We start from the raw sequence: 69,410 nt of genomic DNA, 5'->3' as shown, positions 1-69,410 counted from the left end.
GCTTCCACTTCAATTGGAGATACTGTGGGAATTTTTATCGATCTACCATAGCAGAATTCACCGTAGTGATCACGGATTAAAATACCAACTCCACCAACACTACTATTCAATGCCCATCGAAATTGATCTTTACTGAAGGAAAATTCGGCTTGACCCAAAAGGAATTAAAGAGTGTGTTTCTTCCATCTTCATTATAGGTAAAGTCTGAATATTGCAACACAGCATCAATATGAGCATGAGCAGAAATTACCACCTTCAATGGATCAATGGATCAAAAGATGCATGCTCCATTACTGATTTGCATCTATCTTTCCATATATACCACATTATAACAGCACAAACAGCAAAAATAGAGAATTTAGATGGATTTGAAGGATCTTCCAATTTCCACCAATGAGAGAACCAATCTTCTAATTCCAAATCATCATGTAAACCCGTTCGAATGGAAAGACGAGAAGCAAACCAAACTCTTCTTACTGCTGGACACCATGTTAAGTCTAGTCTAGTAAAATAAAACCATGTTCTTTGCCTCTTTCTATTTAAATAATGCAATAGATAACCAGTTCCTCAGTTTAGAATGTATGATTTTTTTTTTCCAATCCTTCCATATATGAATATTTTCCAACATAAAATTATGTATGACACATAAAATCCAAAACCTCGTAGAATGAATATAAAAAATTAAAAAGCTCGAAATCCATCTCAAAATCAAAATTCAAAATACAGAGGAAGCGCTGAGTACGTTCAAGCTGCTGCTGCCATCAGAAATCAGAACCGAATCCTTCTTCCCATCCCCGAAAAAGTTGGCCAAAATTACATCAACATCCTCTATGCCCACTCCAAGGCAAAGAGGGTGGTTAGCCGGAGCTGTAACACTAACAGATACATCATCGCTAGTATTAGTATACTTCACACTGCTGCAATATGAACTGAAAACCCGCACATTAGGACCATTTCTGCACTTACCCATGCACTTGCATCCCACAACAGCACCCTCTACGTCAATCCTTCTCTCAAATTCCTCTAACACTGCCCCAGCTCCTGATTTCTTGCATTTACTGCCCATGCAAACCCCTATTTTCTCTGCTCTGCTACCATTATCTCGACAACCCGACGAGTTCAAACTACCAGTTTTGCTGCTACACCATGCTTCTCCACTGCTCAAACTCTCAACTCCATTATTCCCATCCATGGTTCTTTGCTCTTGGATCGGAAGGTCAAGGCTTATTATCGGTTTTTCTGTTTGAATTGTTGTTTGTGGCTCTGATTGCGTCCTCTTCCTCAAAGAGCTCATACTGACCACCTGTCCCCAGTCACTATCACTTGATTCAGAGGAGGAGCTTGAGGATGATTCGATTTTACCCCGGACTTCCATACCTGCTGCTGCTTTCATCCGTGCCTTCTCCTCTTTCTTCTTGCTCTTTAGTTCCTCCTCTTCTGTTCTCAAGTGTTCCAGTTGCGCCATTAAAACCTCAGCTGCATCCTGTTTGAAGATCAATCTATGGATTATTTGATGTTTTTGAAACGTAAATATCACATTAACTTAAAGCTCATTGAGGTGACAATGCATATCCGTTCGCCCAGTTATTTACTTCTATTTGTAGGTTCTGATTAAGATAGAGACCAAAAACAGAGTTCTCGATTTTTTTTTCTTTCTTTTAATTATTAGATAACTGGATTGAACCCAATTGTTTACAGTTACACAATAAAGAGTTTTACAAAGCCATGTAGAGATTTTTAACAACTCCTCTACAATAGTCAGTTTACACATTAACGATTTATCTACATTTTATTGGTAAGCAACCCTGCTTCACCACTACCCACTCGGAACGGAATTCAGAGTTACATAAAAGAAGCAACGACCAATTAATCATGCAAACAACCAAAATCAAACAAAGAAAATATCAGAACGATAGGTTAAACTCACTATATATATATATATATATATTATACATATTCTATTCTATTATCCCCACAATAAACCCAAATTCATGTAAAGCTTTTCCTATATAACTGAAAAAGACAAAAGTTGAACCTTACCGAGATCTTCTTTCGTTCGTCACCCTTGACCGAATCATCGCCAAATTCCAGAAAATCCATCTGAAAAAACATCGACAAGTTCTTAGATAACCCTTTAATCAACTTTAGCTTCCTCTTTATCGTAGCCATCTCCGAGTCCTTCTCCTTCTTCTTCACCTTCTCCCTTTTATTTCTAGCACATCTCGGCGAGACGTAATACTGCAGATGCCCATTATCCGAAAACCCAGAACTCGAAGATCCCAAAGGCTTTCTGGGCCTTAGAGAGATGGTAGAATCTCGAGAACCTACAATCCGAAGCTCGCCGGAAAGCCTCTTTCCGGCACCGACTGAAAGACTGGAAAAACAGATTTTGGAAGGGTGAGAATCCAATCCAGCGCCGGTAATGCTCTGAGGGGACTGGAAGAGCACACCGGAGACCTCCATTGCGGGATGTTGAAATCCACTCCAAGTAATTTTGATTTATCTACAGAATGAAGAAATCTCAGCAGTGAAGAAACGTCCGGGAACTTGGGGAGTTGGGATGGAATTTAAATAGTGAACGAAAACGGAAAGGTGGAGTAACCGCTTCTACACGTGGAGGATTATTATTCGTTGTAAAGGGCGCGTGACGTTTGCAGTTTTCCACACTCAGACATATGGTTCTCTCGACGCGAGCACACTTTGTGAGTGAATTTGGACAGCTTGATCTTTGAGGAGAGGAATAAAGGGCTATAAAAGAGCCATGTGGACTGGAAAGGGGAGTCATATTGTCGCTCGCGTCCGCGTCCGCGTCCGCGTGCAGGTGCAGATCAGCCGACACACAAGAATGTCAAGAATCCTACCTGCACCGAGTAGGGTTTCGCTGAACGCTTTGGCTGTTCAGCGGGCTGTGAAACCAATGAGATAGGTTCTTGGATATCTTAATTCACAGAAAAGACCCTTCTCTTCCTATCTACTAAGACGGTGTTTGGCGTATCTTTTGCTCTGCAAGAAGCTTAGGAGACCAAAAAGAAGGACCGAAAAACCCTAAAATCGGAAAGTTTCAAACATAGCCTTATCCACTGGTTGAAAGGTTCAAAATATCGATACGTAGGGCTGTAAGTCGGGTTGGGTTAGGTCGGGTTGAGGCCAACCCTAATCCAACCCTATGTTCTAATCCCCCAACCCTAACCCTAACCCAATCCGACCTACTCAACCCTAACCCTAACCCAATCCGACCTACTCAACCCTAACCCTAACTAATTCCTTCAACCTTAACCCAATCCGATGTCAACTTCGGGTTGGGCCCAACCCAACCTTCCCATCCCTTAAAATTTAGTAGAAAAATAAGTTGGGCCCAACCCAACTTATGACCTATGATAGAAATTTTCTCAAAAATATAAATTCATGAAATCAACAGTAATGAAACATAAAATTATGGAAATAAAATCACTAATAACAATTCATAGGATCAAGCAAATAATTTGAATCTACTTGATAGGTCACACATAAAAATTACAAGACAAAAGGAAAAGACAAGTAGTCAACTACCTGTGAATAAGTTAAAGAAAGGCATGATAGTATGTAGGGGGGCTATACAACTATCATGCATCTAAACAAATCCGTGTATATAATATATATATATATATATATATATATATATATAGTATACTATTAGATTAGTAGTCTAGTACTATAGGGGGACGGGTTGCCCGAGGGGTCAACCCTAACCCAACCCGAACTAAGGTTGGGTTCAAGAATTTCAACCCTAACCCTAACCCAATCATCAACCCGGCCCAAGTTGCAGCCCTATCGATACACCCGATATGCCGGTATGGGCGTGTCGAGTGAATCAATACCCTTTTTTTATACTTTTTTTTTTGCAACCGGTTCAGATCTCCTCCATCCCCTAGACCAGTCAAACCCCCGATACAACCAATGTAGGAGCATATCGGAGGGTGCCAGAATGATACGTATTAGCCGATATGGGCCGATACGTGTTGATACTTTGAACCTTGTTTCAACAGCCCGGTAGACCATGACACAAACTAAACAGTTTTGGCCTTTGAAAACAAAACCCAAAAAGAAATGTTTTAAAAACCACCCAGAGGTTGAACCGTTTTTGCCTTTGGGTCATGGGTCACCAATTCAATTGACCGGTTCGAATGGTTAGACCGTGTTATGTCAGCACATATATGTATGGAGTGTGTGTGTATATATATATATATATCTGTGTGTATAAATATATATTTTAGCAATAAATAATGTATAAATATATTTTAGATATGCTATATGTATTACTTATTGTTTAACTTATGTTTTCAATTCAGTTTTTTATTTTTTAATTTATAAAAAATATTAAAAATTGCAATTTGAGGTCAAAAAGGGTTTTTTCATGAAAATAGCGGAATATGGCGCCTTGGCACGCATATATCTCGAAAAGTTACCCAAAATAAAAAAAAAAACCAATTAGACATCGGAGTGCAAAGTTATGGCCTCCGAAAGTTTTGTATGCATTGAGTTTGCAACCCGCAACCCGGTCACCAGGTCGAACGGTTCTTTTAAGTTCAACTTATGATACCGGAAAAACTTTTTGTGTTTTTTTTTTTTTTTTGAGAGAGAAAGGTAACTAAACTAATTTCATTAAAAAGAGAGAATATACAATTAAAAAGAAAACAAAAACAAAAACAGGGATCATACAGGAGGAATCTTATCAGGATACAAATCTTCTAACAGAGCACCTAATTTTGCTAGCCCATCTGCAAGAGCATGAGCATTAAATTCCATTGGAATCCAAATCAGGTTTGCATTAGAAGCAGTCAGTAAATCCCTTGCCTCCGTCAGAAAATGACCGAGTCTCCACGGCCCGGTCTCTTGCTTTCCTACCCATTTTATGGTGTTTGCTGAATCGCCTTCTATGGAGAGTTTCTGAATACCAAATCTGTTAATCATTCTGATCCCTGTAAGTGCAGCCATCACTTCTGCCTTGGTAGAGTCTACTATGCCTATTGGCCCATTGTACACCCAGCAGATGTTCCCATTTTCATTCCTTAGAACTCCTCCTATGCCAGTAGCACCAGGGTTGCCTGAAGCATTTCCATCAAAACTTAGAGTCCAAAGACCTTGTCTTTTGAGAATAGGACTCCTGTAGGTGGGTGGGGAGGGAGGGGAGGAGAACAGGAAATTACCAGCATTCCTGTTAAGAATGGGTGATCATCTGGACCCAGTCCAATTCGGAAATTCCAAGTTTGGGCTTTGGTTTTGTATTTAGGCTTAGCCCAATTCATATATTTAAATACATGTATTCTATATATAAATATTATAATATAACATCTTCCCTCCAAATGGTTGATTCATGTATTTTAAATCCTCCCTCCAAAACTATAAATAGTTAAATACAGCATATAACAACATGATATGGTTTGTTGTCTACCATGGACATGCAAGCAAAAGGTTTCTATTGATGGATCATCTCTTTCTATGGCTTACAGCTTTCAAACGGTTTACATGTAATATTAACAATGCATAAGGAAAAAAGGCCTTGTTTTCTAATATAACTATTGAAAAAATATTTACTATAAATAAAAAAGCAACTCTTGCTTTCTAATTCCCATCCTAGTTTCCATGGTTAAACAAAGGCCTCAGGGTTTTATCATGATGTTATGCCTGTAAGCAATTCCCTAGACCCTCTCATATGTGTTGGAACACGTCTCCTTATTTCTTCAAAAGCACACATTATTTCTTCTGAATCAAGTCCTCCAGCAAACTGCACAAGTTGATAGCAGATCAGTAAATTAAAATTGTAAGTACACATGATACAACCGTCATTTGGATGCACATAATGAAAAAAGAATTTAACCAAGTTCACCTATCAAGATTTGGTTTCAACTAAAGAGGTAACTCAATTTCATTACAATATCTACCTAAGGTTGACTTCAAAACCTTGGTAGTCTTCTAAATCCTTGTTAAATGTTAACTGAGGGGATTTTTCATTCTTTTGAAGAAAGCTTAAATAAAAGCAGGAAGCAAAGCCTTAATAATGTACTATCCCCTGAATCTGCACCATATTGATTCCTAAGCTACAAGATTCTCCTGTTTGCCCTACAGGAACTGAGTTGAATATTAGCCAGAAAAGTGCATGTTTCTCATTTTTTGGGTTCAAAATGGCAGTTTAATATAAGTGTCTGTTTCCCATTTTCTGGGTTCAAATGAGCAGTCTAATCTAAAAATCTGCAAATCTGGCCAGTTCCCCGAAACAGATTGGGTCCCATTCCAGTTTTTGACAATGACAGATGATCCAGTCTTGTTTTGAAACATTGCTTTCGATTTACAGTTAGTAATTATGGATTACTGGATATTCTTGGAATCTTCAGTCACTGTATAGGAAAATCAAACAAACGATTCATGAGTCACCTGGTGGGTCCTATATGCAAAACGCACACCCTTAAGTAGCAGAGCTTCCTGTGTGGATTCCTTCTCTGAATTTTGGATTGATTCAAGCTCCATTGACACTCTCTTCATGTAAATTTTGGCCAGTTTAATAGCAGCCTTCTTTATCTGCATAAGAACCTAAGATAAGTTGAAGAGTACCAAACTGTAACATTATCATCGAAAAGGAAAATGCCAAATGACAGAAATTCAACATACATTAGTATGTCATGTAACAACATTGATGTCAATATAAACTTTAGATCATAAAAATAAAATACAAAGATAAATCAATATGATCAATCCATAGGAAAAAGACAAAACAGTTTGTGATCAGTGTTCACATGTAATGTTTTAAAAACCATAGTTGTATCATAAATCATAGAGAAAGTTGAATTGTACCAAATGAGAATCATATTGTAAATAGTAATATTATCTTCTATTTCTTAGAATACACATACATATACACCCAAGCATATATAGAGAGAGAAGTAATTTCATCCCATTTTTAATCAATGTATATAGTTTGATATTACAGAGTTTTCAACTTGTACACTAGTAGTATACTTTGATACAATCACATTTTATTTCAAAATCCTTGACCAAATATTCAATAAGTTGGCTTGAAAGCTTGAAAAACTAATATATTTTTATATTTTATGTATAATATTTTTAATATATAATTTATATATTAGTTAAGCCAGCCTCATGAGCTTTTGAGCCGAACATTTTATTAGTCAAAATTGAGTTCGAATAGCTAATTGAACTTACCTTAACATTCGAACTTGGTTAGCATCATACTTGAAGTGAGCCTAATCAAACTTGAGCCCAAACTGTTTGACTAAAGCTTGATTCGATTGCAGTGCTCCTAGATGTTGGTATTGGTTATGTCTATGTGGGTTGTCAAAGTAGAAGTGTACCTTCTCTGGATGTCTTCCAGAATCCAGAGTCCATTATGGACAAATTGTGTCCCTTTTATATCAATTATGCGAACTAAAATTTTCAAAAGGTTTTCTCTACTGTATCTGATAGCAATAATAATTGCTCTATGAAAGTCAAAAACCTGAATCACAACATGCCTTACTGATCATTCCTGAATCATGCATCCAATCAGTTGGGACTTTACAATCCCGGTAGGAAAGCATGGCTGAGTCTCTCAGTTTAATCAACTTCTGTATGCTCCGCTCCGACCTTGCACCATGAGATGTCACAGGAAATATAAGATTTCTCTCAACAAGGAAACTCCTATGTTTTTAATAACAAAGAAAGCAAAAGAAGACTTTCTGTCCTGCTACATAGTACATACCTATCTAGTAAACTACCCATCTTCTTCAAGGCAGTTTCACAAGGCATTTTGTTGTCATCCTTATAGGAAGAAAGTCCACTCTCTAATATTTTAAGATCACAGTATTCAACAGCAGATTCACGCATGGCATCAGCTTTCCTCTCAGGCCAGTTGAAGTGCTTCAGCACAGCCCTCTCATCAGCCTATACAAACACAGGATGAATGGAGGGGGCAGTAAGTAACATAGATAAATTAAAAGTAAATTGGAAAATTTCCATGAGATGGAATAACAATGCACCAATTAAAGACTAAGTTTTTATATATTTTAATGTTCCTCATGTTAACTCTTTCAACCAAGGATGATCCAGCTGCAAGAGAATTAGCATCTGGCAGCAGTTTCCTCAGAACTGCACTGGCTGCTTCCTCATTGGAGAAATTAGTGGGGTTATAGCTTAGGATAAAGTAAGGTTATAGCATGGTTGTGTCACTGAGATTCTCCAAACACACATGGTTTATCATTTCCCCTAATCAATCAACTAACCCAGAATTAGAGGCTTAGAGTATTTGTACCAGTCTACCAGATACCATGTCTCCTTTTTCAAGTGTTTGAATACACTGTATGGTATTAATTGAAAACATATTCAGGCAGCCAGGCAGGCACTAATATACCATGATTCTTGATACCGAAACAAGACATAATGATTCCATTTAGAAAAGTAAACCTTAAATATGGAGATGGATTAATAAAAACGTTGGTGATGGTTGATTCTACATTCCAACTTGTAATTTATCAAAAGAAATGGTGGTCTGGTGGTTTGAAGCATTTAGACCAATTGAAAGTTAAAACCAAGGGCCAGCTTACCATTTGTATACTGATGCAGATACCGGCATTGTTAAGATGGCACCACCAATCCTCAATGATGCTTCAATGAAATGCTTTTTCTTCTGTTTTTTTTAAACGTTTTTGATAAGTTGTATAATATTGCATTACGAAGAAAACAGGGGAAGAGCCCCTCTTTACAGTGAACGCTATTTTACCAAGAGCCATTATGACTATCTAGTTTTCTAGTATCATACAACATAAATTAAAAAAAAAAAAAAAACCCATCCTATATTGGCTCTAGCTTCATTTCAGGTTTCTGTCTTTTGGGAAATTTAAAAAAAGGCTGCTCTGTCTTCAATATTTTAACCAAGTTATTATTTTTGGCAAAGTTTTCAACATTACCAATGAAGAGAGTTCACCATCAAGCCAATCAACAAATTTTAGGTTGTCCTCTATATCTGTATATGAAGCCTCCTGAACTTTCTGAATAAGAAATTTGATGAATTCTCCTTTTGTTTCCACATCTGCTTTTATCTGCAGTAGGAGTTGGTTATTAACAGCCCAAACACTTCCAGAAACCAGTAGTACAAGAAAGAAAAGAAAACCAATACTAGGATTTTAGATGCTTACTGCTAACAAATGAGCTGAACGATTTTGAATTTCTCCAACTATGCTTCTATGTGCATTGTTGACTGCATGATTACTGCGATTACCAGGTACTGTATCCTTCTTCCCCTCACGTTTTGTTAATGAGTGATAGAATTCCATAATTTCTGGAGCTTTTTGTGTGCTACCTGTTCTTGCTAGCATATGTGGTGGAGGTGGAGGGACGGATTTCAGCAGAAGTTCTTGTTGCACGGGAAGTGTTGGAGGCAAGGGGACAGAATTTACCAGAGATTTTTGTGGCACATTTAAAGCTTCAGTTACAGTATGCAATAACATTGCAGATGGTGTTTTATCCGGATTCCCTTCTTTGATGGCCTTCTTTACACTAAAATGTTCAAACTTATTGGCAATGAGTTTCTGAACATCTTTAAACTGAGGGATCTGGACTTTTTCTTCAATGAATTCTTTCTTCAACCAGAATTAGAAATAGTTTTAATAAAATGAAAAACATCAGGATAGAAAAAGAGTTCATATGGTGGAGGTCTGGATTTAAACTGGCTTGTGAAGCCATCAACTTAGATAATTATGAGAAGTATTCCATGCTCAAAATAGATCTTCATCCCTTATGAAAGAAGCTTCTCCCCTTTGACACCAAGGAGATTGTTCACTTGCAACCAGTTAAACCTATCTAGAATAGCACAGAGAGATGCAACTCCACACCTCTATGGTTCAATTAAGCATACAATCTTTGAAAACTCCTCTAATAAGACTCATGATAACCTAATTAAATTTACTGTCAACTCGGAAATGGGTATGACAAATTTCAGAAGACTGAAATTTGGCCTAAAGTGCATGGATAAGAGAAGAGCATGCCATCCACCCCTATGGTATTTTACATGAATAAAGTGAAAACAATCAGCATAGGTGTTTAATTTGTACCTTGTCACCACTTGAAAAAGCTGAAATCTTCTCTTCAGCAGCGATAAGATCCTTGGCATACTGCCTATTCTGCGACTCAAGCTCCAAATTCAAGGTCTGCAATTTCTCCAAGTGGTTCTTCAGAGCTGATATCTCAGACTGCAAGTCCTTAACCAAATTCTCACTCGCAAGGAGCTTCTCTTGCAGTTCCTTTTTCTTTCCATCAGGATCATCTTCAACTCTCTTGACAGTGACACTGAGATCAATGCGTCGGCGTGGCTTGGCGAATTGTTCAAAAACCGGCCGGTCTAGAGACCGACCAACAATTCCGACATCATCTTCTTCTCTACCCTTTTAAAGTCCTGCAACATGCTCACCAAATTTTTGCTTGTTGAGGCCGAGAGATCTCCGAACCTTTTGGGCATTGTAATTTGGGTAGGGAGGAGCTGACCCTGGCCTTGGTTTCAGGCCAGGTGAGAGCCTAGTAGAAACAGCTGATGTTGGGGAGTGCTTTGCTTTTGAAGAGGTTGTAAGGCGGTATGGTGTTGTGGGTTGCGAGAAGCTGGGCTTGGCTTCAGTTGTTATAGTTGTTGAAAAGTTCATGCTTCATGGCTAGCTTCTATATCCTTTGCTTCAACGCATCGGAGTCTCTCTGCAAACAAAAAGAAAGTTAATATATGGAACACAAAATTTAAGGACGATTCTTTTGTTAGAAGCAGCATTTTATGAGAAAAAAAAAATTCAAGTTGCTGTTGCTGAGTTGTAGTGAGGAAAAAGATGGTGGCTTTGACTTGTGACGACAAAAATGGGAAATGTAGTTGATGAAGGAAGACTTGGCCCGACCTCTATGAGACACGTGGCAAAGACAACAACAGCAAGTCTAAAGCGTGAACACCAAGGGGATACCAACGGACCGAACTCCCTATTGGAGGCCTGAACTCACCCTTGGCCCCAAACCAGAAAGTAATCCGAGCTGGCCTACCTTGTAACAGTTCGGGATACACCTCGCCGAACTGGCCAATCTTGTAACAGTTCGGAATACACCTCGCCGAACTGGCCAACCTTGTAACAGTTCGGGATATACCTCGCCGAATTGGCCAACCTGGTAAACAGTTCGGGATACACGCCGAACTGGCCTACCTTATCAGTTTGGGATATACCTCGCCGAACTGGCCAACCTCGTAGCAGTTCGGGATACACCTCGCCGAACTGGCCCGCCCTATACATACCTCCAAACTCAAGGCTTCGCCTCGTTCACCACTCCGCATCACCATCTGGGCACCAAAACCAAACAAGTCGTACCATGCCTGACACTGAGGAAGTCCGTACCCGAGGGCGCCGCACCCGACTGACTTGGGATCTGACGCTTGACGGCCGCACTCTAAAACAGCCACCTGCCACTGCCACCTGACACCGCCATCTCCAGTTAAAGAGACGGTTAGGCAGTGGCAGTTCTGTCCCAGCAGAAAGGACGACGGCCGAGTTGACGAACGCAAGAGTAATCATACCCGACCTGACAAGGGCCTCGGAGCGAGTGCGCGAAGTGATTATAAGAACCCCCTACCCCCAACAGACAAGGTATGGGAACTTTGCGCTATCTGGTCTACACTCTGCCTTTGAGAGATTACTGACTTGAGCTTCGGAGTTATCACACCGGGTTCCCCCCGGAGTTCTCTTCTTTCCCGTTTCAGGCTCTCCGACGCTCCAGCTCAAAGGCGAGTTCGTTGACAGCTAAGACCGGTCGGATTGGGCTCCATCAATTGGCGCCATTTGTGGGAAATTGCTTCTAAAAGCCTCCCTCTAAATCTCTTCTACCTACCCCCTTTCAAAAACTCTAACACCCACTCCAACACTGAAATGGCCTCCTCCAGTAGTGCCGGACGTGGAACCGAAACAGCCACTACCGGAGAGCAACTTCATGCTCCGGCGGTGTGCATTGGGCAGTTCACCATCCCCCTTTCAATGGATGGGATCCCAAGCTTGAATGTGCCACACGCGGTGGCACCTCTCTCACTACCCATCGAAATGAACTTCGCGGGACCAACTGTTGTCCCACTGGCTGCCCGCCAAAACCAGATAGATGATTTGATGCAATGCATGCTGGCAATGCATGCCCAAATGTAGTAGTTCCAGCAGCACCAACTCCAGCAACACCAGGTGTTGCACCACCTCTCCCAACACCATTATCAACAACAATTCCCTCAGCTACCCTTGAACCAGCCGCCCCCCCCCCCGACACCCTGTTTCAAAGCCGGTCAAGGCCTCCCCCCAAGGTGGACGACCTCACCAAGGAGAGGCTTCTCGACCGCAAAACCCCCTAACAGTCAGGCCTCATCCCCGGGCCGAAAGCAAAGAAAGATCACCCCCGCCTCGCAGCCCGCGGGTGGGTCAAGAACCTCGCCAACAAAGTCACCTCGGTGCTCTAAGCCCGAGTTCCCACTCATGAAGAACCGCTTCAGCGCCTTAGCAGCAGGCCAGCAACCCGGGCCCATCGAGCTCAGCAACACAGAGGCAAGCAGCGCTAGCACCAGGCCCACTCAAAGAAGGCACCGACGAAGTCGCTGAACTGCTACTCGCGTGCTACCCAAGCTCAGAGGCAAGGAAGAAACGAGCTCGGGCGAGGTAAAAACCGTCCCCATTCTCTCAGTTCCTTCCCCCCTTTCAGCAAAACTTTTGGCAGTCCCCTTGCCTAGAGATTTCAAACTCCCTTCTCTGGACAAGTATGATGGGTCCTTCGACCCCAACGACCACGTCGACGCGTTTCAGTCGCAAATGCACCTCGCTAGGGCAAGCGAGTCATGCATGTGCGTGGCCTTCACCACCACCTTCAGAGGAGTGGTCCGCACCTGGTACCGGAACCTAGCTTCTGGGTCAATAAAAAGCTGGCCCCAGTTCGTGCAGATCTTCACTGCGCACTTTGTCACCAGTAAAAGGTGTCCCAAAACTGAGGAAAGTATCTTTGGGGTAATCCAAAGAAAGGGAGAACCCATTCGGAGCTACATCAAACGGTTCAACGAAGCATGTTTGCAGATTCCTCGGTTAGACCCCGCGGTACAGCTTGTTGCGGCCAAAAGAGGGGTGACACACAAAGAGTTCAAATGGCACATGGTGGCCAGCCAGCCAGCAACCGTGGTCGACTTCCTCAAGCTCGCGGACAAGTTTATGAGAACAGAGGAAGAGATCAACCAGAGAATCGAAGGCGGGGTGGAAAAAAGAAAAAGAGAGGGCGAGCAGCCCTCCAACCCCGGCGACAGAAGAGGCCATAACCAAGAGGTGAAGCCGAGCCAGCCGTCCCGAGCTCCCTTAGCAGTTTGGACGGATTACACGCCATTGAACGCAAGGCGGACCGAGATTCTGATGACGATCAAGGACGCGCCTTACGTAAAGTGGCCACCTTGCCTGAAGAGCAACCCCAACGAGAGGAACAAATATTTATATTGTAGTTTTCATAAAGATCACGGTCATAGCACCGAGCAATGTAATAATCTCCGCGACGAGATAGAAGGACTCATCCGTCGCGGGTACTTAAGAAATTTTGTACACTACGACAATAGTAATAAAGCAGGTCGGCAAGGGGAACACGGGAAGGATGTCCCCGAGCCAAGCAACAGACCGGCCGAAGTCTTGCAGCGACCTCCCCTAGAAGAAAGGCCAGTCCGGGGAACCATCCACGTGATAGTGGGCGGTTTGATGGTGGCAGGATGCACTTCGGCGGCAGCAAGGACATGAGTTCTCGATGTAGCCCGAGAGGAGTAGAACCCTCCCAAGAGGCCGAAGAAGGAAGAACCGATCTTTTTTACAAAAGGCGACGCACGAGGTGTTCACTACCCCCACGACGACGCGCTCGTCATAAAGCTAAGGATCAGTGACTTCGAAGTCCGACGCGTGCTGGTCGACTCAGGCAGTTCGGCGGACATACTATTCAAATCGGCGTTCGACCAATTGCAGTAGAAGAAAAGCGATTTGAAACCCGCTCACACTCCTCTGGTAGGCTTTAGCGAAGAGGAAGTTAGGCCCTTGGGAAAAATAACAGTACCTGTGGAAGTTGGCACACGGCCGTGCGCGGTAAGACTCAACCACGATTTCCTGGTGGTCGCAACCCCCTCCCCGTACAACGCCATAATAGGGTGACCAATTACGCATATTCTGCGTGTAGTGGTCTCCACCTATTATCTGGCAATGAAGTTCCCCACGGACTTCAGTGTGGGGGTAGCGCAGGGCGACCAACTCGAGTCCCGCAAATGCTATGTTGCCGCCCTAAAGGGAAAAAACAAGGTGGCCGACGACCTCGAACTAGAGCGACCTGCGGAGCAAGGCGAGGAACGAGCTTCACCCACTGAGGAAACAGTCGCAGTCCCGACCTCGGCTACAGATTCGACGCGAACTCTACAGATCGGTGCCTCCGTCAAGGAGCCTTTGCGAACTGAACTAGTGAGTTTCTTACTCCAAAATTTAGATATTTTTGCATGGTTTGCAGCAGATATGCCCAGTATTGACCCTGGCCTCATAACTCACAAGCTTAACACTGACCCTGTAGTCAGACCCATTAGACAGAAGAAACGCAACTTAGCCCTGGAGCATTGGAGGGCGGTCGACGACGAAGTCGAAAATCTCCTCACAGCGGACTTCATAAGGGAAGTTCATTACCCGAGTTGGGTAGCCAACCCAGTGCTGGTGAAAAAAGCCAACGGCAAGTGGTGCATGTGTGTTGACTACACCGATCTGAACTGAGCTTGCCCAAAAGACTGCTTCCCCCTACCCCGAATTGACCGCCTCGTGGACACGACCTCGGGACACGAGCTACTAAGCTTCCTGGATGCCTACTCAGGCTACAACCAGATTAAGATGGACCAGTCCGACCAAGAAAAAACCAGCTTCATTACCGAGTTCGGCCTGTACTGTTACAAGGTCATGCCCTTCGGACTAAAGAATGCTGGCGCGACCTTTCAAAGACTTGTAAATAAACTTTTTCGGCATTTAATTGGCACGAAAATCAAATGTTATGTAGACGACATGGTCGTCAAAACATAGTTTTCGCGAGAATTAGTAAGAGACTTGGATTTTGTCTTCCAAATTCTGCGTCAGTATAACATGAGACTAAACCCAAACAAGTGTGTATTCGGTGTCACCTCGGGTAAGTTCCTAGGGTACATTGTCAACCGACGCGGCATTGAGGCCAACCCGGACAAAATAAAGGCCATCCTTGATATGAGACCACCTTGGAAAGTAAAAGAAGTTCAAAAGCTAAACGGCCGCATAGCCGCTCTGAGCCGCTTCATGTCCAAGTCGGCAGACCGCTGCTTGCCTTTCTTCAAGGCAATCAAAGGCAAAGGGTTCGAATGGACCCAAGATTGCCAGCTCGCGTTCGGCGAGCTAAAGACTTACCTCGCCACCGTACCAACCTTAGCCAGACCCGAGGAGGGCGAAGTCCTAGAACTGTACCTCTCGGCGAGCGACGAAGTTGTCAGTTCGGTATTAGTAAAGCAAGTAGATCGGGTCCAGCGGCCCATCTATTATGTTAGTAAAATTCTGCAGGGAGCAAAAACAAGGTACCCGCAGATAGAAAAAATTGCCTACGCACTAGTGATATCAGCTCGGAAACTCTGCCCGTACTTCCAAGCTCACACCGTCGTTGTCTTAACCGAAAAACCCCTAAGACAAGTTTTGCTGAAGCCCAAGGTCTCCGGTAGGCTGACGAAATGGGCCATCGAACTCAGCGAGTACGATCTCCAGTACAAACCCCGGACCGCAATTAAGGCCCAAGCTCTGGCAGATTTTATCGCCGAGTGCACTTTCAGCCACGAAACCCTACAGGTCGAGCCCGAGGTCCCCAGTTCGGGTGAACCCAGAGCTCCCGAGCCAATAGAGTTTGAACCCCGTGAAGTAGCAGCCAGTGTGGCATCTCTCCTGGTCAGGCGAAACGCGAACTGGGATGAGGAGCCCTGGATCCGTCACGTGGATGGTTCCTCGAACCAGCAAGGCAGCGGGGCTGGAATAGACTTATGCGGCCCGGGCGGCACAAAATTAGAATACGCACTACGCTTTGAGTTCGCGGCATCCAACAACGAGGCAGAGTACGAAACATTGATAGCCGGACTGAACTTAGTGCGAAAGGTAAAGGCAAAGCACTTGGTCATCTGCAGCGATTCCCAGCTCATAGTCAACCAAGTTACAGGCGAGTATGAAGCACGCGAGCTCTCCATGATCGCATATTTGGCGAAAGTAAAAGAGGCCCTGCTCAACTTCCAGTCACACTTCATCAGGCAAATCCCGAGGTCAGAGAACACTGAGGCCGACGCTCTGTCCCGGTTAGCCAGCACAAGTCACAACAACGTGAGAACCGTGTACATAGAGGATTTACCTCGGCCTAGTATTCTCGGGGGGGGGGGGGGCAGAGGAGGTCGCTCCCGTGTACATAGAGGATTACTTTACGAAGTGGATAGAAGCCGAACCTCTGGCAACTGTTACGGCCCGGAACATACAGAACTTCTTTTGGAAGAACATAGTATGTCATTTCGGGATACCTCGTGTACTAATTTCCGACAATGGCAAACAGTTCGAGGATATCAAGTGCCAAGAGTGGTGCCAGAACATGGGGATTCGGCAAAACTTCACATCAGTCGCGCACCCGCAGGCAAATGGTCAGACGGAAGTAATGAACAGAGCCATCCTGCGCGAACTGAAAGCATGTCTGGATCGAACTAAGGGACTGTGGGCCGAAGAGCTACCAAGTGTCTTGTGGGCCCACCGAACTACAGAAAAAACTGCCACGGGAGAAACCCCCTTCAACCTCACCTACAGCACTGAAGTAGTGATCCCGGCGGAAATCGAAGTACCAACATTGCGACTAGAAACGTACGGCGATCGGACAAACGGAGATGAGTTACGTACCAACCTTGACCTACTGGACGAGGTAAGGGACCTCGCGCATATCCGGACAGCGGCCTACTAGCAGCAGGTAGCTCGCTACTACAATGCTAGAGTAAAGCAACGAAGCTTCTGAGTCGGCGACCTAGTCATTCGTAAGATTATGGTGCCCGAACCCGACGTGGGCAAACTTGGACCAAACTGAGAAGGGCCCTATAAAGTAAAGAGAGCACTCGGGGGTGCATACGAGCTCAAAACCTTGGAAGGCAAACAAGTACCTCGAGCGTGGAACATCGTGAACTTAAGGCGATACTACCTATAAACCGCCAAACGAAGTGGACGAAATCAGGTCCTATGGGCCACGATACAGAGCCAAGAGGAACATCGGCGTAAACAAGCAAAGAAAAGGGCATATTATCAGCTCGGCAAAAAATTAGTTCACTGCAAAAGACTCGCGGAAAAACAGGTCGCAGAAGTATAATAACCCGGACAAGTGGCATATTATCAGCTCGACAAAGAAACAGTTCGGGAAAAAGGAACACGGGCAAAAAGATTATCTATTCCGTTGCAAGAAACAGTACATTGGCCATCAGAAAGCACTTAAAAAAATTGCTACATGCCCGGAGCTACTTCTTCGCCATCAGAAGGCACTTCAACAACACCCGAAGGCCCTGCCTCTCCTTCAGAGTCTGGCTCGCCATCGGCAGCATTGGCCATCTCCTGAGTTATACGCGAAGTGGATATGGCACTAACATCAAGGTCGGGGTACGTGTTCCGGATCATCCACTGGCTCAGTTTGAACCCCCTCCTGTAAGAATCCACCATTAGATCGTCAAAACGCGGAGAGGCAATGTAGTCTTCAACGGCCTTCTTCTTGGCGTCTTCAATGCCTTGGGAAAAAATCTGTGTTTTCTCCCTGATGTCCTCCTGAAGATATTCGACTTGATGTTGCAAATCCAACTTCAAGTCTGCCATGTGCTTGACAACGACCCCCATGGCCTCGGCATCACACTGAGACCTCACCTGCCTGGCCATTGCGATGCGAGCAGCCTCTTCGGCAGCATAAGCGGCCGCTTCAGCAGCTCGGGTATTCGCCTCTACAGCACGGAAAGCCTCTTCAGCAGCATGAGCGGAAGCCTCAGCAGCTCGCGCCTGTCGCGAGCTCCTCTCCACTTGGGCTGCTAAGGCATGAATTGAAGAATTCACCTACCAAAAGAAACAAGTGAGCAATGACAGCAAAAGCAACAGAAAATGAAAAAGGCAGACGAAATCTGATTTACCACCATAGCATGAGTTACGGCGCGGCAGGCGACCTGGTTCAAAGGAAGATCGGTCCACGCCGCGATCTCCTCAGGGAAAGTAGTCTCCCTACTCTTCTGAAGAGCGTAGTTCGGCGTCAACATGCTCCTGAACTCCCCTTGAGCTCCCGAACCCGAGGGCCCAGCCCGCGTATGAGCGGACCCAGAGTGAGCAGGAGCACTTGAGTATGCAGGAGCACCCGTATAAGTGGTCTCGGCGTAAGGCGCCCCGGCAGCTTCATGCATCGGTGGAGTCACCTCGGGCTCCCTGGGCAGATCCTCCGGCGTGTTGTCTGGAACTTGAGGCTCCTCTTTCGGGGCAGCTCGGTACGAGTTCGCTTGGCAACCCGCTTCCTCCTCTTCATACCTTGGAACAGACGCCCCCCACGAGTTCTCTCCGCGTCCATCACACCTGCAGAAACGAGTTCGACATCAGAAAAAATAAAGGAACAAAGCAACAAGAAACCGCAGAACTAGAAACCTACCCGAACTCAGGCTGGCCGCAATAAGCTTGGCCTCCGTTAAGTAGTAATGGCACTTCAAACCTAGTCGTACCCATTGCCGGAGGCCCTTCACTGTCTCTTTGTCGAGAGTAACACCTGAATCAGGAGCGGCCTCACCCCACCCGGTTTGAAAGGGCCATCCTTGTGCACTTCGCACACCGAAGTAGTCCCGCTTCCACGCCGGGACTTTATTAGGAAGATCGTGCAGAAGCTTAAAGCCCGGGCGAGGAGAAAGGTAATACGCCCGTCTTCCCCCAGGAAGAGAACCCGCCTGTCTCTTGAGCATCAAGATGGAGGAGAATATCTCTAAGTCTAAAGGGAAATTCTACTCGCAAAAAAGGGAGACTGTCCCCACCAGGTTCCGAATAGAGTTCGGATGAAGTTGGCCAATGGTGACACCGAAGTGGTTTATGACTTCGACGAGAAGGAGGTGGAAAGGAAGTCGCAACCCTGCAATGAACTGCTCTCAAAAAATCATGATCTCATCAGGACTGTGTTCCCAAGGAAAGCTACCTGAAGGAATAAAATATGTATACCCCCCAGGTAGATTGTAAGACACAAGTATAGATTGAAGCCTCTCAGGCGTCATGGTCGAGGGACCAAACCTGTCTAGCATCCGACCTCGGCGAGAGGTAGACGCCAAACTGCCCGAAGCTGCTCGGCCTACTGGTTCATAGTCCTCGGGTTCCACTTCAGGATCACTGAGGCAGTCGGGGGATATGGCTCGATTTGTAGAACCTACGTCAGCCCTACTTGAAGAGTCGTCTGATCTATCAAAGCTAGACATTGAGGAAAGGAGGTGGATTCAGGAAAGTACTCACTGGAAGAAAGTTTTGAAGGCTCCGGAGACGGGAACAAGCCAAAAAACCTTGAAGGCTATGTAACCAACCTAGACGCGAGCTGAAAAGTTGGACGCGAGCTCAATAGGCAAACCGCAGAAGTGACAAATCGACTGGGGTCCCCCACTATTTATAGCTACAGTAACCAAGAACCGACCGTGCAGATCAAAGACGATCCGACGGCCCACATTTGCGCTGACCGCACGTCCCCTAAGATCGAGACATGATTGGCGCACGTCTTTCCGAAAAAAATGAAACGTCAGCACACGTCTTTTTGAAACCGACGTCATGCTGACGCACGTCTTTCTGAAACTGACCGCGTCGCACGTCTCTGACAAATGCCAACGCACGTCCAACAGTGGCGTACCTTTTCCTGACCCGCTGTCACGTCCCAGCGGCGCGAATTTTTGAAATTCAAAACACGTTGTCAGTTTCCTGCTTTCTCGAAAACCGAAGAACCCTCGCAAAAGCAACTCGCGCAGTCAAGATTCAAAGGACAGGACAAATCCACCTACCACCTCGCAAAAACTCCCCGCACCAGGGCAAGACCCTTGGCACGAGGAGTGGGGGCAATTGATGAAGGAAGATTTGGCCCGACCTCACAGTTATGCGACACGTGGCAAAGACAATAGCTCGGCACAAAAGCAAGCCTAAAGCGCGAACACCAAGGGGACACCAACGGACCGAACTCCCTACTGGGGGCCCGAACTCACCCTTGGCCCCAAACCAGAAAGTAATCCGAGCTGGCCTACCTTGTAACAGTTCGGGATACACCTCGCCGAACTGGCCAATCTTGTAATAGTTCGGAATACACCTCGCTGAACTGGCCAACCTTGTAACAGTTCGGGATATACCTCGCCGAACTGGCCAACCTGATAAACAGTTCGGGATACACGCCGAACTGGCCTACCTTATCAGTTCGGGATATACCTCGCCGAACTGGCCAACCTCGTAGCAGTTCGGGATACACCTCGCCGAACTGGCCCGCCCTATACATACCTCCGAACTCAAGGCTTCGCCTTGTTCACCACTCTGCATCACCGTCTGGGCACCAAAACCAAACAAGTCGTACCATGCCTGACACTGAGGAAGTCCGTACCCGAGGGCGTCGCACCCGACTGACTTGGGATTTGACGCTTGACGGCCGCACTCTAAAACAGCCACTTGCCACCGCCACCTGACACCGCCATCTCCAGTTAGAGAGACGTTTAGGCAGTGGCGGTTCTGTCCCAGCAGAAAGGACGATGGCCGAGTTGACAGACGCAAGAGTAATCATACCCGACCTAACAAGGGCCTCGGAGTGAGTGCGCGAAGTGATTATAAGAACCCCCTGCCCCCAACAGACAAGGTATGGGAACTTTGCGCTATCCGGTCTACACTCTGCCTTTGAGAGATTACTGACTTGAGCTTCGGAGTTATCACACCGGATTCCCCCCGGAGCTCTCTTCTTTCCCGTTTCAGGCTCCCCGATGCTCCAGATCAGAGGCGAGTTCGTTGACAGCTAAGACCAGCCAGATTGCGCTCCATCCATAATGAAAGAAGAACAGTGAAGAGATAGAGGAGGTGATGGGATTATTGGGGTTGACCAACTGCGCCTAAACTCCTGTCTGTGGAGGAAGCTATTTGTTCAATCGGGCACCTGCTCCTGAGTCGTGGGTCCTGCCTGATCACCTCACTGCCTTAGGTGTTGGTTTGGAGTTTGGACAATTAATTGGTGGCAGTGTCACTTATCATTATTCATTTTATTTTGCATGCAATCGCCCAACTGTCCTGTCATGAACAGCAAACAGTGAGAAATCAAATATCAACGAGTCATACTATATATAGTTGCTATATTAACGTAACAACTATGCCTATGTGGAACCCAGTGTCATGAAAACATGGGAATGGGATTGTATGGTCATAATTCATTCCCGTCTCATATGATTTCACATACTAGCTATTATGCCATTTGATTTGTATATCAAAATGGGGTTTTGGACGTTTTGGTTGATTGATTGTGTGAAAGCTCGATCATCCATCATCAGATTTCAGATGGGGCCGTCGGAGGTCGCCCTCGCCCTCGCCCATCTTAACTGTTTGATCGTTAGTTAGTCAGTTGCTCAGGCCAAGATCGAGCAAGAAGAGATGCCTCCGTCCACGTCCTCGTCACTCATAGGAATAGGATAATAGCTAGAAGCAATATCACACCGGCCGGCGATCGAGGTGATAAATATAGAGTAGACTAGTGGTACAGAGACGAAGTGCAACTAACCTTATTAGCAGTTGTTCTTGGGATACAAGACAAAAATTCCAAATCCCTCACATGGAAGAGAATACGTGCATCGCAAACGTCAGTATCATTGCCAAATTCATCATCATCATCTAATCCAACTTCAAACATACATAGCTGACACAGAAAACAATAGAAACAACAAAACATAGCATGGGTAAATCATACACCGCTTCTTCTTTTACTCTTTAATTTTAGCTTGAGAAATCAGATATCATATTCATATATAAATATACTTTCTCTTACTTTAGAAATAGCTATTAGCTAGTGCCTAGTGCGGTAGTGCCTGGTGGTAAACACATTGACCACTTACCAGTTACCACTGCACTAGCTATAACAAAAGAGATTCTTCACATACACTTTCTTCCTTGTAGTACTGAAAGTAGAGTAGACTGAATGGTGACTGACGGGAAGTTGATATATTTGGTTTGGGTGAGGGTGGGCGTGGGCGAACAAAACAATTATATGGGGACAGGACCCAGGCCAATTAAGAGTGATGCAGATGAAGCCTTTCACTCATACAAGACTCTTTCCAGTTTTCACCAATATAATCCTTAAAACTTATTAATACAGACCAGATTAATGTGTATGCAATGGTTGGTCCCAATTCATTTTATCACACGATTATTGTGGGCCGTCAAGCTTAATAGAGAGAGATATCAGATATGGTCATAGCATAGGTAGAGGAGCTACATTGCAAATCCACTCCATCCATATAATTTTGTGCTTCCCCCAAATTTACATGATGACAGTCTACCAAAGAATATGGAAGTCCAAGTATTCCGCCATTTGGCAATTTATATTTCTACTATCTTACTCCATGTAACTGAAAGTTATTGATACAACCCCATTTCTGGAGGCCAAGGGTTTTTTTTTTTTTGACATTGCTTGAGGGTCAATGCAAGCTGCATAGAATCAAATTTTATCAGACTGCTGTATTTTCTGTTTTGGGAAAATAAACAGGTATCATTAGGGTTATTGTACTAACATGTTCAAAGTTGAACACCATCTAAGGAAATTGTGAGCATATACCAAGTCTAGCTAGCATTTTCTTATGCAGTGTTTTCTCCAATGAAGTCACTAAAAAACACAAGTTCCTGGCTCACAAAAACCCTTCTTTCTCTCAACCATTTCAACTGAAACTTTTGAATCTTACTCCGTATAAATTCTAGAACCTAGAGTAATGTGATTTGATCTGGGATCTGAAAATCTCTGCAACAATGATATCACTGTTTGTCACCCTCACCCTCATTCTCTAACAAATTTTACCATCTGAAGAAAACATACAGAATATAGATAGAAGGCTTCAAGTAGTCCAATTTTCAATGCAAGTTGATCATCTATGTTACAGAGTAAACTCTAATTCCCTGCATTTTAACCGTGAGGGATTCTCAACTCAGCCTTAATCCCAACTTCTAACCTTAGGAAGTTAACTATTCAACATAGATAAGGTGGTATTCAATCAAAAGGGAACATTCATTTCACTCCTGATTAAGACATTGCAAAATGCAAACATAATTTGCTAACTTAAGTATTGTACATATACAGAGTATATTTACAATGGATAAAGAGTAATTCCAGTTGTTTCTTCTCCAATGAATTATGACCCAGCCAGCTGTTAATTTTGGCACTTGTTGCATATACTGGAACATGCTGCCAAACAGCACTAAATGTGTTTTTCTCTTCAGCTCCCTTTTGTTTACTTGTTATAGACTTAAGAAACAAGAGCAGACCAAGCCATTACTACCAGAAAATGTGAAATGACAAAACACAAGCTCATATAGATGCACTCATGTAAAGTGCTACTAAGGATGCATAAGCACCATCCTTGATATTGATTAAAGTCTCATGCCTTCCTTGCTCAACAATAACTCCATTTTTAACCACCGCAATTAAATCTGCATCTTTGATAGTGGATAACCTGTGAGCTACCACAACTGTGGTTTGGTCCACCATGACTTGGTCCAAAGCATCTTGCACCACTCTTTCAGATTCGGCATCCAGCGCACTTGTCGCCTCATCCAGGAGTAAAATATTTGGCCTCTTTACCATAGCTCGTGCAATTGCCACCCGTTGCTTCTGCCCACCTGACAACTGGACCCCTCTCTCTCCTACTACTGTATCATACCCCTGCATTTTCAATTTTGAAAAGAATGGGCAATTAGACATAAATAGAATATAATAATTTCATCGATAAAAATGAAGAAGATAAAAAAAAAGAAGGGATAAACTTGGATGTTCACAGAGATCCAGTGAGTGAGTTTAATTGATATATGTAGATTGTAATGTTTTAAAAAAAAAAAAACACTCATGTATGAAGAGAGATAATGACAATTTCAACAAAATCGAGTTATATAGTGTTCCAACCTGTTCCAATCCACTGATGAACTTGTGTGCATTAGCCAACTCTGCTGCAGATACAATCTCAGCCTCAGTTGCATTTCCTTCCTTTCCATATGCAATATTCGATCGGATTGTGTCATTGAACAAGACAGGTTCTTGGCCCACTAGACCCATTTGCTGCCTTAACCACTTCAACTGGAACTTTTCAATTTCGATTCCATCTAGTGTAATCTGACCTGAATCAGGGTCATAAAACCTCTGCAACAATGAGATCACCGTTGATTTCCCACACCCACTTTCTCCAACAAGAGCAACAGTCTGATAATCGGGCCTTGTTGGATACTTGAAGCTGATGTGCCTAAACTCAATCTCTCCTTTCACATTTTTCAATGTTATTCCGGACCTGCCATTTGGATCTACCTTTGACTTCCGGTCAAGAATTTCAAATATGGAAGCAGTGGATGTTTTGGCTTTAGCAGTATCAGGTATCAGGAGCTTGATTGAGAAATTCCAACAGCTGTCATGGTGAGAGCAAAGAAAACCTGCCAAGAGTGACAAAGACATAATAAAAGACCATAAGGTTAGGAACTATTCTACTCTCAACTGAGACATAATTTTAATTGTACAGTCTGTGGAATACCACTATGTGGCGAATTTTGTTTTCTTCATTCCTTTTTGAGAAGTCTAAGGAGTTCATGAATAACTTGGCAGAAATGGCAAGAATACTTACACGAAAGACATTCCAGAATGTTGTTTTTCCATCTTCAACGAGCTTTGCTCCAACATAGAAGCTGGCTGCATAAATACTGAACATCAAGAAAAGGGCCAGACCAAACCCAAACCCACCAATCAAACCTTGTTTTATCCCTGCATTTGTTGGGCCTTGGCATTTTCTTTTATACAGTTGTAGCACCTTCTCTTCTGAACAGAAGGAAGCAACTGTTCTAATACTCCCAACTGCATCATTAGCAACTTGACTTGCTTCCTCATACATCATCTGCAACCAATTGAATTTATTTAGTCAAAAACTAATGAACCTGACATTACAGGAAGAAATTAAGATGATTAGAACAACACTAAGTTTCAGGTAAGAGAAAATTAAGTAGAAGGTTTCTTATTCAGATTTAGATATATAGAAACTGTACGTATTTAGAATAGCTAACACTGATACTGGTATATCTATCATACTTTCTCTATTTAATGAAATTATCCTTACCTTCTTTAAAAAAAGTATTGATGTTAATAAATGTCAGAAATATTTGAATGATATATTAGATAGTGAAGATATCTGATTGGAAGGAATGACTAATTGACTGCATGTTTTCACAGAAAATTTCCAAATTGTGTGTTGTTGTTTTAACTTTAAGGAATGCTTTAGACTTAAAAGAATTAAAGAGAATGAGCTCCCAAAGAAAACCTTTGCATCCGCACTGAATCCTTTAATGAACTGCATTTGAGCCCATCCGCTAACACCTATGAGAGGCACCAGACTGAGGATTATAAGAGCCAACTGCCAGTTCGCTGTGAAAGCAATACCCAACCCAGAAATTGCTGTTGCAGTGTTCTGCATGAGCAAGGCAAGCGTGTCCCCGACCAATCCACGGACCATCGCTGCATCAGAAGAAAGCCTCGCACCTATTGTACCACTTGTGTGTTCAGGATCATCAAACCAACTGATCTCCATGCAAACCACATTTTTGAAGCACACTGATCGAATCCTTTTAATTAGTCTACAGCCAGCCACGGAAAAGAAGTATGTCTGTGATGGAATTGACACTAATGATATCACCCCAAGGATAACATACATCAACGCCCAAAACCTTGAACCCCTTCGAAGTTCACTTGGTTGCTCAAAGAATATTTTTATCACAGAGGAAATGAGTAGACCAAAAACCGGAAATATTACACCACTCACTACCGCTGATATAACACCAAGAAGTAGCACTGGGAGCTCTGGTTTATTGAGATAAGCTAGGCGCCATAGTGAGACTTCTTGTAACCGTCGTGATGATGGCGGAGAAGGTTTATTGGATACAACATATGTAGTTTCCTGGACATATCCACTGGGCAAAACAAAGGAAGCTGAGAATGAACCATGGCTGCTATTTCCTGCACCAGAAGATGATCCCCGACTTATAGATCGTTGGGAGGACATGTGTTCGACTGGTTGCCCATGAAAATCTACTGTAGTTTCCGGTTTTTCTTCATCATTTAAGGCTTTCTGTTCTGAATCTTGTTTCACTTCTTGCAATCTTGTTAGCTGGCTGTATGCTCCATCAGGATCCTTGATTAGTTCAGAGTGTGATCCTGATCAATTGACAATGTTAAGTAATAAGGATCTTCTCACAAAACAGATCTACCAGAAGAAGACCAAATTGGTGCTTACAAAATAGAGTTGCTGTATCCAATAAAAATATTTCATGACTATACCTCTCTCTACAATTTTTCCTTGATGAATTACTGCGATTGTATCAGCATTCCTCACTGTAATCAAGCGATGGGCAATGATAACAGTTGTTCGGTTGACCATAACTCTATCCAATGCCTCCTGCACAATTCTCTCAGATTCTGAATCAAGAGCACTTGTAGCTTCATCTAGAAGTAGAATTCGAGGGTCTTTTAGTATTGCTCTAGCTATGGCAATCCTCTGCTTCTGCCCTCCAGAGAGCTGAGTTCCATGCTCACCAACCATTGTATCCAGACCCTGAATACAAAAGCACATACTATATAAACATTAGAAGAACCAAGAAAAAGCCAATTTTTCTAAAATAGATTATTGGAAAAAGCCAACCATGCAATAATTGAACATCTACCATAAGTAGAAAAGCAATCATTTATTTACTTATTTATGTATTTAGTACAACTATAATAGGAACAAATAGCTGGCTACACTCGTCCTACCTGTTCAGATAGAGAAACTATAAATGGTTTAATAATGGAATGGTTATAGTTCTACGAAAGGGTTGAATGACAGTGGAAGGAAATAAAAAGTAAAAATTCAAAACAGAAACTAGAAGCAACCAGAAGGATGCCTAAAAAAGGAACCTGAGGTAGTTTATCTATGAATTTGGAAGCATTAGCAAGTTCAACAGCAGCTCTGATTTCTTCAAGGATTGCATCATGCTTCCCATAGGCAATGTTATCTCTAATGCTAGAAGCAAACAGCATAGGTTCCTGGCTGACAAGTCCAATTTTGTCTCTGATCCATCTAACTGAAACTCCTTCAGATTTATGCCATCTATAAGAACTTGTCCTGCTTGTGGGTCATAAAATCTCTCTATCAGATTGATCACTGTTGACTTTCCACTTCCACTATGTCCAACCAAAGCTGCAGTTGTACCACTATGTATGAAAAGTGAAAAACCACTGAATATCTGGTCAGTTGGTCTAGCTGGATAGCTAAAGTAAACATCCCTTAATTCAATATCTCCACGAATATCATCTAGTATCTTCCCTTTTGTGTCATATGTATCAATCTCTGGCTTCCTCTTGATTGTCTCAAACATCTTGAAAGCTGCAGCTCGTCCAGCTGCAAAAGCATTCAGGCATGGAGATGCTTGCCCTAAAGACCTGAATCATCAAATGTCATAGAAAAAAAAAAAGTAAATAAGCACATCTTTTCCGCATTATTCTAGATATATGAAGGGTGTGCATGTTCATATTCATGTTCACATAGGTTTGGTCAAAAGTTTTTTACTCTGACTGACAACCTACACAAATCCCTTCTGTCCAAGCTTGTCTTTGGCAGCAGTACTGTAAGGCAAGCTAATTGTGATTGACAGCATGGGAAATCCCTTCTTTTCTTCTTGTTCTTCAAGTTGCTAGGGAATTTCACAAAATTCCTTAGGTTTAGTTTTTTTTTTTTTTTTCAGTACAAATTTCATTTGCATTGGTGTAAATGCATGGGAGTACAAATAGGTTGAGTGCAAACTCTGGTTTTGTTTTTGCTTTAGATTTGACTTGTCTTATTTGTTTGTGAGAAGTAAAATGATGAAGTGGCCCCTGCTTTATATGAAAGAGAATGGAGATAGGAGGGTTATTTGTTTGGGAGTATTGTAGGAAGCAACATGATGTACTCACCAATTCACATGATAGAGAATAGGGATGGCAATTTTCCCCATTTACCCGATCCCTGTGGGGATCCACCCCGAATGGGGTGGGGATGGGGATGGTTTTCCCCCCACGGGGACGGGGATGCGAAAATTTTCATCCCCGTTAGCGGGGATGGGGAGAGCACTCCCTGCCCCGTGGGATCCCCACCAATATATATATGTATATATGTATGCATACGTTATATATGTATATATGTACACATACATCTATATATTAATATTTTTAAAAATATGGTTGCAATATGTTTGAATCTTTTCTAATAGGATTGTAAATTTTAATTATTTTATTTTTATTCTTTTAAATAAAATAAAAAGCAAAAACAAAATGGTTAACATTATAAAAAATCACAGGGAATGGAGATCTCCGTGGGGACGGGGACGGGGATAACCTTGTCCCCGTTAGTGGGGATGGGGATGGGGATTTTTGCGGGGACGGGGATGGGGAGAGGCTCCCTGTCCCCACCCCGCCCCGTTGCCATTCCTAATAGAGAATTGAGGTAGGAGGAAAGTGGTGCAAAAATTTGTACCAGTTTTTGGGATGCAAAATTCACACTACTATTGAGTGCAAATGAGACAAGAAGTACAAATTTTGTATCAGGTAAAAGTGCAAATCATAGTTACAAACAAATGGATGCATAACTGGACGGGGTACAAAATTTGTATCTGGCTCAGATTTACACCGCAAATAAACAGAGCCTTTAAGAAATTTCCCTTACACCGCAAATAAACAGAGCCTTTAAGAAATTTCCCTCAATTTTCTGCTCCTCTCTTATTTTCTATCAAACCAAACACAGCCGTACTGAAAAATAAAAAATGAAATTTTTAGTCCAAAAAGAAGGAACTCTTGCTTACATGGAGCCATTCAAAACTGCAACCAGTACATTCACGACATCACCACCTGTATATCCTTTGTCTATGATCATCTTGGAACCATACCATAAGCCCAAAGCATAACTGCAGAACATGATAAACATAACTGCACCTTGACCTAGTCTAGAAACCAATCCCTCATGAACGCCAGACTGGTAAGCTTTCATTAGAAACTTTTCATATTTCTTTATAGCTTCATTTTCCCCAGCAAACGATGCAACCTGTATATATGGAAAATTATATTGTTCATAGAAGAAATTCATAGACTTGATACTTTTTGCACTGAGGAACTACGGCGTCCCTGTGTGCCATTGTGACAATAAAGCATACCGTCCTGATTGAGCCGATTGTCTGTTCAACAACTGTTGCTGCTTGTGAATAAGCAGTTTGTCTGCTGGATGCCATCTTTGATATAACAATAGACATGATTGCACCAGAAATGACAAGAGGAGGAATAGAGGACAGCATGACAAGGGTGAGAAGCCATCCTTTGATGAACGCTACTACATAGCACCCAAAGAATGTTGATACTAACTGTATAAACTTTCCAACCTGTAGAGAATTGCATGAAGGGAAAAAGAATTCGGTTTCCATCCTTCATTGAAAATTGGAAGCATAAGTACGATTAATAAAATGGTGAATAGTTCAGGTTCAGTGTTGTCTCAACAATATATACCTTCTCACCTATGGCATCTTGAATGAGAACAGTGTCACCTGACATCCTCTCTACAATTTCTCCAGTGTTTATTTCCTTATCAAAGAAGCCTATTTCTTGTCTCAATATAGTTTTCAAGTACAAATTCCGAATCCGTGCAGCCTGTCTCTCCCCCGTGACCATCCAGCAAGCCACCTCTGAAAAATAACAAAGTTTTTTTAAATAAAAAAACTACACCATTGAATTGATTAAGGTATTACAATAAAAACCATTGAATCGCGTGATCTTTTCTTCAGATTAACTGTCTCCACTCCACCCCCATCTCCGAAAAAGGAAAAGAAAAATTAAAGAAGAGGAGATTTGTGGGTTGGAGACTGTTATCTGTTATGGTCAATTAAAGTACATGATGCATGATTACATGTATTAAAGATACAGAACCCAGTGCACTTACGTAGGAATGCCGCTACACCTGCCCCCACAGCCAAGTATACAAGTTTCAGGCATACCTGATGACACAGAATAATAACTAGTTTAGATCTGCTTAGGCCTTTTGGATCCCAGTATTTCCGTAGACAGAGTCTGGTCTAATATACTAATTAATGAAGCACCTGTCTAAAGGAACAGCATGTTTGTCAGTTTTCACGTCTGTGAGGTGAAACACCTTTTTCTAAGAGAAGGATTAGTTGGGACCCATGTCACCAATTGTTTTGTGCCTGCTCTAAAAGTTGGCACTCAGAGATTTAATAAACTTTCAAATAGACGAGACATGGCATCCATGTCCGATGTCCCTGCCCAAGTTAATTCAAGTTCCAACAGCATATTTTGTTGAGATGTCCCAACTCCTAAGCTTATGCAGTAGAAATATACCTTATATGTTTGATGTATGAAATTCGGATCCATGCTTTCTCCGAAAGAATTGACCAGCTGCCCAAATAATACAGTCATAAGGGGCATCGAGAGCCCATTTGCAAGAGCAGCCATTGTGCCCACAAGCATCAGAATAATATCTGTACAGTCTGCAAATGAGAATTACTTGTAGAATGGAATGGTGTTAGTGCTCTCCTCTTCACCGTTGCTCTTCTTCAGGCCTTGCTTTTTGTTTTCATTAATTACCAATCTTTTATCAGCTGCCTCATTCACAGTTGAACGACTCATCCATGAGCTGGTCTGGTTTGTCTTCATATCACCATCCAAACCATTCTCCTCATTGAAACTCTGATTTGTTATCCTGTAATTTATCTTCAACAAAATCTCCTACTCTTTTGAGCTTCGGTGGTAACTGTAGAGGCTATATGCATGATTTGTGGCTGGTCTATGTGAGCAGAAGTCTATGAAGGCAGAGGCTATATGCATGACAAGTTGTGTATAAATAAATATATATATATATATAGAGAGAGAGAGAGATAAAGATATTTGATCAATTAAAGACCGAGAAGTTCAACTATTACAGAGAAACTGTTGGGGGAATTCACCACTGCGTAAACACTAAACCGTGTGCAAATTAATATATATATATATATATATATTTCGTGGAAAACCATGACTTATGAAATGACAAGAGGGTGCTAATGGAAATGGATCCAAATCCCCTGTTTAACCAATGAAAGCCAACGTCTGATAGTGTTGGGACCCTCAAGCACGGGAACAAAACAAACTTATGAATTATTAAACACTGACATAAGAAACTTGATCATTCAAGCCAAACGTTTCCGGTGTCCAAAACTAAGTGCAACTGAATTAAAATTTAAGGGCCCAATCTGACGTTTTGATTCCTAATTTTAATTAAACTTCTCTCTCCTGTTTTTTTTTTCCTTTGCAAAACCAGGACATAAGAAATCAAAACCATTCCTTAATTGCATGAAATCATCGTCTAACTGTCCATGTCATCATCTTCTCCACTCACGACATTCAAGACAACCAAAAAAAAAAAATAGAAAACGTAATTACATAAACAGATACAGAAAGAACTGGGTTTAGACATTTAGGAAACTGGATACATAGTCACCAAAAGATCAAAAGGGTAGCTATAATCTGCAATTATGACGTCTGGGTTCTGAATTGTTTGCACTTTCATTGTCTTCCGGAATTATGCCTAATAAGTAATAAGGACATTCTTATGTCTTAGAAACCTTTGATACAAGCAATATTAGTGCAGGGGTCTGTTTCTTCAATTTGTCCATGTGATCCTGAAAATTATTAGAAATGTTAATTTCCGTTCACACCAACGGAATCTAATACCAAGACAAACTAAATAAGCGATGGCTCCATGGATAGAATGATTTTACACACTAATCTATCAACGAGGAATAATTTTGACCAGCTGGGGTGGCTGGCGCCTCAGAAATTCAACCGTTTTAGACTGCATATGTTGGTTTGTTATAATGATTTGATAGGCAAACGAGTCTATGGAACTCTGTGTAACTTGGCAACTACAGTCAACAAATGAGAACACAAACTACGTATTTGACAAGCCTTTTCATGAATCATGAGCCCCATCCAAATCCAAGGGTGGATTAAAATCGTTGTTTACTGCCATACTGCAGGTATTCCTCTCGGATGGGTATAGGTGAAAGACGGTGGGGTGGGAGGTCAATGCCATGACCCACTAATTTGTTAGTCAAATTGTCTTTTTCTTTTAAAAGTTCAAGTACGTCTTTTACTGAAAATAAGAACGAGTTTAATGCATAACCTTTTACAGCAATGCAATGAAAATATCTCTGCATTTATATGCTTTTTTCATAGGGAGATATTCTCGATGCAATGCTGAAGGGACTGTGCAAATGGTATGAATACGGTCTTGTAAGGACCAAATCCAATTTCAATTACAATACCATGCAATTAAAGAAGCCGAAAACACGGTTCAGTTTTGGTTCTGTTGGAACTGAAGCAGTTTCATCATTTGAGTTGATTAATTTAAAAGAAATAGCAAGAACGCTTTTATCATTCAATTATTGTAATTGTGATTGTGCATCCTTATTTCTTTCTTTATTTAAGCATAACCTTTTAATCTTAGAATTGATTGACCTTAAGCCTATCATGAAGAACAGGACTAGTTTTAAAACTTTTGATGGTTTTATATATAATTTAGTTGACCTTAAGTTTGTGAAAATGTTCTTTTCTTCATAATGTCTTATTTTATTAAAAAAAATAAGGTTGTGGCTAACACATCATCGTGCCATAACTATTCATTCTTGATTCTTACTCAGGTGGACAGTGAAGGAGGTTGTCCTTGATACAGTCACTTCCGGTTTGTCTCCTTTTTCATTCCACGAAAGAACCCGTAATCCAAGTCATTGACTTGCACGATCCAAATATACTGGTATATTCTTCTTGGATAGGGACGTGGGACCGATCCAACAATATATATACAAGTTTACAACTTGTTCGATGCAACATAATCGTGGTTCTGGGTTTGATGAAGAATTTGAAAATAGATTAAGATCAACACATTACCATGTATTCAAACGAAATAATACCTGTGGTTCCATGGGATATATTCCAGCAGTTTCAAGTAGCTAGAAACTCCCTTCTTAAGTTGCTCATAGAATCAAATTTTTACCTGACACGATTTCATCACATACCCAGATCAGACGGAGAAAAGGAAACCCTTACTAATCCAATCTTTTGTTTATTGGGTTCTTGTTTCGCAGAAACTTCTCATTCTTTAAAACTACTGTGGATCTTGGATTGCTGTATAAAAGCCATTGATACATGAATGGGTTCAAGTAATTCTGTGCCTCTCACAGACAGAATACTATTACTGATCATGCATTCTGCCCAGCAAACACCTCTCAGAGTTGCTAAAAGTGTTACCCGGACTGCTTACAGTTTGATGAGAATACCTGAATCTGATTTCATATGAACACATATACAAGAAAGATTTCTAGCGTATACCTTATTCTTCTGTTCTCATATGAATCTCTCTCTAGCTAAAATCAGTAAACCTTATCCTTCCAATAATCCAATCCAAAGTCTAAGAAATAAGAGCATATTAATAGAGTTGAAGCTATTTTAAAATCAACCCAACTTAAACCCATTTTCACTTGGGCATGACACCGAAATTTTGCACCATATGAATTACCAGTTGGGGGTTAGCCAATTGTTTTTTCTTTTTTAAGTTTTCCACACTTGATAAATAGCGTCATGCTTTACTACCTTTGAGCACCCAGTTCAAACGTGGGAGATGGGTTATCATTCTCCAGTCTGGAGATGTTGATGGGAATGAACCCAAGTTCCTATTCTGATCAACTAAAAAATAAAGTAAATTCTTACAAAAAAAAAAGAGTAAATAAATAACAGGAATAAACAAAGGAATAAGTAACGTCAACTGTTCAGCTAGCAATGAGCAAGAAGATATATACACTTTCATACCATATGGTCCATACTCAAATGTACTTGCACAAACCATAAAATAGCCCGGACCTTGATATTTACCTGGGAATCCAAATCCAAGCTGTTAATGCCGTTGGAGTCATGACGCTAATGGCCAAAGGGCAAACTAATGGAGAACTACAGCACAGCCAATTACAGCAGTGGCTCCATCTCCATGTAGTCCAACGAGTCACCATTTGATCGTTCACCAATCAAAACTCTCTCTCTCTCTTATATGCATATGTGCAATGTATGCAGCCGAAAACATATGAACCAAGGAAGGTAAAAAAGAGGTTTCACCCCCTATGCAACAACACGAGAAACCAAACAAGGATACACAAAATTGATCATCTACAAAATATTTGGTACCTGAGAAGCCAATCTCTGCTGCAGTTCCTTGACCGTTGAGTAGAGTTCAGCCTTTTGTTCCTTGTAGCTCTGCAGCAAGTACTCCTTTCCTTCGATGACTTCCTTTAACTCTACCACTTCCTTCTTCAGCATCTCAATCCTCTCTCCATCTCCTCCACTTCCTTTGTTCAACACCTCCACATCACTCACCCCGACAATAAACCCATTTATATGCCCATTTTGTCGTGTTGCCCAGTTATTGACTGCCATGGGCTTCTCACAGGGACTAGTGTCTACCACACAATGATCTGCTATGGCTTTCCTCAGCCGCTGGATCTCCTGCTCTGATTCAAACAGGTCTCTGTTTGCAGAATCAAGCTGTGATTGCAAATGGGTAGAACGAGTCAGCTGGACACTGAGTGAATTCTGCAATGATGTAATCTGGTCTTGCATTTCAAGGATCATCTCATCCCTTCTCTTCAGCTGCTGCCTTAGCTTCCGTATCACTTCCTGCTTGGTGAAGATGTCAGAACCAGATTCTGATAAACAGGGAGAATCTGAACTATTTGAGTGATGGAATGGCTTTGGAGGCAGCTCGAGGCAATCGGGAGAAGAGGCCCACATGACACCATTTTCTTTGTTAGACTCCAAAACTGGAACTGTGACCAAAGGCAGTGCTGGGTTAGTTTCCTGGAGTATCGAGCCAGATGGTGAGCATTTAACCCCCACCATGCCATCAGAAAACCCTGCAGCCACACCCTTAAAAAGATTAATAATAATGATAATGATGACAATGACGATTGAAAAAGAAAAAGAAAAACTATGCAACTCAGATTGATAATCCCCCAGATATCTCTAAAACTATAGAAGAATGGTAGGTGTATTCCTCGATGTTAAATTATTCATAAACCTGTATACATAAGCTGTTTCTTTCTGAAAATAGTAACAGTATTGTATTGAAAATCAAAAAGTGGACATGAAGAGGATGCTTCTGACAGGAATCTTTCGCGTACAAATTTAAAAAATCCCTCCCTGCCTCTGATTTAGCTAGTCCATCAATTGAGTTCATACCTCTTGAAATCCATTCAACACATGTACCAGACCTTGTCCTGTCCTTTTATTCCATCTAATGGTGTTTACTGATCTCCTTCAATAGATGAAAAGGTAAGACCCTGTTGTTTTGCAATCATAAGCCAGTCAAGAGAGATGAAACTTCTGCTTTAATCCAATGGACCCACAAAAATCCCAGCAGATACAACCATCTGCTCGGTAAAAAATACCTACTATACCTGGATTCTCCCTTGAGCTTCTGTCAAACTAAAGTCTGAAGTTGCTCAAAGGAATCTTAGGATGTGTTTGGTACATAGGTTAACAAGTCCTTTTCTCTTTTCATCATTAAAAAAGCAGAGAAGTTCACTAGTAACCATTTGGTGAGGGCTGATATATTGGCCATTCTCAGCTCCTTATTCTTTCAACTTATCTGGATCAGTGTTTTAAGTAAGGTTTTTTACAACTTTGCTGCACTGCAAATTTCAATTACATCATTTTAATTAGGGTTTTCTGTCTTATTGACAATTCTCATTATAATGTAACATTCCCTATGATGGACATGGATGAAACGGAACAAGAGATTTGTTGAATCTCAAAAGACTTCCATCACTCAGTCATTACTATTCAATTTCTCTGAGAAATCAGAAATATCTGATTCTTTTTTTTTTTAAATAGAAATATCTGATTCCTTGTAATGCTCAAGTTCTCATTTGTGTTGTCATACCAAGAAGGGATGACTGTTGAGAAAAAACAATTGATGAGGACAACAGTTCAGATTGGTCTATTCAAATTAACTCAAGTGGTATTCAAGAAGAACTGAATATGTATGTAGGGCTTTGTGTTGGTGGAGGGCACTATTGACTAAAAAAGAACTTTCTTTTTATTGCAGACTTAAACAAATGCTTAATGCTTTTTATATACAATAAGGAGCATTGATAAATGGATATTACCAAATGCCTTTTCCAACTTTTTGAGTTGGCCTTTTTCAATTGTGATCTTTCTAAAAAGTCCAATAAGCATAAGCTATTGAATCCGAATGCCAAATGCAGCCTTGGACTATTCTAACGGAAGAAAAACCATCACGAAACTTTGATCAACATTATACAAGCAAGAGCGGCATCTTGTATTCTCACTGTAGAATACTTGGATGATCTTTCAATAGGTGGGCAACTTTCAAGTGGGTTAAAAGATCAGCAAACTCAAGCACCAGAAAACTTAGCAAAGCAAGGGGTGTCAAGGGAACATTTATTTTGGGCTAGTTTGCAGTCATAAGAAAAAGGGGTGGCTCTGGATGGGAGCTACCTACTGCTATTTAATATCTTAAAGTTCTAATTAATACAAATTGCCAAAAAAAACAATCTTTCAATAGGTGATGTTATAAGAGCATGGCCTGAGATTTTGATAACCTCTACTAGAATATATAACCATACACAGAGTCAATCCCCTACATAAGGAGTAATAAAATTAAACATTGATGGTTGTTCCTTGGGAAATCCAGGAAGCCGAGGAGTTGATGGTGCTTTCTTTCTTCATAAATTGAACTCCAACATCTGCCCATCAAATATTAGTGCAGTGAAATGATTGATGACCACCTTAATAAAACTTCCACAATCCGGCCACAAATAGCATTTAACAAGTAGATAGGATCTAGATTTTCTTACAAGTAGAAAAGAAATTGTTAGGAATCATATTTAATATTTTTTTTGACAGATAAAATTGCATAAAATATTTTATTATTGTTAGCCAAAAGTTTTGCTGAGGAAAAACATATAAATTCTTTGGTAGGTTTATGAGAACCAAAGAAATGTCACACCTGAATGGAAATTGCAACCACCACCTTCATCTTGTGCAAAGGAATATAAATTTGAGTGTGATGTGCAAGTCCCTGACTTCCTCTTGTTGGCAGACTTCGCAGTTCCTGAATAGGAGAAACACTTTAAAAACTATGATACAGGCTTTATTTATTTAGTTTCAATCGGTATAGGGTACAAGCTTTATAATATAAAATATCACCAAGTTGTATATCACAAGACCTTTCAGCCCATTGCTAGCATTGTCCAGCTGCCTTGTATCAAGAACTTGCTTGAGCTTGTACCCAAACTGAAATGATAATGTGCTCAATAATACGCCTCCTGCAACAAGGACCCAATTTGGCCCTTCATGACAAAATTTTGACTTTTGAGCTCTAGAAATCCCGTCTGCTCTCGGTTTCATTTTATGTGTTTGTAGAGTGTCGAAGTGTAGTGCTTTAAAGCATTCAAATATTGCCTACATGAACAATGCACATAAATTTAATTGCTATCTGTAAAATAATATAATGAGGTCGAAGAAAAATAAAAACACTATTGAATTACTTTTTTTTTTTTTGAAATTGATGATGTGTTCACATGGTCAAAACACTTAATTGCAATCCACTAATAAAACACAGGCAAGCTATTAATCAAACAAAAACCAAATTATCCAGTGAGTGCATCCTGCTGTTGCTACCCCAAATGACAAACTAACGACCTGCTAACATATGAAAAAATAGAAATTGCCTCTAGGGTATAATGCCTTATTATGACAATTTGGAAATATCAATGTAGCCTAACATGTTCATGATTAGTTCAAATGATGATCACACTTTCACCCAACCCTCCAATAAAACACAAACATGCTATCAATCAAATGAAAAGAAAACCAAATCACCCAGTGAGTGCATGCTTGGGTGATTTGGTTTCGATGAGTTCACATGGTCACAACACTTTCTTGCAACCTTACAATAGAACACAGAAATGCTAATATCAAATCATCCAATGAGCAAATGCCTTTTTCCTACTCCAAATGAATAAAAAACAGCCGGCTTACATATGAAAAAAATAGAGACTGCCTTTAAGATCTACCCCAACATGAACTAACAGTTATCATATGAAAAAATAGAGATTATTTCTAGGGTCCACTACATTTTTTTTATCAGTCTAGGGTCCATTACATTACTAGGAATATCAAGAAATATGGAGGTAGCCTAACATGTGGAGTGATAAGTTCACATAATTTACATGTGGAGAGATAAGTTCACATATTTTTCGAGAAAAATTTAACCAGTATTCATTAAAGGAAGAACAGGTACATGAGAAGATGTACAAAGCAGGGGAAGAACCTCAACAGATTACAAAGGAGGAAGCTTGTCGCTTTTAACCAGTATTCATTAAAGGAAGAACAGGTACATGAGAAGATGTACAAAGCAGGGGAAGAACCCCAACAGATTACAAAGGAGGAAGCTTGTCGCTATACAGATGATCCAAATACACGCCACATTTGGCTAAGCCATCTGCTGTATGATTGTGTTCCCTAGGAATCCAAACTAATTTTACATTTAAACAGTCCAAAGAGTCCCTAGCGGCCTAGCCTCTGCCAAGTAGTGGCTCAATCTCCAAGGTTCACACATATAACACAATCTTATGCCCTCCGAAAAAATATGGACATACTTAATCAAAGGATAAACCAAATCACCCAGTGAATGCATGTCTGAGTGAGTTTGTTTGTTTTGATGAGTTCACATAGTCGCAACGATTTCTTACAGCCATCCAATAAAACACAGACATGTTGCTATCGATCAAATGAAAAGCTAAATAACCCAGTAAAAGCATGTTTACTATTGTCAAACCAAATGATACAAAAACAACCCATTGTCATATGAAAAAATAGAAACTAGCTCAAGGATAATACTACCTATGGCATTCAGATAATACCAAGGTAGGTTAATATGTAGAGTTATGATTTCACATCATCACAACACTTCCTTGTGACTCACTAATCAAACACAAGCATGCTATCAATCAAATGAAAAACCAAACCACCCATTAAACATATGTCAGCTGCTGCTACCCCAAATGATACAAGAAAAACTTGCTATCATATGAAAGAAGAGACTACCTGTCATAGTTGTCAAGAAAACGCCTAGGCAATATGGCATTCATGGAGGATTACCTCGGTTAATCACTAAGATATTTTTTATAATGTTTTAAAACAAACATTATTGAACTATCTTGAACCTTCAAAGACTTCAAAACATGAACTGATAAGCACGAAAGAACTCAATATTTTGCCCAATCAAAACATATTGGTTAATTTCTTCTTCTTTCCCTTTCATCCTTTCTTTTATTTTCTTCCTTTTCTAGGAAAGAAATAGAGGCTTAAACCCTCTATTTTCTAAAATTTCTTTTCTTTCTTCGATATTTATTCATGCAAACGATGATTTTCTATGTTTAAATGAAATTTATGCATTTCTATGAAGATTATAAACAATTAATAGTGAAAAATGGTTGTTGCTTGCTATGAAACCTAAGGAATTACCCTAGGATTTAAGGTTTTTATTCAAAAAAAAACCCATCATGTGGGCGACTAGGTGACAATTAATAGTGAAAGATAGGTTTTATTCAAAGAAAAAAATCACCTATCTTCACCTTGACTCCCTGACTAGGGCCATTGCTTTACTTTGACAATCAATAAATACAAAGATAACATGTGGAGAAATGACTTCACATGGTCACAACACTTTCCTTTGAACTTATAATAAAATATGACATTTTTTTATCAATTCTAATAAACTATGACATACTATCAACCAAATTACCCCATCAGTGTTTGCCTGGGAGATTTAGTTTCAATGTGTTCACATGGCCACAACAATCACTTGCAATCCTCTGATAAAACACAATCATGCTATTAGTCAAATGAAAAAACAAATAATCCAGTGAGTACATCCCATTGTTGCTACCCCTAATGGCGCACTAAAAACCTGCTAATATATAAAAAAATAGAGATTGCCTCTAGGATCCAATACCTTATTATGACAATTTAGAAATACCATGGTAGCCTAACATGTTGAGTGATTAGTTCAAATGATCATGACATTTTCATTTCAACTTTCAAGAAGACCATAGATAAAATTTAACAAGAGAAAAGAAAAAAGTAATGAGACAAGAAAGCATGTATTTTGGGGACATTTGTAAGCAACATACTGAAATTTGCGATAGGTAGCAAACCTAGTCTATAATAGGTTTTGAAGCACCATATATAAACACTAATTTTTCTATCATAATCAATAAAATTCTTACTCTTATCAATCAAAAAGGAAAAAATAAATAAATAAGTAATGGGTTCTCCCAATTTAGGCTAACCTTGAAGAATACAAAGCAATGCACTGCACAAACTGAAAACGCTTCATATATCTCCAGTTATTCCCTATCTCCAACCTGCAAAATATTACCAACAAAAAAATGAGCAAAAATGGTACCACTATGTAGCACAACAAAATAAAGCCACTAGTAATAACGAATATACCCCAGTGGTGCAAAAAAAGAGTAATAGGTGAACAAAGAAATAAACAATTAAGAAAACCTTGGAGCAATTTATGGAATGCAGTCATTAGTCGTCAGTACCACAAAAGAAAATACAAAACAAAAAAGAACAAAAACTTAGAACCATCCTTAGGAAAGAAAAAAAGAGAGAAAGAAAGAAAACATAGAACATGGGAAGAAAGAATAGGTCAAATAAAAGGTCCTATTAAAAATAACAGAAAAGAAAGAGGACTGTTGCCATAACCCAAATAGGCATTCTCCGTGGATGTTTACCTCTTGAGCACAAGGAGGCATAAGTCCCCTTAAGAAGAAGAAGTTTTTTATGAAAGATGTTGTGCACTAAGAAGAATGAGAATGCATAGCACTAGCTAAAAGAGGCAAGCAAGTGAGCAAAGCAAGAGAGTTGGAGCAAAAACAAGATCCCCTAACACAAGAAACTAAATTGGGCTGCATCAAAAAGTCGTTGGGTGGAGGGGGATCTCAGGGGGACCTGAGGGCAAAAACCCTAGCCTAGGTCCCTTCCCTTCACTTTCTTTCTATTTTTCTATATAAAGCATGCATGAGGCATATGAGGTGTACCAGAGGTATATGTTTCACACAAAAGGCGTTTGAGATGTACACCTCATGCACCCAAGGTGTTTGAGATATACATATTTCATGAGGAATGTGGTAATTATTAGTTAAACATTACTACTTATTACTATGAAACCTAGGGAACCACCCTAGGATTTATATTTCTTATTTAAAAAAAAAAAAAAACTCATCGCCTAGGCAACAAGGCACTCTCCTATTGCCTAGCTTCACTTTGGTGCCTTGAAAACTATGCACAAAAACCACCTTGGGAGGTGCAACTAGTGTTATTAAAGCATCAACTAGTGAATAACTAGTCAGTTGAGGGCCAGACTAACTGCATAATTGATTAGTCGGTCAATACTAATGATGAAGTCACCTAGGACAACTAAGCATTTTATCTAGGTTAACTAGTCAATTAACGAATAGTCAACCTAGTCGTTACTATGAAACCTAGGGCACTACTCTATGATTTATATTTTTTATTAAAAAAAAAAAAACTCATTGCCTAGGCAACAAGGCATTCTCCTATCACCTAGCTTCACTTTGGTGCCTTGAAAACTATGCCCAAAAACCACCTTAGGTGATGCAGGATCAACTGTTCTAATACCAACCAGTGTTATTAAAGCATCAACTAGTCAGTTGAGGGCCAGACTAACTGCATCACTGATTAGTCGGTCAATACTAATGATGAAGTCACCTAGGACAACTAAGCATTATCTAGGTTACCTAGTCAACCACAAAATCATTTTAAAGCTTAATTTGTTTTTCTTTTATTATACATCTAATTCTTCAAAATGATATAAAATGTTTTTTTTCATTTGTTATATTCTAGTTGTTGCCTTAAATATTTGTGATCAAACATGATTGGATGACGGTATATCAAATAGAAAATTGCATAAAATAAAAGGTAGTGAAGTTCAGTGTTGTGTTGGTATGAAGTTGCCACAAACAAATGGCACATCAGATAGTTGAGGTCACACTCCTTTGGAGGGGAAAACAAAAAAGACTATGATTCGTTATCCTAGCCTATCCAACCTAACTCTATTTTTGTTTGCAAAACAAAGACTATAAGCTAAATGTTTGATATCATTCTTTTCTTGCAGAATTGTAGTACACAAGTTATTTATGAGACTGCATCAATATCTTAAATTTAGAAAATATCTTTTTTTTAACAACTAGTAATCATGTCATTGTCAACTAGAGAGGCCAAAATACTAATCATCACTTCACCACATTGATGACACTGATACCAAATGATGCAGGAGAAATTTCTGTGGTACCAAATTGATGCAGGTTGAACCTGCAAATAAAAAAATAAAAATAATAAATAATAAATAATAAATAAAAACTAAGAATAATAAAAATAAAAAAGAGGATAAAAATACCCAGGAATCAGTGCCTAACAGCTTCTTGAAGGAATCAGCACTGTCAAGAAAATTTGAATCACTTCAACAGTAGTAGAAAACTCAAATTCTACTATTGTATATCAAAAAGAGAGGACCTTACATATATTTATAGGCAAAAGGGGCCAGTGGGTGATGCAGGAACCTGCATGTCAAACTTTCAGTATTTATAATTTATGGGTGGTAAGAAACTATGAATATCATCTAAACTTTCAGTGGTTATTTTCTAATTACTTGATTTATTACTAACCTCCCTAGTGTTAGATTAGGACTTGCTTTTCTTAGTTGCATTAGAAGTTGGTTTCCTAATTATAGTAGGAGTTAGTTCCTAATTGGATTAAGAGTTATATTAGCAAGTCAAAATTATTCTAGTATCTCAGAACCAACTAGGATTTGTCTTAAGTCAAAGTCCTTGCCCTTGAACAACTAGGATTTGACCTATTTCTAGTTAGTTTATTATAGTATTCCTTCCATAGGTGGTTTTGAAGCAAAGAAGCAAGGCAAAAGGGTTGTCCTACTCTCTTTTCGATACTTAACTTTTCTGCTTCTATTGTTGAGGTGATTCTAATTTTCTGGATGGTGTTGATTTCTTAATCCCTAATACTAATAGTCTCTTCGGAGAAGTACGGACAGGCCCAATGCAGATTTCTGATTTCCACTGCAGAGCTATAAACATTCAAAATGTCAACAATCCACACTCTATGCACCAACGCCCGCCCGTGAATTGGCATCAATTCCGTGCTGGCACCTACCCCAACAGTACTTTGTGCCTATAAATTCTGATCCTGGGCTGAACCGTCTTTCTCCCTAGTTCCTTTAGGTGCCAAGTCCTAGGGAAGCCTGGGTGCTGATTTATGGGTTATTCTTATCTTATTTGTCTTAAATTGTAGGTAAATCCTACATCAATTTGGTATTAAAGCAGTTTTTCCTATACTAATGAGTAGAGTTAATTTTAGGTTGATTGCTTCCCAAATTACTAGGAAAATCCTAAAAAGAAAAGAAAAAAAGTGGTAGAAAAATGGAGAGAGAGAGAGAGAGAGAGAGAGAGAAGGGGGGTAAGGTAGCTCTATCCTTGTAGGCTTCTAGCAGCTGCCATCGAAACACTTGAACCAATACCGTAAGGCTTTAAACTACATGTTTAATCCATAAGAACAATAATAATGCAAGGGAATTCTAAAGCTCCTATTTAATGGAAATATTGCATGCGGAAACTAAAGAATCTAGGTTCATTTTAATTAGCCATGGTTGAGACTTTCCTCCAAGTAGGTACATTAAAAAAAATGAAAAACCAGCTAACCAAGTTGATTTAGACCTTCGGGGCTAAAGCTCAAAAACTCAATAATAAAAAAAAATAGGAAACTTAAAAAAAAAATAATATCAAATTTAACCAAACAAAATGATTTGTATGCTGAGAAAGAAGGAGAGCAGGGTAACACGGTTAAAAAAAATATAGAGAGAGGAGCCCCTGTTTACAACACTGATTGGAACGATTCAAAAGAGTCGAAGCCCCTTTTTTTTGAACTGGTGGGTCATGACTCTACCACAGGACACGCACAGCTTGACTTGGAAGAAGAAGAAGGAGGAAGAGGAGGAGGCACATGTCTCATTACCAATCGAACAATACAAATTTTCAGAGAAAAAAAAAAAAAAAAAAAAACAGATTTATCATTGAAAAAAGGCTTACCTCACCCTAAAATGAGAGAAACCACAGAGGAGAGCGGCCTTGTGCCGTAGCTAATGGAAGGACTGGAGGTGGCGTTGTGTGCGACTGTACGTCTCGCTTCTCCCTTTCTTGCTGGGGTTCGCAAGGCGCTGAACACTCGCCAGTCGCTTTAGCCCGTAAACGATAGGCAACGTCGGAATTTTCAAAAACGGTAGGGATAAACTTGGAAAAAATGCTTATATAAAATATAGAACACATTTTTAAGTGCCCCACCACACAATTTCACAAATTAATTTAAACATAACTGAGGTTTTCAAATAGACTTAAATATATTTTGTGGGGGCTGCCCTTAATTGGACTTAAACATGCCGTTTATTATTAAAAATATAAAATGCTACATATTAATACATAAAAATTTTTAAAATCCTATTTCACCTTCCTGTGTTTCTTTTAATAGATGTTTATGAATAATCAATTTATTTTATATGAAAAAATGGGACCCAAAACAAAGTAACTTCTTGAAATCCTTTATGTTGGGGATATAGAAAGATATTCAATATAAGAGAGCATTTGTTGGATGAAAGAAAATGGGAGAAAATACAAGACATAGGAATAGGATTCTTATGAAAGAAAAACTATTTTAGAGCGAAAAAAAAAAAAAAAGGAGAAATAGTAGAGAATGCAATTTGGATGGACCAACCCAAGACCAAATCAATTCAGCCCATTTTTTACATGGGCTGGGCTTGGGACAAAACCCTAGGCTTCAGGCTTGGTCTTAGCCCTTAGTGGTTTGAGCTCGAACCCAACATACCCCAATTCCAATTACATACTTACATTCACACATATGTAGATCCATATATGCATATACAAGCATGCATGAATGCATAAGTTTATGTAATATTTCACTGCATTCGACCTAATAAGCCCGACTAAGCCCAATTGACCAACCCAAGTATGTCAAATTTCATCCAGGTTGGATTTGAGCTATACAAATTAAGTTTGACCTCAAACTCAATCCGAGCTTGGGCCTTAAACAAACTCTTAGGCTTCGTTTGGTTTGTGGGTGGGGATGAGAAAAAATGAATATTTCAAAAATATTCCTTTTTCTCTTATTTGTTTTGAGGGAAATAGAGGGATGGGATGAGAAAAAGGTGGAATGCAAGATTCCAAAAACGTGGAATCGGGGTTGCACCAAAACAATGTGACCCCAGTAGAAAAACTCAAGAAACCATTGTTCATTACCTTCCAATGACGAAGACGAACGACAATGAACAGTGCGACTCGATCTATTCTCCACTGTTTTCTTCACTAGATACTGGCAAGGAACCACTGTTCATTGCCTTCCCCGTTTGATCAGAGGAGGCGGCGGTGGCAAGAGAACCAGGCAATGGGAAGGAATAACGAACCAGGCAGCGGTGATCTAAAGAGCGGCGGTGGCAAGAGAACTAGGCAGCAGCAATTTGCTACCCTACTACCATCGAGATGCTACGTCTTGGTTTGCGAATGAAGACCCATAGAATAAGGAGCATTCCGATCATTTACCAACGGAAACCATGCTGGAATACCCCTAGCCTTCATCGGTCTTTGATGGATCAGTCCCCACGGATAGCGACGTTTCCATCGACTGGTCCTTCTTCGACATATTCCCAGTGGGATCCAAAGATAGCGTGTTGGATGTCGGAGTTTTTTCTAGGTTTGACAATTATTTGACTGACTATTTTCCCTCGTCTAGATTCCTTGGATGAAGGAACGACGAACCAAGTAGCGGCGATCTGAAGAGGTGGCGGTGGCAAGAGAACCAGGCAATGTCGATTTGCTACCCTGCTACCTTCCCTGTTCTCTGTCTCTCCCTCCATCTTCCTCTTCTCTCTTCTCCCTCACCTTCTTCTTCTTCCTATTCTTCTCATTTTCCTCCCTCACCTTCTTCTTCTTCTTTTGGCGAAGAACCAAGTCATGATGTGTTTTTCCTATTATTTTCCCATATATAAAACCAAACACTAGAAAGTCCAATTTTTACACTTTCCCATCCCATCCCACCTAAATCTTCCCACAAACCAAACAGAGCCTTAAGGTTGGGTTTGGGTTGACTTTAAACCTAGTCCAATTGAAACCGGATTCGGTCCTCACAAGATCGTGCTCACATTGTTTACATAGTCCCCTACAACCTTGCATTGGAAAATGTTTCCCATAAAAAAGCATATAAGTACAGACAAATTCTCAATGCACGACTATAAAAGGCTATGAGAATGGTGTGAACACGGCCTTTGTGAGCACTGAATCCAATCTCAGTCCAACCTACCTAACTTGTATCCCTAGGAAATAGGAAGAGTCTTAGGCTGTGTTTGTTTTGAAAGAAAAAGTAGGAAAATGAAGGGAAATGTAGTCAAATTGTATTGGGTTTCCCTAACTTTTCTTTCAAACCAAAAACAAGAAAATTAAGGGAGATGTAGAGTATGGTGATTAATTAGGTAGTAGGAAAAAAAAAAAAAAGAAGATAGAACAAAAACAATAATATAAAAAAAAAAGAGGGAACATATACCTAATCTCGTGAGTGAATGGAATTTTACAAAAGATTGAAAAACTTTACGGTTTGACCAATCAAAGCACCCCATGAATTGTGATGAATGCCACTTGATTGGCAAACTCTTTTATTATTACTAATAAGTGCGCACATGCTTTGTACATGGCAATTATAGTTGATGATAATGATAGGAATAATATATCAAAAATTTTATATAAAGTTCATGTATTTTATTTATATATATATATATATATATATATAGATAGATAGATAGATATATATTTGCTATTAGTCAGATTTAGATTGCAAAATTTGAATCTGATTACATAAGCACCTCACATTGGGCTGAAAGTTTTGGGTATCATTGACAGGCCTACCCACTTGGTTGGATTCTTCTTTTTGTAATGTTTTATCTTCTTAGTGTATATATTTTTTTTGTTCATTTATAAAAAATGTAAGATTTAAAGAGAGGGAATTGAATGAGGTGAAAATTGTAGTTGAAACTACATTTTAAACCTCACAATTAAATAAGGATTAAATTCAAAAAATAGGTATTTTAGTCAAAAGAAAGTTTCACAATCTCGCTTATATTTTTAGTAATAGTGTAAATATGGAGTTGATGTGTTCAATTTTTTCTGTACTTTTATTTTTATTTTTGTGTGTAAAAATAATATTGTTATTTACACTTATTTTTTGTTTAATATAGGAAATTATACATGTGCCCATTTTTTTTGTAAAATTTATGTATTTCTTTTATTTTTGTGTTTTTTATATTCTATTAATTTTTATTAGTTAATTATGACATTAAAGATTGACATATTTGATCCAAAAGTTGAACTAGTGGCCTCTACTAAACAAGAAAATAATTTCATTTTTGGTTAGTTTTAGATTATGTATTTCATTTTCATCATCAATAAAAATAATTATTGTTTATTACACTTGTTTTTAATTTAATTAATAAAAAATATAATAAATGTGTCTTCTTTTTTTACATTTTTGTATTTTTATATTTATTTCTATTTAAAATTTTTATTATCTAACTATCTTCATGGGTTGGCCAATGTGATTTAAATAGTTGAATTGCTTAGTCATCACTTGGATAAAGAATGGCTTATTATTATTATTGTTGTTGATGTTGTGATGATGATAATGATGCTAATACTATTGATGTAATTGCTTTGAGAAGGATGATGCATGGAATGCGTTTTTTAATGTGACGGGATTTTGCTCCTCACAAATGGGCGCCTCACAGGCACATCCACCGTGCATGGGGAACATCTCCCGTGAATAATAACTAATAAGTGCGGGAGATATTCCCAATAAATGATAGGATGTACCCGTGAGGCGCTTGTGAGGAGCCAGATATGAGTAGCAGATCCGGTCTCTTTTTTAATACTTTTGTTTTGTATTGTTTTTCAAGCGTTGATATAATTGCTTCGGAAGTAAAATGACGTGGCCCTCAATTAATACGAGAGAAAATGAAAATAGAAAGAAAGTTGTTTGTTTGGGAGGAGTAGATTTTATTTGGTAAAAACGAAATTAATTACTAGCAAGGGGAGATGGCCCAACTACTACAGATTACAAGAGTTCTCCTGGGAAAGAAAACCAAACTCCACCATTACATGATTTACTAGCCAAAAAGTGAGCATAGGAGACCGATGCTATGTTAACTAACATGCTTCCAAGTAAGATACCAGTGAAACAACTTTGAAACTGTTGAATATCACTAATTAATAAATAATAGTTCGAATATCAGCATCAGGATCTCTTTCTGCATTCAAAATGTTCATCAGAGTTGCGTTGTCTGATTCAACTCGAAGATAAGCCGCATCTTTTTGCGCAGCAAGCTTCAGTCCCAGAAGAATGTAATTGCACCTGCCATCCACCTTTATTATATCAAAACATGAGATCGGATATGCTCCTCTCATACATATTATACTTATAAGTTATTATTCACGGGAGATGTTAATGTACATATGAGGCGCTCAAGTGTGAGGAGCTGATCCTGTTCCTCAAAACGTTCGTGGGTCGCGCTCCTCGTGCTACTAGTCAAGGCTGGGCTATTCAGCCTCTCCTCCCTTTGAGTCAATATCTCCTCTGTTAACCTGTTGACATCTCGAATAATACAATCAGGTGTCTTGCAGAAGCCATTGAAGACAACATCATTCCTATTTTTCCATAATATCCAAGCCATTTGCGCAAAAATAAACTAGATCTGTCAGCCATTTGCATGTCAGAATTAATCATAGGCTAAGTTTTTGAACTTTTGAAAGGCTGAGCCTCTATCACTGTCCAAAAACCGAAAATTCGCAAGATGGTCGAACCACGAAGCCATGGAGAGAGGACACTAGAATAAGAGATGGTTTAGATCTTCTTCATTTTCTTCACACACAGGGCAAAGGGTGGGGGTAACCAAACCTCTTTTGGCCAAATTGGACTATTTTTTTAAGTGGAGGAAGCTATCATTGGGAAAGTACATTCCTCTAAGAATCTTGGACCATAGATTGCAGAAGTCACCAAGCCTGTCTTGCCAAGGGCTAGGTTAAAACACCCAATGTTTCGGAATCCTAAACCTCTCTCCTCACTAAAACACATTTGGGACCAGCTTACCCCAATGAACTTTCCTGTCATTTTCCTTTTACCCTATCTTTGGTTTGAAGGAAAAGGTAAGGAAAGGAAGGGAAAGACAAGAAAATCAATACAAAGATTGTAAATTAAAGGTTTCCCCATCTTTTCTTTCCTTTTCCTACATTTTCCTTCAAACCAAACATAGCCTTAGTTCTACCAAAATTTCCTCTCAGACTTTGTTACTGCGTCACAGAGGGATTGAGGCAAAAGGAAGGAAGCAAGACATTGTGAATATAGGAAGTGCTGAACTGACAGATTTAATTAGATAGAGCCCTTTCCAGTCCTGGATTTTGTTGTTGACTCTTTTTTCTGTATAGTGAAAGGCTTCAACTTTGTGTAGTTTCCACTTTATATGAAAGAGAATGAAGAAAGTAGGAAAAAGGTGGTCCAAATTCTGCATCATTTGTTTGGAATACAAAAAGTATAAATTTTACAACAAGTTAGGCATATATATACACAACTTTTATAAAAATGAGAATGGTGCTGATTTTATTTTCCAAATTTACCTATCATCTTTATATTTTTTTTTTCCATTGTTGTCATTCCATTAATAAATTGATTTCAAACGTGTCATGCAAAGAGCTGAATGGTAAACAATTGGAATGTGGTCGAATAGACTGATTTCTCATTTCCAAAACCGTCAATGTAATAAATTGGGAAAATTCCCAATCAGTACCATGTACTTTGGCTCTAGTGATCATTTGGTCCCTGAACTTTAATGAACTGTTAATGATAGGTATCGGATTGTCGCATTTTGAAAATTTAGGTACTGAATTATCACATTTTAAAGTTTGGGGACCAAATTGTCACTTGAGCCAAAGTAAAGGGTACTGATCAGAAATTTTCCCTAATAAATTTGCAAAATATATGTATAGCATACACCATGGAACTCACTAAAAGGGGAGTCCCGATTTCCTTCATATCCTATCATAATGTGCTAGGTTAGCCTCACACCATTAAACTCTTACACGTGTGAACTGATTAACGGATAGTGGGAGAACTTCCGTTTCTTTGCTTTTTATTTTTTTAAAATATTAAAAACATTAAAACAAAAAGGAGAAAAAATCTTTTTCTCCTTCACTAATGGTTATGACTTATGGGGACGATTTCTCTAAACTCTCTTTCTACAACAAAGGAAAAACAAAGTAAAATTTGTTTCTAATTTACAACAAAGGGCAAACAACAAAATTTATTGTTTATTTACATCATTGCATGTTTCCTTTCTCCATTTCTCTCTACAACAAAAAGAGCCTCCCATCATGTGCTTTAATTTTCTGATGGGTTTACAAAAAGAGGCTTTTGTATTTGGCTAAGTCTATCTCTCAAAGTGCTTGCAGTGCTCCAAAACAATGGAGAAAATAAGCTCCCAAACTTGTCTAGATCATCATTGTTGCGTCTTGAGTGGACTTAGGCATCTCCTTCTTCCTATTCCATTTTTAACGCTTTGCAAAAGCATTCTCATAGCAAAAACAGAGAACATGGGCTAGAAATTTTTACTTAGATTTGGTTTCTTAAAAAGAAATGGCGGTAAACCCCATAGTCTCGAGATTCATTCCATTTGTATGGTGGGGTTAAAAATTCTAAGGTGGGCTGAACTGTCATTCTCCCAAAAATCGATGAATTACACTGGCACTCCACCTGTAGAGTGCTAATTGTGTGATGCTGATCTGTCACATTACAGGAGATCCGGACTCCGAAAAGGATGTTTCATTCTTTATTGGCATTCATCTTCTGTATCAACTTCAAAAGATATTATTTTCAAATGACTTCTTTATGGTCTTGAATCAAGGAAAATCCGTGGATATTCCAAGTAAAACAACTCCTACTAAGGATTTGCTTGTTAAGCATCTTCATGGAAGATCTAAGTCATCGTCAAAGCAATCTATTTTGTCAAGGCGCACCAGCCACAAAAAAGAAGGCATGATAGTTTCCCAAGTCTCACTCGACAAAAGAGTTTGAGGAAGGTTTTTGAGAGGCCTCACTCCCAAAGCTCCTTTCCAAGTCCAACTTTCAGTTCTACATCTCCGAGTTGAGGGATTATTAGCCATGAACATAGGTAAGTTCCAAGTATTAAATCTACTAGAGAGGTTTGCAATTAGAACATTGGTTTGAAGACGAGTGCTGTTAAGCCCACCTCATTACCTGCAAGGAAGTGTATCCTTCAACCTTATTGTAACTCCCTTTATTTGTAGATGACAATGACAACCTATTTATCTCCTCCTTTAATTGCTTCATCTTTCTTTGAGAGGAAAAAAGCTTGCTTCATCTTTATTTTTCTCCTTACCAGTTTATAGTGTTTACAGAGTCTTCTTCAATGGCCAAGCAGTTTCATGCAAAAAAAAAAAAAAAAAGGAAAATAAAATAACTAAGCAACTCCACAAGTGTTCTAATTGAACGTGAATCCACAATAAACCCTGTAACTATCACAGTTCACAAGATTAACACTGAATAACAAATAATATAAACTGCGTAATCAGGTCTTTCCCCCAACTACCAATCCACAGAAATGGTTTCTGATTTAGTGAATTTGCATTTACATTCAAAACAGCAGTTAATATAAATAAAGAATACGAGCAGAGCTCCTGTTTTTGTATCGAAAAGGAGGGGGGAACTTTAAAAAGGTGAAAATGTGGAGTCCCTGCTTAATGGTGTGCAGCCCCTGTTTTGGTGTCAAACACAGAGAGGAAAGAAGAAGAAGATGTACATACCTTGTGTTTGGTTCGAATTGGTTCACTCACTGCTCACTGGTAGAGTGTTTTCTTCAGGATCAAGGCTTCAAGCTTGGCTCGCTTCACTATTCTTGGTCTATTGGTTGTGTAGAATTTAGTTTTTGTTGAATCTGGTTGCTGGTGAATTTTACAAATTTTGTCTCCTGTTTGACAAAACTCTACTTGATGGTCTCTTTGTAGAATGCCGTGTTTTCTATCGGTGTTGATACATTTGCAACTGAGACAAATGGAACAGTCCTAATTCAGAGTGCCAAGGAGGTTGTATATTTAAGGAAGACAGCTGTTTTGCTTTCCTTCATGAATTTTTTATCTCCATTAGCTAATGCATGAACAAATAAAGCTCTCTCTGTGGTGATTGAAAACTTCTATTTATTTAGTTTCTACATAAGTAGGTATTGTCTCTGATTCATGTATTTGGATGATAATGCTACAGTAATAATTGAGGCTTCATTTTGTTGTTTCTTTCTTTTAAGTATTGTGGTGAGGGGCACATTTATGAGTTGGAAATAGTATCAGGGGCAAAATTCATCACCTCTAACTGTACTTCATGAGTTTTTCTTTTTGTGTATGGAGTATGGACAGATCTCATATTACATGTATTTGGCTTTATCATAGATATAATGTTAACTTTTATGAAGATAAATAATAGAAATTATGAAAAGCATAAAAGGCAGAAATTATAGAAAAAATCATCGTAATTGTAGAAAAACATGGAAAAAAAAAAAACAACAGAATTGCAGAAACAATAGGAATTATAAAAATACATTGAAACAGTAAAAAACTAATAGAAATTACAGAAATTAATGCATAGTTCGTCCACCCATTCCAGATCTGAGAGAAGCTCTAGTTCTTCAATGTCATAAATTTCAATTAGCTCGACTAGGTGTTAGATCGGTGGCTTTTTTGAAGCAATTCACAGTTAAATCACATGTCTTCAAATCATGCTAGATCAAGCTTATTTTGTACAAGAAGAGGCAGATTTGAATGCTGGAGATGGAATTCCTTTTACATCTTGACTTAAATGGCAACTCATCTGGGATTAACGGAGCTTCCTTTCTAACCTTCACTTGGATTGTCAAAAATCATGTTGCAATGGCATTTAAGAGGTTGACATACGCATTCCACAGATGGTAGCTTAGGTTCATATCTGAAACCTGCTGGAATTCAACAACCTGAGTAACAGTGCTTAATCGAGAGATACTTTTCTAAAGCTTCAAGAAGACCTTCTTTGGCAATAGACGTTCAGGGAGAGACCTTCGACTTCTTTGATTTCTTCAAGCATTTGAGACCAAGATTCATGAATCATGATTACTTTAGGCCATGTTTAATTTGGGAGTGCTTAAAAATAAGTGCTTATTTGAGTCAGGACTACACCATTAAGCACTTATTGGTGTTTGGAAAATAAGCCTGAAATAAGTTCTTATTTAAAAATAAGCACTTGTTTTTTAAACCCAAATTTCCAGCTTTTTTAAGTGCTTACATAATAAGTACTTATTCAATTCTTTTCTTCCAAAATTATGGATGTTACTATAGATGTCAGTATTTCGATGAGGGGACTCAAATCTGCCCATGACATGTTCGAATACCTTGAAAAGGTTTAACAACAATCGAATATGTCTAGGCAATATCAAATTGAAGTTGATATTTTCTCTTGTGTTTAAGGGGAGAAGCAGCTTCAGGAATACTATGCTGGGTTTGTGAACTTTTGGAATGAATATGAATTGACTCACTTTGGGGATCTCTCTATAGACTGTTGTGTGAAAACTATAAAGAAACATCTCAGTAAGAGAAAGACTATGCATTTTTTTATGCATCTAAGATCTGATTATGAAACCCTACACTCTAGTATACTCAGTAGAGAGCCTATACCAGATCTTGATATATACTTGGTGAGTTATTAAGGGAGGAAACTCATCTCCTCACTTAGTCTACACTTGATCAGAAGAATGAACATGAAATGGATACTGCCTTCTTGGCCACCAAACAGAAGGGGAAGAGGGATATCTCGAAGATGCAATGTTATGAATGCAAGGAATATGAACATGTGGCATCCCATTGTAAGAAGAAAAATTTCTGCACCTACTACAAACAACAGGGACACATTATTGTGGAATGCCTAGTCAAGCCCCCCAAGAAAGGACAACATAAGGCTTATCAAGCCTCAGTTGAACCAACTCCAACTGATACTGCATCATCCTCATCAGCTCACAAACTAGATGCACAGGGAAATTTGATTGAAGATAAGATTCGTGAGCTCATATCCTCGGCTATTTCCTCTGCTTTTTCTGCTATTCGATTAGCTGGTAAGTCTGCTTATTTGTGTTCTTCTCCTTCACACATGTGGCCCATTAAATGTGACCAGCCCAAAATCGCTCTCAACCACCTATACTGTTGGCCTTCATCAATGAAAGTTATCCCTTTGGGACCTTCATGTTACCAAGTGAGATGTGTCACATTCCCATCTTCCAATTAATATTTATTATTCCTAAAACATTTATCCAATGCAGGGCTTGGATCAGCCACATTACTATTAGGGCAAGTGAAATAGAGATAGATGTATTTTAGTGGGACTTCATTTACAATGACAAACTTGTATGTGCAATGCACATGCCCACCACTAGTAGTTAAAAAAAATGTAAATCTGAACCAGGTGCAAGTTTTGCATCCGGTTTAGATTTGCATTGCAAACAAATGGAGCTCATAAAAGAGTAGAAATCTGTTGAATTAAAAAAATATAAAAGAAAAGTAGTTTCTTGAAGAGAGAAGGAGAAGAAGAGAAGAAGAGAAGTTATAAAGAAAAGAGTGCAATAATCTAGCCGCCCCCTTCACTTATTATTTATACTAAAATAATAGAACAGTACAAACACAACTATGCCCTTATAGGCGGCAAAACATAAAACAACATATATAACACTCAAAAACATAATAAAATTTGGACTCACATAACTACTATGGTCCCCACCTCCTATCTAACAACTAACATAAAACATCTACTTAGAAAAACATCATAAAACTAATTAACCTTCAACACTCCCCCTCAAGTTGGGAGTAAATGTCACACATTCCCAACTTGCGTAGATCATGTTCAAGCTTGTTCTTTGCCGCCCCTTTAGTGAGAACATCAGCCAGCTGCAACTCTGAAGAGACATAAGGCAAATGAACTTCTCCGGTTGTTACCCTTTCTCTTATAAAGTGTCTATCAACTTCAATGTGTTTTGTCCTATCATGCTGAATTGGATTGTGGGCAATATTGATTGCAGCCTGATTGTCACAGTATAACATCATAGGTTCCTTTGCTTTCACCCCAATCTCACTCAAAAGAGATCTAACCCAAATAAGTTTTGAGACACCATGAGCCATGGATCTATACTCAGCCTCTACACTTGACCTTGCCACAACTGCTTGCTTCTTACTCTTCCAAGAGATCAAGTTTCCACCTATAAAGGTACACACTCCTGATGTAGACCTCTTGTCATCTAAGTATCCTGCCCAATCTGCATCTGTAGAGGATTCTAGCTTCAGATTCTCATGATTTGAGAAAAGAATGCCTTTGCCAGGGTGCTTTTTTAGATATGCAAGTATTCTCTCAATAGCTTCCCAGTGCTGAACTCGAGGTGCATGCATGTACTAACTCACAATATCGACAACATAAGAAATATCTGGTCGTGTCATACACAAATACAGCAGTCGACCCACCATTCTTTGATATCTCCCCACATCCTTTACCAAATCACCATCCACACCATTAATTCTGTGATTTGGATCAATAGGAGTGTCTGCTGGTTTTGTCCCCAGCTTCCCAGTCTCTCGCAGTAGGTCAAGTACATACTTTCTCTGTGAAATGAAGATCCCGTGCTTGGATCTTGCAACTTCAATCCCTAAGAAGTATTTGATCTCACCAAGATCTTTGATTTCAAATTCTTGCTGCAATGATTTTTTGAGATCATCAATCTCCTCTAGATCATTTCCTATCACCACTATATCATCCACATACACAATCAGAATTGACACCAGAGCATCTCTCCTCTTCACAAAGAGGGTGTGATCAGACTATGTCTGTGTGTATCCAAAACGGATGAGTGCCCCTCTAAACCTGTCAAACCAAGCCCTAAGTGACTGTTTCAGTCCATATAGAGATTTTCTGAGTCTGCACACCTTTCCTTTACCAACATTTTCATAAAAGCCTATTGGAATGTCTATATATACCTCATCTTGTAAATCACCATTGAGGAAAGCATTTTTTACATCAAGTTGGAGCAAGGGCCATGAATAGGTGGTTGCTAGAGATAAAAGGATACGAACTGAACTCATCTTATCTACTGGTGCAAAGGTTTCTAGATAATCAACACCATAGGTCTGAGTATACCCTTTTGCTACCAACCTTGCCTTGTACCTCTCTATCTTGCCATCGGCCTTATACTTCAATGTGAATACCCATCTACATCCGACTGTCTCCTTGTCTGGGGGGAGATCAACTATTTCCCAAGTTTGGTTTTTTACCAAAGCATCCATCTCATCTTGCATGGTTGTTTTCCACTCAGGTTTGGAGAGAGCCTCAATAACATTCCTAGGTATAGACACAGAATCCAAGGAAGAAAGAAAAGCACGGTAGGAGGGTGATAAAGCACTACAGGAAAGATGGTGTGAAATGCAGTGGGCTGTACACTTTCTCTTCCCCTTACGAAGTGCAATGGGAAGATCAAGGTCAGTGGGATCAGTTGCAACAATAGTGTTAGGGATAGAAACATTATCATTAGAAAACATAACAAGCTCAGGCTTAAGAGGAATACCTGGAACTATATCTGTCGAATCTGGAGTTTCAGAAGGACTGACAGAGAGTGGTGTGGGTTGAGGATGTGTGGAGTCAACCATCATCTGCCGGCATTGATATTTCTGTGAGGCTGCCTGTAGTGGCTTAGGTAATGAAACTGGAGGTGTAGGTGCTGGCTGAACTGATGGAGGCACCACAGAAACAGGAAGAGGAACAGATTGTGAGTTCTCCTCCCCAAAACTCTCCCCCTGAGGAGAACCACTCAAGAAGAAGAATGTGAATTCAAAAAATGTAACATCCATAGTGACAAATCTGCTCCTCGACACTGGGTCATAACAGCAATACCCCTTTTGGTTCTGAGCATACCCAAGAAAAACACATTTCTTGGCCTTAGGATCCAATTTCTTGCGATGAGGGCCAAGAATGTGAACAAAAGAAACACAACCCAAAACCCTCAGAGGTATATGAAATATCTCTCCATCTGGAAAAAGAAGGCTAAATGGCACCTTAAACCCCAAAGTCCGTAAAGGAACACAGTTAATTAAATGTATGGCTGTAAAAACTGCATCTCCCCAGAATTGCACAAGAACTGAAGCACACACCATAAGACTCCTTGCCACCTCCACAATGTGTCTGTTTTTCCTTTCAGCAACTCCATTCTGTTGCGATGTATATGCACAACTACTCTGATGAACTACATCATGTTCTAAGAGATACGTGGTCAGGTCCTTCTCAAAGTACTCTCTAGCATTATCTGATCTAAAAGCCTTAGTTCTCACTCCAAATTGTGTGAGAACCATCTGGTGGAACTGTCGTACTAAGTTTGGAAACTCATCACGTGATCTCATCAAATATATCTAAGAATATCGTGTATAATCATCCACAAACAAGAGAAAGTAACGGAATCCTTCCATGGAAGGAATTTGATATGGCCCCCATTCATCAGTGTGAACAATATTAAAAGCAGAAGTACTTCTTTTATTAATTGGTTTAAAAGACTTTCTACAATGCTTTCCTAACTAACAACTCTCACACTCCAAAGTAGATAACTGAACAGACTCAAACAACTTTGGGAAAAGAAATTTCAAGGAACTAAAAGAAAGATGTCCCAAGCGATTGTGCCAAAGCATAATCTGGTTCATTGACTCTGACCCACTACTACTGTTGCTGCTAACATGATGGCCCTGATGTCTCGAAATCTCATCCAGAAGGTAGACTCCATTCACCTCACGACCATTCCTAATCATCTTCTTTGACTCCAGATCCTACTAAACACAATTACCAGTAAGAGAGGTCACAGAACAATTCAATTTTTTTGTCAAAGAACTAACAAACAGTAGGTTGGTATGAACTCTAGGGACATGTAAAACAGAAGACAGAGTTATATCATTGGTCACTCTAACTATCCCCTTCCCAGCAATGGGCATATGTGAACCATCTGCTGTAGAGACTCTATCTCTACCAGAGCACAACTGATAGGAACTGAAAATGGTAGGGGCATTAGTCATATGCTCAAATGCTCCTGAGTCCATAATCCATGGAGGTCCCTCCTTACCTGAATGGATGCAAGATTTGCAGTTGCATATGAACTACCTGTATGTGCAAAGGAAGTGGTGTAGTTGGCTCCTGCATTATGCTATCCATTTGGAAGGATAGAGCTGGGTGAATCTTTCTTACTCATAAGCTGTCCAAACCTCTCCAATTTTGTTCTCACTGCTGCTACTTAAATGGATTCCTAATCAGTTTGGGAGAGAGGGGTTGAAGAGTCTCCTGTAGTGGTTATATTTGCATTTACCTTCTTGTTTCTTATCTGAGCAAGCATAAAATTTGGATGAAGCTTCCAACAAGTGTCCCTGGTATGCTTAGACTTCTTGCAATAATCACACACCAAGTCCTTCTTATCTTCCCTTCTAGTCTCACTACTCCCCCTGTCTCCATTTGGCTTAGGTTTTGTTGTACCAACCATAGCCGACTGGTCAATCCTAGGTTGTCTCAGCATTACATTCCTCCGACTCTCCTTTCCAGAGACAAAAGTATAGGCCTGAGAGAGTGTGACACCCTCCCTAGAAAGAATATGCTGCCTAGCAATGTCAAATTCAGGGTTCAGCCCTGCCAAGACTCAAAAACCCTATTCCTCTCTACCAGTCTATGATAAGTTGTTGCATCATTTACACTTTCGCATACCACAGTTTCTAAGTGATCTATTTCCTGCCATAGGGTTTTTCAGCATGGAGAAATATACAACAAGAGGTTTCTCCCTGTTTCATACTTATCACCTGATTTCTTAACTGATAGGCTCTGGCTTCATTTTGCTTATGAGAGTAGGTTTCAGTCACTCCATCCCAAATCTCCTTAGCAGTATTAGCCCATAGGAATTTTTTTGCAATATGAGATAGCATAGAATTACATAGCCAGGACATTACCATGTAATTCTCCTACACCCATCGGGAAGAGTCTGTATCAGGTTTCTTCTCCTCCCTAGTGAGATACCCTAATTTTCCACAGGCGCCAATAGCCATCTTAGCTGATTGTGCCCACTTTGAATAATTTGTACCATCAAGTTTTACTGTAGTAACGATCCTAGACCAAAAAATATCACTACTACCTCCAACACCCAGTCCCACAGTACCGATAGATTTCTTCTCGGTATTCCAATTCTTCATCTTACTTCAAACAGTTCAACAGTAAGAAAAAAATAGATTGGAGACCTTCAAAAAATAATTTAATATCACACACACAGAAACCAACCCTTCTGGAAGAAGAAAACCCTAGTTGGAGGGAAATCTCTCTCCTCCCCACACCTCCCAATAGAGAGAAAAGTGAATCGATCACTCCGAGAGGCCCAGAAAATTCCAGAAACCAAACCGCCCTCTTCAGAAAATCAAAAGAAAACTAACAATACCTGGGCACCCAAGATCAAATAAAAAACAAAGAGTCCAACTTTTCTGGGACTCTTCCCCGTACTCCAGTTCTTCCTGATTTTGATGCCGAACAGTAGATCACCTTCCTGATGTCTAGATCCCACCAAAAACTCCAAGAATTGGGCAATCTATAGTAGATCAATCAGCCATTTACTACTTCATGCAGTCGGCTGATCTAGGGCTGCATGAGAATGCATCAAGAAACCCTAGCCGATGCTCTGATACCAAGTAGAAATCTGCTGAATTAAAAAATATAAAAGAAAAGTAGAAGAGAAGAAGAGAGGAGGAGGAGAGAAGGAGAAGAAGAGAAGTTGAAAAGAAAAGAGAGCAATAATCTGGCCGCCCCCTTCACTTATTATTTATACTAAAATAATAGAACAGTACAAAGACAATCATGCCCTTATAGAGTGGCAAAACATAAAACAGCATATATAACACTCAAAAACATAATAAAATTTGGACTCACATAACTACTGTGGTTCCCACCTCCTATCTAACAACTAACATAAAACATCTACTCAGAAAAACATCATAAGACTAATTAATCTTCAACAAAAAGGATACACTTTTATGTCCACATGTTGATACATGAGCCCCATAACATGTATAGCATCAAGCGCAACTTGTAGTAGGGTGAAATGCAACTTGCAAATTGCAATGTCACAACACGCAAGTAACTTGTTTGGTGTTAATGTAGAACTTGTTTTAATTCGTACCACAAAAATGTCCCTGGAAAGTTTTCTCCCTCATATATTTATATTGATTGGCCAGGTATAGATATAATAGAGATTGTAGACCACAAAGATTCACCCTCTAATTTTACATCCTAAAATAATAAAAAGAAAAAGCAAATAAAATCTGCATTCTTAACACTAATGAAGAATCATAACTAGAAACTCATGTAGATGACTCATTAGCAGCAGCCATGTAAATTGCAGCCAAAGACGCATAAACACCATCTTTGATATTGACTAATGTTTCATGCTTCCCTTTCTCAGCAATGACTCCATTCTTGATCACTGCAATCAAATCTGCATTCTTAATTGTGGATAATCTGTGAGCCACTACAACTGTGGTTCGATCCACTATGACTTGGTCCAATGCAACTTGGACCACTCTCTCAGATTCAGCATCAATTGCACTTGTTGCTTCATCAAGTAGTAAGATCTTTGGCCCCTTCACTATGGCACGTGCAATTGCCACACGCTGCTTTTGCCCACCTGACAATTGGACTCCTCTCTCTCCTACTATTGTATCATACCCCTGTATTAGTTTTGACAGATAAACAAACTAATTATTTCTTTTGTTTCAGAGAAATGATGAATTGAGCACAGTTAAGTGTTACAGTGTACCGACATGTTGCAATCCACTAATGAACTTGTGGGCATTTGCCAGTTCAGCTGCAGATATAATCTCAGCTTCTGTAGCATTTCCTTCCTTTCCATATGTAATGTTGGCTCGGATGGTGTCATTGAATAAGACAGGTTCTTGACTCACCAAGCCCATCTGCTGCCTCAACCACTTCAGCTTAAACTTCTGAATATCTATTCCATCTAGAGTAATGTGGCCTGAACTAGGATCATAAAATCTCTGCAACAATGATACCACTGTTGATTTCCCACATCCACTTTCTCCAACCAGAGCGACTGTCTGATGGACAAGAGATTCAGATTATTAGTACAGTATGATCATTTGAATTAATAGATTCTAAAATGTTGATAACAATTACCTTGTTGGAATGGATGGCCAAGCAAAGGTCTTGAAAAATTTGAATGTCAGGCCTTGTTGGGTAATTAAAACTGACATGTGAAAGTTCAAGTTCTCCCTTCACATTTTCTAAAATTAATCCAGAGTCATCACTTGGGTCTATCTTGGACTTCTGGTCAAGAATTCCAAAAATGGAAGCAGTAGAAGACTTGGCTTTGGTGAAATCAGGTGCAAAAGAACTAGATTGAGAGATTCCAACGGCTATCATGAAGAGTGCAAAGAAAACCTGCAGAGCAGGAGATTTGCAATAAAGAAAATCAAAACCAGGAACTCATCTCAAAGGACTAGAATAATTTACATCATGAATGTGGATGGATGGGATACTTACACGGAAAACATTCCAAGGTGTTGTTTTTCCATCCTGAACAAGCCGTGCTCCAGCATAGAAACTGGTTGCATAAACACAGTACAGGAAGAAAAAGGACAGCCCAAAACCAACCCCACTTACCAACCCTTGCCTCATCCCTGTTTTCAATGGGCCTTCACATTTCTTTTTGTACAGTTGCATCACCTTCTCTTCTGCACAAAAAGAAGCAACTGTTCTAATGCTCCCAACAGCATCTTTAGCAACTTGGCTTGCTTCTTCATACATCATCTGCAACATTAATTTTTACATCATGTTCAACATAAACCAAGGAGGATACAGGTTTAGTTTGAAAAATAGTCACTAAAAGGCCTCATATGGACTTATTTTTACATATTTTGTTAACTTTGTGCACTCTGATATGCATTTTTTCCTTCTAAATGCATTAAAAATATAATGAATCAACACGAGTCTAGATCAAACCTTTGCATCTGCACTAAATCCTTTGACGAACTCAAATTGGGCCAATCCACTAAGACCTATTAGAGGCAGCAAAGCAAGGATTATAAGAGACAACTGCCAGTTTGCTTGGAAAGCAATGACCAAACCCACAATTGCTGTTGCAGCATTCTGCACGAGCAGGGCAAGGGAATCCCCTACCAGACCCCGCACGGTTGCTGCATCTGCAGAAAGCCTTGCACCAATGGCACCACTCATGTGATCGGGGTCATCAAACCAACCAACCTCCATGTAAACCACCTTTTTGAAGCACATTGATCGGACCCTTTCTATTAACTTACAACCAGCTACTGAAAAGAAGTATGTCCTTGATGGAAATGCCAGTAATGATACCAGGCCAAGGATAACAAACATGATAGCCCAAAAGTGTGAGTCCTTCTTAAGTTCACTTGACTGCATAAAGAATGTCTTTATTACACTAGAGATGAATATCCCATAAACTGGAAGTATTGCACCACTGACTCCTGCTGATATCACTCCAAGTACTAGGACTGGGATCTCTGGCTTATTCAGATAGGCAAGGCGCCAGAGTGGGACTGTCACTGGCTGTTGAGAAGGTGGTGGAAGTGGGGTATGGGATTCTATTACTGCAGTGTCTTGGATATTAAATCCATTGGGTAGACCAAATGAGGCTGAGAACGAATGGCGGCTGCTGTTTCCAACCCCCGATGATCCCCTACTTATGGAGCGTAATAGGGAAATACGACTGCTTGAATGCCTCTGAGAATCCACTATAATGTCTGGCTCTACATTTAGTGCTTGATGTTCTGAATCTTGGTTCACTTCTTGCAACTGTGTTAGATGGCAGTATACTCCATTGGGATCCTTGAGCAACTCAGAATGAGAGCCTGATCAATTGACAACTATTAATCGATGTAAAGCTATTTTCCCATACATTGATAAAATCAATTTAGTAAATTAGTAGGTAACCCTCATGCCTAAGAAATTCTTATATGACTACAGAACAAAATAGAATCCATGAAATTGACTCTACTGGGAAAGCTCACCTGGTATGGTAGGAATTAATGAATCTACATATTAAAAATACCTTGTTCTACAATCTTTCCTTGATGAATGACAGCAATCATATCAGCATTCCTAACTGTAATCAAGCGATGAGCAACGATGATGGTAGTTCTGTTGACCATAAACCTGTCCAATGCCTCTTGCACAATTCGCTCAGATTCTGAATCAAGTGCACTTGTTGCTTCATCTAGGAGTAGGATTCGTGGTTCTTTTAGAATTGCTCTCGCTATAGCAACTCTTTGCTTCTGGCCTCCAGACAGCTGAACTCCATTCTCACCAACCAAAGTTTCCAGTCCCTGAATGGAAAAAATGAACACAGTATAATAACAATAAAATGTAAAAGAAGTATTATTTCTTCAAATTGATTACAACAATGTTAGAATGGCAATTAAATAGAGATCAAAGTAACCAAAGTATTCCAAAATTAATACCTGAGGAAGTTTATCTATGAATTTGTCAGCATTGGCAAGTTCGACTGCAGATCTGATCTCTTCAAGAGCAGCACCGTCCTTCCCATAGGTTATATTGTCTTTAATACTAGAAGCAAACAGTACCGGTTCCTGGCTAACGAGCCCGATTTTGCCCCTAATCCATTTAAGCTGAAACTCCTTGAGATTTATTCCATCAATGAGAATTTGACCAGCTTGAGGATCATAAAATCTCTCTATCAGATTGATCACTGTCGACTTTCCACTTCCACTCTGTCCAACCAAAGCTGCAGTTGTGCCACTGTGAACGGAAAGAGAAAACCCACTAAATATCTGCTCAGTTGGTCTAGCCGGATAACTGAAGTAAACATCCCTCAATTCGATATCTCCACGAATATCATTCAGAAGCTTCCCCTTGTTGTCATAGGAGTCTATCTCTGGCTTTCTCTTGATTGTCTCAAGCATCTTGAATGCTGCTGCTTGCCCTGCAGAAAATGCGCTCATGCATGGAGATGCCTGACCTAAGGACCTGGAATGCAGAAGGAATTGGATAATGAAAGAAAACCTTAATAAAGCATAAACAATCAAAATCATACTATGCAAATGCCATAGACTTGGAGACTACAAACATGTATATATGTATATATGTAGAAACAATGAGCAGACATCTTCAAGTTTTCTTGCATTATTGGATTAATAATTTGATATCAGAAGTGGGGGGAAAACCATCCAAGCAAAAGAAGAAGAAATTTGCAACTTACAAGGCACCAGACAAGACAGCAACAATTACATTAACAACTCGCCCCCCTGTATAGCCTTTATCAAGTATCAGCTTTCCACCATACCAAACTGCCAAAGCATAACCGCAGTATATGATGAAAAAGACAGCACCAAGGCCTAACCCAACAGCCAAACCCTCAAGAACACCGGATTTATATGCAGTCCTTAGTGACTTGTTATATTTAGTTATAGCTTCCTTCTCTCCAGTAAATGAGGCGACCTGTACGTATATAGTCATAAAAGAAAGAAAGTTTTACAATTAAATATATATATATATATATATATATATATATATATATTAATGAACATCAGTTTCACTTTGAGAGGAGAAAAGTCGAAATTTGCGAGCTGAGCGCATACCGTTCTGATAGAGCTGAGTGTCTGTTCCACAACTATTGCTGCCTGTGAGTAAGCAGTTTGTCCACGGGATGTCATCTTCCCTATAACAATGGACATGGCTGCACCAGCGACTACAAGAAGAGGAATGGAAGATAACATGACAAGGGTGAGAAGCCAGCCTTTGGCGAATGCTACCACGAAGCCACCCACGAATGTCGACATCAACTGTATAAACTTGCCAACCTGCAACATGCATTGACAAGGAAGAGAGTGAGGAAATGAATTTTCCGTTCAATTAATATTTCTTAACCTAAATCAAGTATATAAATGGTGAAAATGTTAGGAAAAGAAATTCGCTAACTACTCTAAGAGGTCTACCTTCTCACCGATGGCGTCTTGAATCAGAACAGTGTCACCGGACATCCTTCCAACAACTTCTCCTGGGTTTGCTTCTCTATCAAAGAAACCGATATCTTGCCTCAATATCGTTTTCAGGTATAAACTCCGTATCCGTGCAGCCTGTCTCTCCCCTGTGATCATCCAACAAGCCACCTCTGCAAATAATAAAAGTTTTCTCTCAGTGATAGTTCTACCTGTTGACATACAGATACTGTACCACAGCCATTCCATGGTAGAGCTGCAACTCGGGCGAGGGTGCTCATAAAAAACCGAACCGAAAAACCAAAAAAATATTAAAAAAACGGTTAACCGAACCGATCAGTACGGTATTTTTGATAACCGAATGATCGATTCAGTTTTCAGTTAATCTAGAAAAAAACCAGCTTAAATATATATAGTATGTTATATATTTATTTATAATATGCAACTGATTTAATCAAGCTTTTGTTAAAACAAAAGTTGTTAAGTATAAAAGTTAAATTTGATTATATAACCATAACTTATGTCCCTCTCTTCATTTTTACACTTATAGCACGTTTCTTTATTCTAGTGTAATGAAAAGAAAATACAAATGAAAATGTCATTCTTGACCCTAATAAAATGTGGATAATCATTTTATTCCATCAGTTATTTTCTTTGTTCAAGGAGGAGGATACACTATTATAGATGAAAAGATTGAAGACCATGCATTGTTCTCTTTCTTCTTCTTCATTGTGTTGAAACCAAACATTAATTGTTAGGTAAATTTGGAAACTAAACATTGATTCTTTCTCAAAGTTTGGTATGACATATCAAGGGTAATTTGGGAATAAACATTGGCCCATGCCCTTAAACATTTTTTTTTTATTTGGTTTAGGTCATCACTTGATCATTTTCAAATAGCAACACAAACAATTCTTTACATAGAAGATTAATTAAGCAAATTATAGTAGATATTTTAGTAAAATACAAACTATAAGATAGGTCTTAGTAAATCTATGAAACTGCAGCGAATGTTTTAGTTAATAACCCTAATAAAAACTACAAAAATATATGTAGAATATTTCATAGTTTCACTAAATTACAATGGAAATTGTTCAGTCCAAAACATTTTACCACATTTGAAAGTAAGCCCATTTTTGTTGGTAATTTTAAAATGTTTAAGCTTTGAAACATTAACTGTGGAATCACCAACATATATAGGTGGGAGTATGTGACTGATATGGACAATAGGATTGAAAATATAACCACACCCCAGTGGGTCCCCTATCTGATGACATTCTGGATTGACCATTTTGATTATTCTTTGTATAATTGGCCATTTTCCTTTCAAATTGATTTTTATATTCGATTAACTGGTTAAAATTAAAACTACAAAATTATAATTGAACTAGTTAAAATTATAATTGACCATACCACCGCCATCTGTTTGCATTTCTAATGTCCATTCAGGTTGGTTGAGGTTGCCAACTTACCATCAACTAAAAACATTAATTTTCATTTTTTTCTATTTTAATGATTTATCGTTTTACCCTGTCCTAAGAGAAAGAGGAGTGGAGAGATGAACTTACGCAAGAATGCTGCTACAGCGGTTCCCGCAGCCAAGTAGATCAGTTTGAGACAAACCTGAACATAATATATAATAATCAGAAAAGAAAAGTTGTTACTGATTGAGCCCATCTGAGCTTAAGCATTCCCAAGTGAAGAAATAAGAAGAAATTATATTTGGTTGCAGAGAAATTAAACATATTTGATTTATTTCAACGAAGACAATTTACGCTTACAATAGTGGAAAGATAAATGAAGGACGATGAGATTTTCATGTGACACATACTCTCATGTCTCCATGTTTGAATCAGTACTGTTGTATGGCCCGGCCAGTTCAAATGGTTGGACCAATTGGCTCACCAACACTCGGTAAAACTGAATCTGTTTTAATTTTTTTTTTAAAGAACTACTCAATTTGTTTATAAGAGCTTGATTGATATATATGTTCCTGTTTCAAGGTAAAACACTGACACATCAGTGCAATATAGGCTATATATATATATTGTTTGGGTGGGAAAACTATGATGCAGAAAAAATATGGTATTAGAATTAATTCTTTTAATTAAATAGGCTTTAATTAATTAGAATGTAGTAATACATACCTAGTACATAGTACATACCTTGGAAATTTCATGAACCACATTGTTGGTGCCCTGGGTGTGTCCAAAAGAATCGATCAACTGGCCAAACAGTAGGATGACGAGGGGCATGGACACCCCATTTGCAATTCCAGATATTGTGCCCACCACCATCATTCCCATGTCTGTGCCATCCGCAAAGGAGAACAATTTGTAGTATGGGATGCTCTTCTTCTCACTCCTCTCATCTTCTTCTCCTTTCTTTTTCTTCTTCTTCTTCTTCTTCTTCAAATCTTGTTTTTCATCTCCACCATTTCCTGTCTGAGGTGGGTGGTGATTCATCGCAACGGCGGCCTCTTGGTTTGTATTTGTATCTCCCCTCCTCTCTTCATCATCCATGTTGCCAGCACTCGCTTCTATTCTATGTTCTGCTATTTCTCAGCTTGGAATAACGGAACCTAGCCAAATCATATAACTGCAAAACACTATAATTTGAGTTCTCTTCTTATAAATGATGATTCCACACCAAAACGAAGAAAAATAAAAAAACAATCAATCTTTACTCAAGTAACTAACGACACCAGAGAAAAGAACCGGTGCATCTTGGCACCTGAAAGTCTAAGAGTACGAATTGCAGAAACAAATATCTGCTGCTGCAACTTTTTAGGAGAATATGGTGATACAAACCTTCACAAACAACAAGATCAGTGAAAACAATGAAAAGATGGAAATTAGAATTATCAGATTGCTAGAATCTGACAATTAAAGAGAAAAGTAGAGGACAGGACAATTGGACATCATTTTCAATTAAGAAAAACAGAGACCTCTATCATTCATTACTCTGCAATTTCGCCTTCCACATTAGCATTACAAAGTCACCATTTAATACCAGCAGAAATCACTGAAAAAAACAAAACGACCATAAACATAATGGTTGACTGTTGCCAATCCTCTAAGATGTACATTTTCTTTTATTTTCCTAATGCAAGCTACTCTGCTAAAAGAGTGTACCTTGATGGAATTGCGGAATCTGGGGGGTTGACACCTTTCCTGATTTCTTCGGCTTCCTGTTTAAATTCTTGGTACTTATTCTTCTTTTTATTCAACCCAAATATTTATATGTGCTTATCAAAGAAATTATATATATAGGGTGCTTTGTAGGAGTTTCCGTGGGGAGCAAGCAGTACTACAGATGTACTCGAGTATCACAAGTCAAAGAATTAATGAACGGATAATGGAAGATTCCGTTTTCCCCTACTCAGAATTTATCGGGCCTTCAGTTGGTTCTTTTACAACAATAGCTAGTTTAACTTAGTGCAGCTGCTGAGTAAAGCCATAGCCGTAAGATATAAACTTCTCAAAGGCCTAGTTTTTAATGAATTATATATGAAACAAGCTCATAGTCATATGAATTGAGGCTTTATAATTAGAGTAGTACTACTGTACTGATGTGGGTCATGCGCCATTAAAATGATTTTAAAAGCTGCAAAGTCAAAATGAAGCGCATGCGTCGTGGAGAGAAGATATATAGATGTGATGTGAGCTCTGGTTATTAGCCTGCCGTTAGAGGCTAGAGCCGACGGGGTGAACCCGGATCTTCTGCTCT

At 39.7% G+C, this 69,410-nt stretch overlaps 5 protein-coding genes, 1 long non-coding RNA gene and 1 pseudogene across 26 annotated transcripts; 1 reads left to right on the top strand and 6 right to left on the bottom strand.

The window, feature by feature from the left end:
* Positions 1-571: 571 nt before the first annotated feature.
* Positions 572-2,752, bottom strand: LOC148867914 (diacylglycerol O-acyltransferase 3-like). Its single transcript, XM_088978182.1, has 2 exons — positions 2,041-2,752; positions 572-1,483 (listed from the first exon to the last, which is right to left on the bottom strand). Exons 1-2 carry the CDS (start codon positions 2,461-2,463, stop codon positions 716-718), a joined length of 1,191 nt encoding a protein of 396 aa, XP_088834308.1. The 5' UTR covers positions 2,464-2,752; the 3' UTR covers positions 572-715.
* Positions 2,753-4,692: 1,940 nt separating this feature from the next.
* On the bottom strand, positions 4,693-5,434 carry LOC148867913 (uncharacterized). Its single transcript, XM_088976518.1, has 2 exons — positions 5,398-5,434; positions 4,693-5,084 (listed from the first exon to the last, which is right to left on the bottom strand). Exons 1-2 carry the CDS (start codon positions 5,432-5,434, stop codon positions 4,693-4,695), a joined length of 429 nt encoding a protein of 142 aa, XP_088832644.1.
* LOC148867912 (INCREASED PETAL GROWTH ANISOTROPY 1-like protein 2) lies at positions 5,420-10,801 on the bottom strand. 5 transcript variants are annotated; one of them, XM_088978184.1, is made up of 7 exons: positions 10,080-10,801; positions 9,165-9,608; positions 8,937-9,068; positions 7,733-7,914; positions 7,506-7,617; positions 6,412-6,555; positions 5,420-5,764 (listed from the first exon to the last, which is right to left on the bottom strand). In XM_088978184.1, the coding sequence occupies exons 2-7, from the start codon at positions 9,474-9,476 to the stop codon at positions 5,651-5,653; spliced, it is 996 nt and encodes a 331-aa protein (XP_088834310.1). In that variant the 5' UTR covers positions 9,477-9,608; positions 10,080-10,801; the 3' UTR covers positions 5,420-5,650. The 5 variants fall into 5 exon arrangements, with proteins under 5 accessions (XP_088834310.1, XP_088834311.1, XP_088834309.1 ...); XM_088978185.1 differs by having other exon boundaries at positions 9,165-9,604; positions 10,080-10,757; XM_088978183.1 differs by having other exon boundaries at positions 9,165-9,525; positions 10,080-10,754.
* A 12,530-nt stretch (positions 10,802-23,331) lies between these two features.
* LOC148867911 (ABC transporter B family member 4-like) lies at positions 23,332-30,999 on the bottom strand (annotated as a pseudogene). The gene is made up of 12 exons (XR_016109604.1): positions 30,888-30,999; positions 30,685-30,833; positions 30,269-30,323; positions 29,839-30,014; positions 29,493-29,714; positions 29,145-29,383; positions 27,226-27,750; positions 26,611-26,884; positions 25,598-26,487; positions 24,911-25,177; positions 24,205-24,722; positions 23,332-23,967 (listed from the first exon to the last, which is right to left on the bottom strand). The product of XR_016109604.1 is annotated as an ABC transporter B family member 4-like (transcript).
* Positions 31,000-34,035: 3,036 nt separating this feature from the next.
* LOC148867910 (uncharacterized) lies at positions 34,036-44,738 on the bottom strand. 12 transcript variants are annotated; one of them, XM_088978177.1, is made up of 9 exons: positions 44,589-44,738; positions 43,008-43,049; positions 42,887-42,926; positions 42,752-42,801; positions 40,749-40,823; positions 37,620-37,854; positions 37,400-37,504; positions 34,558-35,282; positions 34,036-34,418 (listed from the first exon to the last, which is right to left on the bottom strand). In XM_088978177.1, exons 6-9 carry the CDS (start codon positions 37,798-37,800, stop codon positions 34,401-34,403), a joined length of 1,029 nt encoding a protein of 342 aa, XP_088834303.1. In that variant the 5' UTR covers positions 37,801-37,854; positions 40,749-40,823; positions 42,752-42,801; positions 42,887-42,926; positions 43,008-43,049; positions 44,589-44,738; the 3' UTR covers positions 34,036-34,400. The 12 variants fall into 12 exon arrangements, with proteins under 12 accessions (XP_088834303.1, XP_088834298.1, XP_088834305.1 ...); XM_088978172.1 differs by having other exon boundaries at positions 42,782-42,801; positions 44,589-44,719; XM_088978171.1 differs by lacking the exon at positions 34,036-34,418 and having other exon boundaries at positions 34,474-35,282.
* Positions 44,739-51,519: 6,781 nt separating this feature from the next.
* LOC148867909 (uncharacterized) lies at positions 51,520-52,699 on the top strand. Its single transcript, XR_016109180.1, has 2 exons — positions 51,520-51,772; positions 52,626-52,699. It is a non-coding gene; the product is annotated as an uncharacterized LOC148867909 (long non-coding RNA).
* Positions 52,700-60,861: 8,162 nt separating this feature from the next.
* Positions 60,862-69,129, bottom strand: LOC148867908 (ABC transporter B family member 4-like). 5 transcript variants are annotated; one of them, XM_088975134.1, is made up of 15 exons: positions 68,816-69,129; positions 68,629-68,705; positions 68,415-68,491; positions 67,847-68,279; positions 67,250-67,304; positions 65,679-65,854; positions 65,322-65,543; positions 64,943-65,181; positions 64,185-64,710; positions 63,776-64,049; positions 62,692-63,575; positions 62,233-62,499; positions 61,867-62,130; positions 61,494-61,787; positions 60,862-61,400 (listed from the first exon to the last, which is right to left on the bottom strand). In XM_088975134.1, the coding sequence occupies exons 4-15, from the start codon at positions 68,201-68,203 to the stop codon at positions 61,035-61,037; spliced, it is 3,924 nt and encodes a 1,307-aa protein (XP_088831260.1). In that variant the 5' UTR covers positions 68,204-68,279; positions 68,415-68,491; positions 68,629-68,705; positions 68,816-69,129; the 3' UTR covers positions 60,862-61,034. The 5 variants fall into 5 exon arrangements, with proteins under 5 accessions (XP_088831260.1, XP_088831259.1, XP_088831262.1 ...); XM_088975133.1 differs by lacking the exon at positions 68,415-68,491; XM_088975136.1 differs by lacking the exon at positions 68,415-68,491 and having other exon boundaries at positions 68,645-68,705.
* Between the last annotated feature and the right edge of the window lie 281 nt (positions 69,130-69,410).

This window comes from Nelumbo lutea, chromosome 3 (assembly GCF_056320005.1).
Source record: "Nelumbo lutea isolate HS-2025 chromosome 3, American lotus-T2T, whole genome shotgun sequence".
NCBI classification, from domain to species: domain Eukaryota; kingdom Viridiplantae; phylum Streptophyta; class Magnoliopsida; order Proteales; family Nelumbonaceae; genus Nelumbo; species Nelumbo lutea.
The sequence above is the reverse complement of the archived record's forward strand: the minus strand, read 5'-3'. Positions and strand labels throughout refer to the sequence as shown.

Coding starts and splice junctions, on each gene's coding strand:
- LOC148867914 (XM_088978182.1), bottom strand. CDS start 2,463: ATGGAGGTCTCCGGTGTGCTCTTCCAGTCCCCTCAGAGCATTACCGGC. Junction 1,484..2,040: donor ACGAACGAAAGAAGATCTCG/GTAAGGTTCAAC, acceptor ATCTTCAAACAG/GATGCAGCTGAGGTTTTAAT.
- LOC148867913 (XM_088976518.1), bottom strand. CDS start 5,434: ATGGTAGACAACAAACCATATCATGTTGTTATATGCT. Junction 5,085..5,397: donor ATATCATGTTGTTATATGCT/GTATTTAACTAT, acceptor GAAATGCTTCAG/GCAACCCTGGTGCTACTGGC.
- LOC148867912 (XM_088978183.1), bottom strand. CDS start 10,138: ATGCCAAGGATCTTATCGCTGCTGAAGAGAAGATTTCAGCTTTTTCAA. Junction 7,618..7,732: donor ATGGGTAGTTTACTAGATAG/GTATGTACTATG, acceptor TCATGGTGCAAG/GTCGGAGCGGAGCATACAGA. Junction 5,765..6,411: donor TTGCATATAGGACCCACCAG/GTGACTCATGAA, acceptor CAACTTGTGCAG/TTTGCTGGAGGACTTGATTC.
- LOC148867910 (XM_088978177.1), bottom strand. CDS start 37,800: ATGAAACCGAGAGCAGACGGGATTTCTAGAGCTCAAAAGTCAAAATTT. Junction 37,505..37,619: donor TGCTAGCAATGGGCTGAAAG/GTCTTGTGATAT, acceptor TCTCCTATTCAG/GAACTGCGAAGTCTGCCAAC. Junction 35,283..37,399: donor TGGTTGCAATTTCCATTCAG/GTGTGACATTTC, acceptor GTGTGGCTGCAG/GGTTTTCTGATGGCATGGTG.
- LOC148867908 (XM_088975134.1), bottom strand. CDS start 68,203: ATGGATGATGAAGAGAGGAGGGGAGATACAAATACAAACCAAGAGGCC. Junction 67,305..67,846: donor TGGTTCATGAAATTTCCAAG/GTATGTACTATG, acceptor TATTATGTTCAG/GTTTGTCTCAAACTGATCTA. Junction 61,401..61,493: donor TCATTAGTGGATTGCAACAT/GTCGGTACACTG, acceptor AAACTAATACAG/GGGTATGATACAATAGTAGG.